Consider the following 72,089-nt stretch of genomic DNA (forward strand, 5'->3'; position numbering starts at 1 on the left):
AAAGCAAATACAATTTATTGTCTCTGAAAAACTTCAGTCATTTTTCCTTTGAAATATCTGCATTGAGGACTCGGGGTACAGGGAAGAGGATAACCATGGTAATACAAATTGCGAGAAGCTGTTTAATTAAACTAAGATCATTCGCGATGTCTTAATAAAAATTGACACCACTTTTAAGCAAACAGCTGTTTTATTCAAAGCAATTCAAACAATTCACGCAATTTACATTTCTACCGAGTCTTTCGCCGCACTGACGAAAATCCGACCGAGTGAAGTCCAATGGTTTCAGGGACAAATACATTGTATTTCAGTGGATACCTGTATATAAGTACACGTAGAGAGAACGAAGATGGACAAAAGAAAGTTAAACATGAGGAGGAAAGGGCGGTGGGCAGGAATTTCCCTCCACCAGTTGATACTTTAGGCAGCTCGCCATATTTAAAGAACTCTGAAAATTAGAAAAGTACTAACATTTCCCTAGAGTTATATCAAATTAAGTTTAAAAAAAACAGACAAGGAACCCTAGGAGTCAAAAGGTGAAAAGGTACACTATACAGGTGTGGAGAGGCAATGCTGCAGTTGATGTGATTGACATTTACAGAATAACAATGTCAACACTATGCTCCCGTAAAAGGATTCGATCTGATGGTTATCAGATGAGCTACTGGCCAAAGCCAGTGAAATCAAACACAGCTGGCCAACATTATGCCAACATCCTAACACTTAGTAATATAGCAGCATCCAAACCAAGCACTCACTTTGTATTTCTAAACATGTACCTTTTGGAAAAAGGAGCTATTGGCCTTACAGCGAGCCAAACTACAGTTTTCCAGCTTTCGTAATAGTGTTCAGCAGAGGAACTAAGGCGAAACTTTCGCGTTATAATCAAATACTAAATTCAATCCGCGAGTAAACTATCAGAAATTAAATTTCAATTGTATTTGGGACAAATATCCCAGATACTTGGTCAAAGAATTTAATAAAATTAAATTTTGGCAGATATATTTTCTTAATTTTGCCACAGCATCCTGTTACTTACTTATACCTACCAAGAAATATTACATGTGGGAAACAAGGTATGGAGACAAAGTTTTATCTTTGTACGTGATATTCAGTCTACCCATGTGCTCATTAGGTATGTTGCCGATTCGACCATTGATTTCCAAATTAAACAATATAAAAAGCAATGTAGACTGACCAACCATAGCAGGGTTCAAATCAAGGCATAGCTACCTACAAATCATACAGATCGGTACACAACTGCATTGCAACACTAATGAGAAGGGCAAAGAAAAGGTGACGCACCACGCAATAACGGTTGGTATGCGGCGAACACATGCTAGAATTAATGCAGTGGGATGATTAGGTTAAATGGGCAATTAACCTTTCATTTCATTGGAGAATTTCTCCTAATTTGGCCTAATGGCTAAAATTATTACGACTATTTAGTAGAATGATTGTAATGACATAACCCCTTTTCTCTTAAAACAAAAACATTCCGAACACATCGTTATGAAAATAATCAAGGCTTCTCAGAGAGGGAACGGAGAGCCAACTGTTTACTTCTGGAACTGTCATTCCGGCTAGAGTTTCTGCCTCCTACTATGTCATGTCATGTCATTTTCCTCGCTAAAGAACATATGCCATAAAATACAATCCTATATGCTTTCATTAAATTTCCCGATATTCGTTCGTATGCAGCGACTTGGGACACCCGCCAGTATGATCTGATACTGACGGCGAAACTGTGTCTTCTTTCTACTATAGTTACGTGATATTTCAAGACTTCTCAACCATTAAATGTTGTTTCTGCTCGGGGAGGTTGTATCGCGGGCCTTTTTAATAAGCACGCAACACCCCTGCCCCCTTCATACAAATTCCAGTTAATGAAACGTTTTGCAAATAACGTTGTAGCAAAGACACGCTTTCCCACAGCTCGGTCCGATTATAGCAACAAGTATATTTAAATCAATATAAATTTGTGACTACAAATTTATAATTAAAACATACTTGATATTGCACAGAAGAGCTACCCTGTCAAAATGTACTGCCATAAAATGTACCGTGAATGATTGTTTTAACTGTCTTTTAAAAGATTAGGTTTATTTTATTTTTAATTTTGTAAATATTGAATTCCTTCCATTGTCCTTATCACGCTGATTTGTTGATTAGTGTCCATTAACTTCAACAGAATTAAACCGTGTTTCACGCACATTAGCTGCGGAGCTTGTCCGCATTGCAACTGAGACCACCCTTAAAAAGAACTTCATTAGTGGGAAGTGCTTAGTGTTGGTCTGCATACGTGAAAAGCAATAAATAAAAATACAAGTTCCTTTCTTCTCAACCAGAACGCACGGTGAATATGTTTTGAACAAGATCCTCATAATAACAAAATAATATTCGCATTTAAATCTGGAATCGTTTAAATTGCGATTCTTCGCGCCATGTATTGATTCAATGTGAAAAATAGTTCAATAAAATATCATAAATAATTGTGCCCTAGCTGACAGTTATTTTGAATTTGAACTGTCTTAAATGTATGACCGACTTGGAAAAATGTATGCAATTAGTTGGACAAAAATAATAAAATAAAACGTTTGCTCTTGTTTCGCCTACACGCCGATTTTTCTATGTTGCATTTAACATCAGAGTCTGAATTACTACTACATTGTTAACATTGGTGATATGACATTATTATGAGACACGTCAAGCAGTTCCCAAGCTATGGATGCCAGAGACCATGAAAAGTATTTTTAAAGTTTCAACAGAGTCCAGTATATTACTAAGCCAACTACAATATCGTCATTCACAAAATCCACGCATGCAGTACTGTTTTATCATATATATATATATTTATAATATATAACGGTACCGCCTGTGTGGATACACAAACACACACACACACACACACACACATATATAAAACAGTACTGCATGCGTGCATACACACACACACACATAATCGCGCTTGCATCCTCAAGACACTGCATCCCGAAGGCAGTTTCCTCTTAACTTCCACAAAACCGAAGCGCAAAAGGTAGGCGTCTGCACGGGGTGCCGTTGTGCGAATTATTCATTTCTCCACGGTTTGTGTATTACCCGAGGACGGAGTGTGCATCCGGAGACGTGTAACCGACCTGTTTACAGGCAGTAACAGGCATTCGTGTCTGGGTGTTTAGCAGAGACAGACTTCGTGAAACCGGCATCATCATATTTTGCATCTCACAGCAGGATTCACGGAATAAAATGCACAGGGGCAGTGGAAGTATTCTGCAAAATGTAATCCGAAATTGTTATAGAGTTCTGGGATTTGCTACAACGTACCTTCTCCCACTGCGTGCTCGCACTTGGCTAAATAAACTGGATCCCCACATCCTTCACCCCACCCCACTTTTATTTTAGTTCCCAACATCTGAATGTGCTTCTGGAGGTAGTCGGCACTTCGATCCCGTTGACAAATACACCGCCACTTCATCATTTTCATGCACCCCACGATGACACAGAACTTCATGATGGGCAAGAAAACGCACCCATAAACTTCCCTTTAAAATCGTCATTTAAAATCTTGTTTCCCATCCTCGCCTAAAGAAACTAATTTGCCCAAGGTAGCTGTAGTAGCAACATGTGATGTGCAAGGACGCGCTTTCCTGGAACCAACCCCGCGTGGATTTTAAAATACAATTTTAATGTACTTAAACAGCTTGCTAAACAGTTGGCTTGAGTTTGTAGGTTTCCTTCCAATGTTATTTACCGTTAAATTCGGCAAACCAGTTGCTTCTCCCGTGTTTTTGTTTAATAATGATTTGAAATCGATATGGCCATCCGCAGTTTGAATTCGCCTGTAGAGAGCTTTATTTAAAACAACAGAATTCCGCTGATGGACGGAGAACATTTACCCACCCCTTATTTGGTTTCTAGTTTGTCAGTGTGATTGTCTGATGGAGCTGGGGAGAAACGTTGCGAGTCTCTGCACGGTTTGTGATGGTTTCCACCGTGTCATAAGCTCCATCAGACTTCTGGAAGAGTAAATGTCATTTGGGCTGCTTGGATTCGGAGTTCCTGGTCCATCAGTGACTCATAATATTTGGGATTGTTAATTCTTGTGCCAGACATAGTCGCTGCCACCGACATCCCAGAGGCTGTAAAGATGACCTGCGCCATGCTCTCGGTCACCGTCTCTCCTCCCCGCCGCAACGTTTTAGATCGGCGGCAAATGCTTAAAAAAGGGAACTGAATTAATGTGGGTTACCTCCTCTTTGTAGGTAAACGAACCTACTGTGAAAAGATGCCTACCTTTATGTACTTGATTTCATAATCTCATCAGAACTGTTCCAAGGCAAGCAATAGATCCCCAAAGGTAGAGGTGTAAGTGGGTCTTTGACGGGGTGCTTTGAGAATAAAAGGTTTAATTTGAATGTTTGAGCAAGCGTGAATATCATTTGGGCTGCCTGAATTCAGCAGGTGCTGGATTCCCCAGAACTCCCCCATCACTCAGAAGTGGCATTGAGCTCTAAAACTGACTGCGGAAAACAAGCTGTGCTAAATTCAGCCACCCATTTCCCTCCTCTCGGAACTTTGCAAATTGTGGCAAAACAAAGCACTTACGCCCTTTCCCAGAAGTAGGCATTTATTTCCTCTACACCTGTTATTAGGCTGGCATTGCACAAGAAATTGATTCACCTGTGCGCTTGTCTTGAAGGGCAGCAAGATACCCGGCTAGTCAGACCCCAGGGTGAAGTGCTGCGTTTTCCAAAGCCATCTTTACGATGCCATCCCACCAAAGCGGGACTTAGAGCCTTGTGTCATCAGACGGCAGGGAGCCACATTGTAAACCTCCCCAGGACTCCAGAAGCATTCATTTAGATCTCTTGGGGAAAATGCGTTTTAATTCTCTTTCTGTTAGGAGAGTGACGTTGTTCCTGCCCGTCTCCTAAATTGAAATTAATTCTTTTGAAATTAATATCGCCTACTAAACTTAAAAATTAAAAATGGCCATGCCCTAATGTTTTTGCCGTATAGAAGCCATCACATTTCCAAAGCCTCCTAACCTACAGTTGAATTCAATGAGCAGTCGCTTTAGGACAATATATTGTAACATAACGCATTAATTGTTGTAATGATCTCGTTATAACCGGTGCTATAGGTTCCACCGTCGCCTCGTGTCCCAATAGTAGGCCTTCACTAAGCGTCTAAAGAAACTGTAATATTTTACACAGATAAATTAGCGTTGGACTTTATCGCATAATTATTTCTGACGGAAAGGCGTGTGTGCGGCGGGGATTGAGACAGTGTCGGTCAAGATGTTTCTATATCGACAGGATCAACTAAAAAGCCGAATTAATCTATATTCAATTTGTGCTCAGCGACTTTTATGTTTTATACAGCGACTTTTAACAAAATAAAACAAGGCTAAATCGAAATATATTAGAATGTGAAGCACAGTTAACAACCTTTTTATTTCAGTTCTCATTCTTGTTCATGCTTGTCTAAAATGTCACCAAAATGTCACCTTTACTAGAACTGGCTCCTGATAATAATGAATTATTGTAAATTCATGCAAAAATAAGCAATCTTTCTACTCACTATAAATTCCCAAACATTACACATTATTTTAATACAGAGCTTTTTTTTATTTTACAGTTCCCTACAGACATAATCAGAAGTCAAATAAATCCTATAGTACCTGTTTGGAAGGAAAACACAATAAAAATATGGACTTTTCCCCCCATGTGGCAGCATAACCTAATTCAAAAACAGTCAGTTCTAAAGCACAACACTGATTTATAATCAGAGTGGCTCTTTTATAACATGCCCAATATATGATATTCTAAAGTCACATCTTTTTAAATACTGGATTCTAAATCCAAGCTCTCTAACTAAAACGTAGGAAAAATATAGAGGTGTGTCTTCATAATATGTAAAATATTGAGTGTCAATGGCATATATTCCTAAAAGAATTATCTTCATTAGGAAAGGTATTTGCACACTTACAAAATTTTGCCAAATGTTTTATCTTTCATTTTTTTAGATGTTATATCAGAGACTTCTTGAAAATAAAAACAAGAAAATACTGTTACCAATAAAAAAACTTATTCTTAACATTGGTTTGTTCATGATCTGTATATATTTTCTTGCTTATTTCATTGTTAGTTGGCAACAACTTCACCTTTGAACCAAAAGTTGTGATGGCATCAAGCCCTATTCTAAAGCTTGAGCATATAATATGGACTGACATGGAGTTCTGGTGCTGTACTGAGACAGTGCTGTACTGTCAAACATGTCGAATTACACACAATATGTTAAGTTGAGAATCACTCTGCCTGTACCAGAGATTCAGATGTTAAAGAAATAACTTACAAAGCTATTTGAAGAGCAAAAGTTTCTGTGTTTTTACCATTACATTTCCCTCATTCTGTACCTTAAAACATGATATATTCATTTTACTCAAGTCAGTAGGGCATAGGGATACACTCTCATGTTCACTGTATTGACTTCAGTGGAAAGAAAAATACACAGGTTCTAAACCCAGCAGGTATTTTGCTCCATCAGATGAACACTTATTCCAGTGTTACCAAATATCTTCATAAAATGATGAGAACCCCACTTCAGTATTTTTAAGAGATGTGATAGAGAACTATTAAAATACAAGCTGTATCATTTTGCTATTTTTTTAAACACTGAAAATGCCATGGATCCTTCCCAAACTGTAATTAATTGCTTGGATTCTATGGTATATTTACAGCAAAACTATCAGCACTAATTGACATCAAACAAGAAACTGACACAGCTTCAAGATTTCTGTTCATGCCTAATTTAATGGGAAAATTGTTTTTGTGATTCACTGCTGCACTGTTTTGCATATTTCTTTATAACAGTCAAGGGAATTCAGCAAATTGACACAAAACCCCTGATATTTATGATTGGAAAATAGCCTGAAAATGTCATACATTTTTACATGAATTATATGAGAGTTTAATGGTGTATTGAGGCTTAGTTATTGCTCAGCAAACTCCCTGGCCCTTAAAACTTAATTTTATGTATGTAGATTATAATTTCCTTAGATATATATTTCAAAATATAATAGATTTTAAAATAAAATTTTCAGTAATAATATATACTTAAGCTTCTACTTTAACATAAACATTCCAATCTTTATTTATCATCCTGTTCAAAGTTTAACAAGTTAATTGAAAATGCTTCTTTTTGCCGTCTTTAAGGATTCTTTTATATGGTTGGCTGCTCAATCTTCCTGATGATATTAGTGCTGCTGGTCACCAGGACCCCCTTTGAACTATCATCTGACAGCAGTAGGCATCAATAAAGTAGATGTCAGACTTAGGACTCAAAAATGTAAACATTTACCAGCAATTTTCATTCACTCTAAAGTTCAATGTATATTTTCTACATTTTATTCAATAATAGTTTGAAGTTAAAGGCCATCTTTTTTGATTTATCTACCACAGGGATTGTTGGATCTTTGTGGGGAATTTTGTTTTACATTGTTAACTGCAAATCTGAGCCACTGAGATAAGAAATGCAATTACCACTAATGCAAATGCTGTCTTTAATTCAAATTACATTTGAATGTCACAAAGTAGAATTTAATTTCAAATATACATTGAACTTTAAAGTTGCCAGTAATTGGAGGTAAACGTTTACATTTTTCTGAGTTCTAATGTCTGTACTTACTCAAAGTTTTAACAAATTCTTTATTGTGTTGACTTATTATTTGAAATGTACTGCATTTCTTTGGTCTTCTAAAATGTCAAAGACATTAAAACATTTTGAGCACAACAAATTAGTGAATTTTGTTGACACCTTAAATGGAGATGATGAACTGAGTTCTAAAATATACTTACCAAATACGTTTTTTTAAAATCACTGAAGTGCACAGGTCTTGGTTAAAGAGGAGATCTCATCCACCGACCTTCATAAAGCCTTCCTAACTTTTACAGTAAAGAATACATAATGGCTTCATAACTAATTACTACATATATATGGTTATCTTTGCAAAGTAGCCTTTGTTTAGAGCACTGTAATGATAATCTTTAAAAAAAATTAGAAGCCTTCAAAGATCTCATATTTCAAAATAACTTTAATTAACCGTGTTTAAACTAGTTATCATTTCTTAGAAGCACATCAAGTTTTATAATAACATTCAAACCATCTGTCCAATATGATGTCATAGATGTATAATGATTAGGTTACTCCATTCTTCTGCTATGGGACAGAGCTTGAGTATTGTGTCTTGGATCTTTGTTGCTTAAACACAGAGAATATCCACTGCATGCAATAACTTCAACTAGAATATTAATGTAGGTAGGCAATATATACAATTTTTTGAAAAATGTAAGTACTGAAGTTATTTATTAATCATCTTCCCGAAGCAAATATTTTATTCCTGTGTCTCCAAAACAGCTTAATTATTATTTTAAAATAATAATTAGGAGATTGCACCATTAATTTCAGTATACATTGCAGAAATCCAATACATTTCTGAACTCATTAGCCTTTTAATCAGACTAGAATGTTGGCATAACTCAACAACAAACAAGACCAGGTTATAAATATTCTGAGGTTACTTTGTTCCAGCATAATCATTGCACATGAAATATATTTATTTTAGTTTCCAAATGACTGTGGCATTTCTTCAACTATCCTTCAGAGGTGCAGTTTGTAACTCCTTCACAGTTCTGAAACTGGAAATGGGTGGCAGTTCCAGCCCTACTCCTATTAATTGTCTTCATTAATGACATGGAGAATGTCATTGATGACCATGCTCAGTAATGTTGCAGCATACACCAAAATCTCTGCAAGAGGAGTTGATAAGTTCAATCAAATGCAAAAAGTGTGTGATGCCTTTGATGCAAGTGGCCACACAATGGATAGGATCTGACCACCTGCTCTGCCATTAGGTCACCACGTGGCCTTTAGCTTTATATCAGCCATGGCTGGCATACAAGCAACAACTCCATTCATTTGACTGCGGCCACCACCCTTCATTAGAAAAGTGTGCTCAAGTTAAATTTATTGTTTATTTTTCTTTATTTCACTTTAAATTATGTTAATTAATTTACAGTAGGTCAACATATTTTAACTAGATTTTTTTTAAATTTCATTTATTTATGGACATAAGAACTTGAGAAGATAGGAGCAGGAGTAGGCTTCTCAGTCCCATAACCTTGCCCCACCATTCAATATGATCAGAGCTGATCTGCCTTAGACCTCACCTTCTCTTCGGCACCAGAAAATTCCCTGTTAGTTCAAAACAATTATTGACTTCCTCTTTCAATTCCTTTTATGACCTAACTTCCACAACTCTCAGGGGTAGAGAATTCCAGAGATTCACCACCCACTGTAAGGAAAAGTTCCTATGTATCTCAGTTTTAAATGATCACTTCCTAACCTTGTAACCATGTCCTCTCAGAAACATTTAAAACTAGTGAGGGAAGCCTTTGACAGCAGCATGTCAAATACTGACTGAACAATGCTTGGGACAAGGCCTCAAGTTCCCCCATCTGAGGTCTGATGGACACTTGCAGCCCCTTCATACTTGGGGAATAGTCAGCAGGTCAGGCAGTATTCATGAAGTGAGAGACAGTATTTTATGCTTCAGGTTGCTTCAGCTTATTTCAGAAGCAGTTCTGATGAAAAATAATTGACCTGTAACATTAACTAAAAGTCCAGTCATGATGCATCACACATCATGAGATGATGAGTATGCTGGTATTTTTCTGCCTATTGATTTTGTATGTCCCTAGGAAGCTGATATACCGTATCAGTTTTGTGCACAAGAACAGTTTCTTCCCAATAAAAAGCAGTCTGAGAATAAATTTACTAGCCTCCAGATCTTAGTTTTCTAGCCGGTTTTCAGTCAGGAACATAAAATATTAAATATAAATACTAAAATATTTATGAGTTCAACAATTTTAAAGTTATTCAATCCTTTGTAGTGTAATATAAAATGTTTATAAACTAAAAGAGACATACAGATTAGTTTAGGACTGTGATGTAATTTAGAACGGAATAATAGAACAATTGTAGAAATGCTCATCAATGAGGTCTAGCGTATTAAAACTGAAACAATTATAATCAGCTGCATTACTTAGTTCCACTCCAAGCACAGATGAATTATGTCATCTATTGTGTGTGTGGTTTATTCTCTGTAAATTACTGGAAATTATATGCATTTTTAACAACTAAAAGTAACAAAATATTAAGTTTGGATGGGAATAGAGGCCTTTGAAAATATTAATGTGAAATGAATATAAATAAGGTTCAGGTGAATTAGAAAATAATTAATTAGTTTTGTACTCATACTTCAATAAAATCTTGATAGTGTGTGAGATATCAAACATTAACCATTGTACAGTGCATAAGTCATCATAACCCTGTCTGGGAGACCTGCTTGTAAAGGATATTGCTTTTTTAGCCTACATTATTTTACACTTACAAAGCCTATATATTTAATACATTTTATATGCTTATATTTCTTATTTCAATGCAGCTTTGCAATAAATGTCACTTATTTTATAAGTAGCATTTATCTTAGTCTTTTACTATTAACTACCCTGTTATAAAATCCATTTTTATGGAACACACTTCATTGTATAAATATATAAATAATGAAAAGAACTGCACATTTCAAAGGTGTTTAAGATTAATTAAAGAGAGGTTTCCAAGAAGGAACACAGGGGTATAAATCAGGACAACACATTAATAACTAAATTTACTTTTTACTGTAACCTGTAAAGGACCCAAAAATATGTCAGGATATTACATGTTGATCACCAGTTAGGTAAATTCAAGAGCTAAATCTATGTTCTCTCATTAATGGTTTACTGAGAGTATCACAAAACCTACTGGAGGACAGAATTTATACCAGGGCCTGCCATACAGAGATTTTTACATATACTTCTAACCGATTTTTAAATTATGCTTCTTCTCATTAATTTACACAAATCAAATTTTTGTAATACTCATTGCATGGTAATATTTCAAAGCTGCTACCATAGTTGAGTGAGATTAACTTAAATGCTCAATGGGCATACCTGCTCAAACATGGGCAATAATAAATTTAAAAACTAAGTACTAATTACTGAGGAATATTATTTCAGATAAATCTCTCAATAAAGGAAAACTTTCATTTTCTTAGTTGATGTGAATATTGAGAAAATGTACAGGACCATAAATGGCTCAAGTATAATTCAGATTTATTTTTTACACTCTACCAGCTGCAATCAATGCAGAAGTGACTCCTATTGAATGAACAGTTTTTACAGTCAGCCATTCTTATCGTAAGAAACATAACCTTCATGAAAGAGAAATTGGAGTAGCTCTCCATTATTGTATTAATATCATGGAACTTTAACATGCTTCTGAATCTGTCCTGAAACTTGCAAGGAATAATTCAATAGACAATTCAGTTTAGAATATTGAAGATGAGTTATTTGCTTTTGTTTATTCAGGAGATTACAGTGTATCTCCTGGAAATCTGACGTCACATGCTTGGTTATGCAATTAGTATCCTGCCTGCATTTCCAAATGATATTTTGGAAGTACAGCTGGTATGTTTAATTCAAATTATAGACTTAAAATCTCTTTAATATAAACTAAATAATGACATGCTGGTAAGCAATTGATTAAAAATACATCAAAAAATAATAGAATTTGAAGCAATTGCATGCCAAAAATATAAAATGAAATAACAAAGTACAGTGTGGGTCTTGATTAAATGCCTTTCAAAGTATATACTGAATTACCCAATGCTTTCAATCAAGCAAATTCCAAAATAAAACAGTATAGTCAAATAGGTCCAACAGAATAGTAAATTTCAAACAGACTCCAGACAATTCCTTAATTCTCATTAATAAATGTACTCATTGCAAAAACATTTTAATCATGTACTAACACATATGACTATTGTTCCTTCAATGGCTCTTTAGCCGGCATTATCCTTACAAAAGTTACATAATCCATAAAGGCCCTGGGTTTGAAGGCTGGCCATGCTAACTTGGCTGATCTAGTATGACAAGTAGCTAAAATACCTCATTGCCCAAGGGAGAAAAAAAAATCACTTCTAAATACCAACAGTAAAAACCGTTGGAAAGTGTGTAAAAGGTAAAAATATCAAGTTGCATTCTAATGTTTTCTGTACCCGGACACCCCACAAATGCTAAAATAGTAAATTTCCATGGGGCTTCTCCTGCCATAACTTTAACACAACAATCACAGAAAAGAGGGTAAAGGAGCGCCATCCATGATTATGTCGGCTTTTCCCAGGTTCTCCAATGCTCTTTGGAAAATTGAGAAAAATTTAGCTCCATGAGTATTCAATTCCTCTGGGCATGGGGCAGTATGTGGAAGGGCTGGTAATCTCCCCAGAGCAATATTCCAGGTTGTACCACCACAGTCAGGAAAAGACAGGAAGAAATGAGAAAACTCCTAATTTTATGAATCAATGATAAACCATTTATTCAGACCTTCACTTATTCTAACAATTGACTTAATATGACAGGAAAAAAAATCTAAACAATTCAAGGTAAGGTAAGCATAAACTTAGTCAAATTAAACGGAGTGTTTCAGACACCAACTATTTTTATCATCTTTTATCATACATTCTGCCTTTTAATATCATTAATACTCTACCAAAACATTATTGGAATTAAATTTATTCGAGGATTCTTGGGACTCATATGAAGTAACAGATGGTCCATATGATCCATTATCACAGTTACATTGTCCCAAGATTCACTGTCCCATGTGTACTGAACTCTCTCAAAGGAGTTGTGAGCTACATGTACAATTTTTAAAATACTTGCTAGTAAACAATTCTTTGAATAAAAAAATTTATGGCAAAGGAAACATTTATAAACTTGCAAAACAAACTGGAGCTTTTTTTGGATGCCTGAACTCAGAGTTAAAGTATCACTTATCGCGCCATTAAGGCATTATTCTAGAATATTATTGTTCAAATATGTAATGCCAGCTGTTTGTTGCTGTAGAAACAGGGAACATAGCCCAAAATTCATTCCTTTCTCATTACTGTACAACTCTGAACTTTAAAGTTTTACAACAATGACTTGTATTTACATAGTGACTGAAATATTAAAGAAAAGGCACAAGGCAATTTAGATATGGACATAATCATTTTTTAAACTTTTATTTATACAGCACAGTAATAGGCCCTTTTGGACCAATGAGCCCACGCCGCCCAATTACATCCATGTTAACCTACTAACCCGTACGTCTTTGGAATGTGGGAGGAAACCAGAGCACCTGGAGGAAACCCTCGCTGTCACGGGGAGAACGTACAAACTCCTTACAGACAGTGCCAGGAATTGAACCCCGATTGGTGGTGCTGTAATAGCGTTATGAAATCATTTGCTGCTTAAAGGAGAAGGAAATCATGAAGGCTGCCCTAGCCTGGATTTTAAGGATGTTTTTAATAGAGAGGAATATGAGAGAACACAAGTCCATGTGGTGACAGACAGTGCCACCAATGCTGGGGTAAAAGTGGTGGAGGACGGGTGGTGTAAGGGATGTACAAAAATATTGTTGGAATATAGTGTCTGAGGGGCACGGGCTGGTGAAAATTGCAAGATATGGAAGCTATGACTGAGTTACAGGAGAGGTTGGGAAGGAACATAGGTAACCATATGTTCAGTATTAGTTTTATCATTCCCTTGTAATTGAAATTACTTTAACAACAGCCTGTTGTGAACTCTCCCAATATATTATAAAGATGTAAGGAAGTGGGCTATTCACTGATGAAAACAGAAATATGAGATTTTTGAGGAAGCATAGGTGGCAACAGTGGTTTTGATGCGAAGGAATGTTGATTGAGAAAGGGGAAATATTCCCTCCAATGTTAGCTGGCAAGGAGGCAAGAAAGAAAAAACTGGATAGCCCAAGGGGATGTAGAAACTAGGAGATGTATCTTATGTACAGGGTAAGTTCGAGGAAAGCAGAAGAGTAATTCAGAGTGAAGAGCAGAGGTGGGATTTCAGTTATAGGCCTCAGTGTATCTGACAGCAACATAGTTCAACAACAAATAGAATCTGCATTGATAACAGCATCCCAATGAAAGATGGAGATGTTAGGCATGTGACTAAAAAAAGGCTAAAGAAGTTGTTGTACCTTCTCTATTGAGTTTTGAAGACGTGGAGAGATAGAGGGAGAATTCCAGATTTCAAGGTCCCAATGGCTCGTTCTACATTGCAAATTTGGTAGTCAGATCATAACAGCATCCATTAAAAAATATTAAGTATTTTCAGGTAAGTTACCTGCAGCTGGAAATACTAATATATTTTTGAACTGCCCCCTCTAACCTCAGGGTAGCTATAGTAGTCTGTTGGAAGTGTCTGTTTTAAGGATAATGGCTAACAGTTAAATAAATGAATTGCCTTCTGATTGGATGTCATATTCACTGAGAGCTTCGGCCTAATTAAATATTTTTTGGTCTTTGGGCTGTACTCATAGTTATAGAGTATTACAGCATGGAAACAGGCCCTTTGGCCCAACTGGTCCATGCCAACCAAGGTGCCCATCCAAGCTGATATAATTCCAAAGATGGATGAATTTAGAAGTTGCCAATCCACGCTCTGAGTTCGTCCGCCTTATCTGTTAAACCTCGTGCATTGAAATAAATGCAATTTAACTGGGTATTCCTTTCCCTGCCTTTATTATGCCCCTGGATGTCCTGATTACTAAACTTGCTCTTGCTGGCTACTGCTTCATCCCATGACTTGCTCCTGCTCAGAGTCACCCCCCACCCCCTGCCAATCTAGCTTAAACCCTCCTGTGCAGCACGAGCAAACTTCCCTGCAAGAATATTGGTCCCTCTCTGGTTGAAGTGCAACCCATCCCTCTTGTACGGGTCACCTCTAACCCAGAAGAGATCCCAATGGTCCAAGAACCTGAATCCCCACCCCTTGCACCAGCTCCTCAGCCACAAATGCATCTGGCCCATCTTTCTATTTCTGACCTCGCTAGCAGTGGCACCGGGAGTAATCCAGAGATCACCACCCTCGAGATCCTGCTTCTTAACTTCTTACCTAACTCCCAGTACTCATTCTGTAGGACCTCATTCCTTGTTCTACCTACGTCATTTATACCAACAGGTACAATGACCTCTGGCTGTTTGCCTGCCCACTTGAATATTTTCTGTAGCCGCTCAGAGACCCAGGCACCTGGGAGGCAACACACCATCCTGGCGTCTCTCCCGCAGCCACAGAATCTCCTGTCTGCCCCCCTCACTACTGAGTCTCCTATCACTATCATTCTGTCTGACTGCACCCTTTCCCTCTGAGCCTCAGAGCCGGTCACAGTGCCAGAGACCTGACTACTGCTGCTAGAGGCTGGTCGTTGAAGGTTGCGCCTCGGAATGGAGGCCGGTGACTAGTGGTGTGCCGTAGGGGTTGGTGTTAGGACCCTTGTTATTTGTTATTTATAGAAATGATTTGGATGTGAATGCACAAGATTTGATCAGTAAGTTTTCAGATGACACGAAATTAGGAGGTGTTGTTTTTATCGTAGATTACAGGGGGATCTTGATCAGTTAGGGAAGTGGGCCAAGGAGTGGCAAAAAAGATAAGTGCGAGGTGATGCATTTTGGAAAGTCAAACCAGCGCAGGACTTGTACTATGAATGGTAGGGCACTAGGGAGTGTAATGGAACAGAGGGACCTAGGAGTTTATTTTTTATAGAGAACATAGTTCATTGAAAGCAGCATCACAGGTAGGCAGGACTAGAGAGCCTGAGTTATAGGGAGAGGTTGGCCAGGCTAGGTCTTTATTTCTTGGAAAGTAGGAGAATGAGGGACATCTTCATAAAAAATGTTTAAAATTATGAGGGGCATAGATAAGGTGAATGGTAACAGTCTTTTCCCCAGGGTAGGGGAGTCCAAAACTATGGGACATAGATTTAGGATGAGAGGAAAAAGATTTAAAAGGGACCAGAGGGGCAGGTTTTTCACACAGAGTGTGGTGGGTATTTTGAATGAGCTGCCAGAGGAAGTGGTTGAGGCAGGTACAACAGTATCACTTAAGATGCACTTGGATAGGTACATGGAGGGGCAGGGCTTAGAGGGATATGTGCTGAATGCTGGAAATTGGAACTAGATGGGTGGACAATGTGGTTGGCATGGACTCATTGGTCCAAAGGGCCTGTATCTGTACTATTGATCTATGGCTCTATGACAATTAAATGAAAAGGAATTGAAATTGGTTTATTATTGTCACTTGTACTGAGGTACAGTGAAAAGCTTGTCTTGCATACCGTTCATACAGATTAATTCATTGCACAGTGCATTGAGGTAGTCCAAGGTAAAACAATACAGAATGCAGAATAAAGTGTCACAGCTACAGAGAAAGTGCAGTGCAGACAGACAATAGGGTGCAAGGTCATAATGAGGTAGATTGTGAGGTCAAGAGTCCATCTTATTGTACTAGGGAACCATTCAATAGTCTTATAACAGAGGGATAGAAGCTGTCATTGAGCCTAGTGGTATGTGCTTTCAGGCTTTTGTATCTTCTGCCTGATGGGAGAGGGGAGAAGAGAGAATGCCCTGGGTGGGTGGGGTCTTTGATTATGCTGGTTGCTTTATCGAGGCAGCAAGAAGTATAGACAGCGTCTATGGAGGGGAGGCTGGTTTCCGTGATGTGCTGAGCTGTGTCCACAACTCTCTGCAGTTTTTTGCAGTTCTAGGCAGAACAGTTGCCATAAGTATGAGGTGATACATTTTGGAAAGTCAAACCAGGGCAGGACTTGTACTATGAATGATAGGGTACGAGGGAGTGTAATGGAACAGAGGGACCGAGGAATATATTTTTTATATAGAGCATAGTTCATTGAAAGTGGCATTACAGGTAGGCAGGACTAGAGTTTGATTGAAAAGAATTAAATCAAAAGTGAAATAAGAAAAAGTATGTTTTTTTCAGAAATCAGTTCTTCCACCAAATTAGATATTTTGGTAGAGAGAAATATTCTTTTCCTAAATGACCGTCAAGCTACTAAAAAGGTGACTATATTTAAAAATAGGATTTTTTTTTGAGGAACAAACTTGATCTTGGAAGGTTTCCTTAATAATAGCACAATGTTTTAATGATGAATGTTTTAAATGCCAGTTTTAATGAATTGGCATTTTGACTCATCCTGAGCTATTAGACAAAAGAAAAGAGTTTTCTAATGCAACTTTGAAAGTAAAGATTAAGCTTTATTCAGTAATTCAATAACCTTCATTTAATTGCAGCGAGAATCATAGTTGCTCACATTACCTTGATGGGTCTAGAATTCCGGTTAGGTCTGTGAGGACAGTTTATACAGTGCCCAGCTTCTAATCACCAGTAATAAAGTTCACTATTACAGGGGATGAGGAAGAGAAGATAACTTCTGATTGGGATAGAAAAAACCCTGGAGCAAAATTGTTATAAGAACAGATGGGGACAGTCTCTTGTTTTGTGAGAGGCAGGTACCTGGGAAGTACAAATAGCTTACTGCTTATAAATGAGTATAACTTTAAGCTTAAAAAACACTATCCTCTGTCAAAAATATAGGCTTTATAGAGGACCACAATCCTGCTAAAGAGTCATATCTCTGTTGAAACAACAAGCTGAAGGATTGAGAATGAACTTGAAACTTTGAGAATAAAAACATTGCAGTAATATTTGAAAAGAAATAAAATGCTGCTCTAATTCTGAGGTTTGTCTTTCAAAGGCAATGGTATAGATTTTCTGGTGGTTTGGTGGGTTAATACAGGGCAAGTCTGAATTGGAAGGTGCCCAAGAAATGGCCCAGGAAATGGAAAAAGCCTTAAGGTAGTCAGAATTCCTACTTCTGATTGATAGTCATTTGTGCAAAGAGGTCTTATGTGAGTGCTGCAGGAACACAGGTCAGGGTTTTCCTATGCCAGGCTTTGCGGTCGCAAGCTTCTTGATTCTTCCATTGTTTAGGAACAACATGTGAAAATGGTACAAGTTGGAAAGATACTATGTGGCTGACATGGTGGAAATTTCAAAGCCCAACCAGTTCAAAAACAAATTCTTCCTGATCTAATCCTATGAAGAGTGTTATCCACTGGCAGAAAGGAATGGAATGGTTAATGCATAGAAACCATAAAATGAATTTAGTTTACAACATTCATGGTTTCCAATTCCCTGTGTTACGTACCAGCAACAAAAGAAAGTGTATAAGTGCTAGAAACTATTTTATTAATAACAACTCATGATAATAAGAAAAATAAAAAATAAAAATGTTAGGATGTTAGAAGTAAAAATGTTAGATATCAAACATTAACCCCAAAAACGAAACCCGAAGAGTGTGTGTGGCAAATTCCCAAACTCCAAGTCCAGGAATAGTTCTCAAAGTTCAGTTCAGCAAGCCGTAAGGTGAAACGTGAGCAAAGGCTTCTGCAAAACCACCGTTGACTGAAGAGAAGATGTAGAGAGAAAATAGAGAAAAATTATGAAATCCAAATGTTCCACGATGGAACCCATACAACACCTCAGTCACTGATGATCTTCACTGCTTTGTTCTGAAGTATCTGCCACCCCAAAGGCATTCGAGATGTGGCCGTCCACACAAATACCTCTTTCCTTCTACAGGTTAACGACAAAGTGGACTCCACTGGATTACTCCAAAAATCCATACATGGATTGTAGTGACAGACACAGTTATTGTTTTTCATCCATCGATATAGAGACCAGCAGGCAGGATGTCTCTCTCCCTCTTTTCTCTGACTCTGACTGAACCAAAACGTCAGCACATCCTTATCTCCTGTTGTTGTCGTAATCATGCCACACACACACACACACACACACACACACACACACACACACACACACACACACACACACACACACACACAACTGCGCAATGTCTTAAAGGGACATTCACTAATAGTAACCTAATCCGTAACACCTGTTACCAGCACCACCTGTAAAAATTATCTCCCATGAAGCTCAGGGATACAGATTTCTGATGCCCAACTTTATGCAGTTGTTGATGTAAAATATATGTCATTTTATAACCAAAAGACTGCTACCATTTTGAAGCACAATCAAATTTAAACTTTTCTGTTAAGGGTAGAATGATAGTACATTGTAAGTATTTCATTATTTCATCATACAATCTAGTTAAAGGAATGCTTTTGATTGATTTTGTAACAAACTAATATCGAGTCCATTTATTCTAAGATTGGCTTGTTGAGGAGAAAGAGTTTTTTTACACAGGGAGTGGTTGATATTTGAAACACTGCTAGGGGAGGTGGTGGTCAGATACAATCACTATGTTTAAGAGACATTCAGACAGGCACTTAAAATTGAAAGATGTGGATATAATGTGTGCAAATGGGATTAGTGTAGATGAACAAAAAAGGTCAGCATTTCTGTGCTGTACAACTCTATGACATCTATGATATTGTTACATTTACCTTACATATGGAAACTTATCTGAGTGTTCAATATCTGTGTCATATCTCTGCTCACAACTTTTCCAGTACTTTGCAACACATACTCTCTAATCCACACTGATTCCTATTGTTACCATTACTCAGCACACTGATTGAAAGAATCACACCTTGAAGTCTTTTACCAACCTCATTCCTGTCCACCTTTGCAGCATCCCTAGCAGATACATAGGTGAACATCCAGACATGTTCCCAATGTGTTTAAATTTACAATTTTATATAAAGCGTAGCCAAATCCATATTTAGTGTTCTTCTGAAATAGGCTCACAATAGTGGATTACAATTTCCTGAATACCTTAAGGAGACAGCTGTACTAGTTCCTCAGTGGAGTAGACATCACCTCATAAAGAAGGAAGATATGGAAAGGAACTGAGATCTAAAGTGATCTGCCAGGCTAGATGAGTTGAGGAAGAAATGTGTGGGTGGAAACTGTATAAGGCATGGTTGTGTATCACAAACGTTTGGATCAGGATGAATAGTCAGAAGGTCTGCCATTGTTCATATGAACATGCCAGCAACATCTCACCTCTGTTCTGACAATGTCCAAAAAACCAGCAGGAATTTCCGCAGCACCTCTGCTTTAGCACACAGATTTGATTGTATAACCAAGGTCTATTTAGTCACTGCAAATTCAAGCTCATATCTGAACTCAGAACAGGATATGGAGTATTATATTTTTGCACAGTTAGTTATCTATAACAACGAAATATATTTCAAAACCACACTAGTTTAATTATAGATCTCATTATATGAGCACTAACCTTGTTCAATAATTGAATCCTTACATGAGTATTATCTCAGGGCAATGCTTTACTTCCTTGTCTGGAACTATTTTGTTTTCAAATAATTTACCTCACACTTTGAGAAACTCAACAACTACCACATTATCATAAAATTGTAATATTAGGAGTAGGCTTACTACAGCAATATAGATAATATTGTTCATCTTTCTCTTTCTTCTATATTTTCTATCTTTCATTTACTGTTTCTTTATAGTTAACTTGGACATACACTTGTCTTCCTCTGCCTTCACTGTCACACCTTTTATCTTTCATTTATTCTATAAAAACCATTGCCAGTTTATTGTGCACCAGTTTTGTAATTTAGTTTCCTGGGAATACTTGCTTTATTTTAAACTACAGTATAACTTTCTTGCAGGCCGGTGAAACAAAATGGAAGTTTTTTTATATCCAACGTTGTTATTTCTGCTATTCAGGATAGAGATTAAGATAAGATAAGATAACTTTATTAGTCACATGTACATTGAAACACACAGTGAAACACATCTTTCTGCGTAGAGTGTTCTACGGGCAGCCCGCAAGTGTCGCCACGCTTCCAGCGCCAACATAGCATGCCCACAACTTCCTAACCCGTACGTTTTTTACCGATGCATCATAGAAAGCATCCTATTTGGATGCATCACGGCTTGGTATGGCAACTGCTCTGCCCAGGACCGCAAGAAACTGCAGAGAGTTGTGGACACAGCCCAGCACGTCACGGACACCAGCCTCCCCTTCTTGGACTCTGTCTTTACCTCTCACTGCCTTGGTGAAGCAGCCAGCATAATCAAAGACCCCACCCACCCGGATCATTCTCCCTTCTCTCCTCTTCCATTGGGTAGAAGGTACAGGAGCCTGAGGGCACATACCACCAGACTTCAGGACAGTTTCTGCCTCACTGTGATAAGACTATTGAACGGTTCCCTTATACGATGAGATGGACTCTGACCTCACAATCTACCTTGTTGTGACCTTGCACCTTATTGCACAGCACTTTCTCTGTAGCTGTGACACTTTACTCTGTACTGTTATTATTTTTACCTGTACTACATCAATGCACTCTGTACTAACTCAATGTAACCGCATTGTGTAGTGAATTGACCTGTATGATTGGTATGCAAGACAAGATTTTCACTGTACCTCAGTACAAGTGACAATAATAAACCAATACCAATACCAATTAATAAAGTTTTGCCTATTATGTAATGATAACAACAGGGTAAACTAAAATATCTATTTTGGCTCCAGGGAAGTGAAGGTGGGAGAAGAGGAAATTTGCTGACACCACAGATCTTGTCAAAAGAGTTACTTCTTCAGGGATGGTCAAGGTTAGATCAAATTACTTCCATTTGCTTTTATAGGCTTGCAAAAATATTGTATGCAGAATTTAAATCAAATATTTTCAGAAAACAAGCCTTCATTTGTATAACACGTCCTTCAGCATAGCTGAGCTTTAATGGGGTCTGAAACAATGTTGGTCAAAAAAATAAGAAAACTTAGGCTCTGGTTTGTGTTTTGTACGTTTAGTAGAATCACAAGCCAGATTTTGGTGGGGAAGTGGTGGTGAGCCACACTCTTGAACATCTGAATTTCTTGTGTTGAAATACATTAATGTTAGATCATGTGTTTCAGGATCTGGACGCAGTGACCGTGGACTAATGGCAATACATTTCCAAGTTAGGATGATGTACAAATTCAAGAGGAAATTTTAGGAGGTGGATTTGCCATGCCACAGTGCCTATATCTTTCTAGGTGGTAGAGATCAGAGGGATCAGGAGATGTTGCTGCAGAAGCCTTGATTAGTTACAGCCATGTAGTTTGTTAGTGCTACACACTGCACTGAAAGAGATTTGGAGGAAGGGTGATGACAAGCTAATTGAAAGGGTTTCTTTGACCTGGACAGTTAAGCTTCTTGATGGTGGTTGGTGCTGCAGCAAGTGAAGGGTGTCCCATCACAGTCATGACTTATACCTTGTAGAGGATGGAAGGACTTCAGGGATTTGAAAGGTGAGTCACTAGGAGGAGGATACCAGCCTCTACCGTTCTCCTGTGTCCATGATGTTTATGCAGCTGTTCCAGATAAGCTTCTGGTTAATGGTGTTAAGGGGATTTGAATGTCAAAGGGATTTGGTCAAATTCTCTGTTGTAATTGGCACCTGTAGTGTGAACGTTAGTTGCCTGTATATTACCTGGGCCATGCTGCATGTACACTTAGTCTATTTAATTATCTGTGAATCAAACTGTGTGGGATCATCTGTGATGAACCCTGTTTCTGACGCTGTTATGCAGAACTGGTCACTGATGAAGATGATTGAACCATGGGCACGGCCATGAAGAATTCTTGCAGCATGCCCTAAAGCTGAGATAATTGCTCTCTAGCAACCACAGCTACCTTTCTTTATTCTGGGCATGACTCCAGCCAGAGGAGATTTTTCCCGGTGAGTTCCACTGGCTTCAGTTTTAACAAGGCTCCCAATGTCACATTCAGACAAACTCAGCACTTGCACATATGGATACATAGAACTTCTTACTCCAACAATAAATATATATTTTGAGAGCATAGGGCATAGTTCACAACTTCCAAAAACTTTGCCTTAATTGTATAAAGTACTTGGTTGGGACTGAATCCTTAGCAAAATGGGCATCCATCTTGAACATCCCAGTGAAACAAAAGTTTTGAGACATTGTGACTACTTATATTTTTTTTGTCAAATTTGGTACAATTCATAGACTTGGAATTGGAATTGGAATTGGTTTATTATTGTCACGTACTGAGGTACAGTGAAAAACTTGTCTTGCATACAGATCAATCATACACAGTGCATTGAGGTAGTCCAAGGTAAAACAATACAGAATGCAGAGTAAAGTGTCACAGCTACAGAGAAAGTGCGGTGCAGGTAGACAATAAGGTGCAAGGTCATAATGAGTAGATTGTGAAATCAAGAGTCCATCTTATTGTACTAGGCAATGGTTAAATACTCTTATAACAGCGGGATAGGAGCTGTCCTTGAACCTGGTAGAATGTGCTTTCAGGCTTTTGTATCTTCTGCCTGATGGGAGAGGGGAGAAGAGAGAATGTCCTGGGTGGATGAGGTCTTTGATTATGCTGGCTGCTTTACTGAGGCAGCAAGAAGTATAGACAGAGTCTATGGAGGGGAGGTGGTTTCCGTGATGTGCTGTGTCCACAACTCTCTGCAGTTTCTTGCAGTCCCGGGCAGAGCGGTTGCCATACCAACCCATAATGCATCCAGATAGAATGCTTTCAATGGTGCATCAATAAAAGTTGGTGAGTGTCAAGGGGTACATACCAAATTTCTTTGGCCTCCTGAGGAAGTGGAGGCACTGGTGAGCTTTCTTGACCATGGCATCTATTGTATGTGGTTGGACCAGGACAGGCTATTGGTGATGTTCACTCCTAGAACTTGAAGATCTCAACCCTCTCGACCTCAGCACTGATGATGTAGACAAATGCATGTGCACCACACCCCTTCCTGAAGTCAATGACAGGCTTTTTTGTTTTGCTGACATTGAGGGAAAGGTTGTTGTCATGACACCATGTCACTAAGCTCTCTATCGCCTTCCTGTACTCCGACTCATTGTTGTTTGAGATACAGCCAACTACAGTGGTATCATCTGCAAACTTGTAGATGAAGTTAGAGCAGAATCTGTCCACGCAGTCATGAGTGTATAGGGAGTAGTGTAGGGGGCTGAGAACACAGCCTTGTGGGGCACCAGTGTTGAGAATAATCATGCCGGAGGTGTTGCTGCCTATCCTTACTGATTACTACAGACTTTGTGTTGGGCTGCTGATGAAAGTGTAAGATGGTGCATCTAATGTATCTTCTGGAGTGACTGTTGCATGCAGTACCATGAGGCTCTCCACAACAGTGACTGCCATGCGCAACTCAAATTTGACAATTATTTAAATTTTGAGAACATATAGGGAGTCTTTTTGTGGAGGTTGTTGCTTATTTATCGCACCAAGTTGATAATGTGTTTCAGAAAAATAAAAATGGCAAAACAGTGCAAGAGGCCTTAATTTTGATTAAAAATTTAATAGTTTCATCAATTCTATTCAATCAGCACAAAATATATCAGTTTTTCAAGAGGGAAGTAGGCGTGAAATGTAGGTTGATTCGTTCACATAAGAGAATGTTCTATATTTGTACCAATGTGTAAATAATGTCAATACAGCAGAAGTATGGTCGCAGTAAATGAAGCATAAAGTTCAGTTATTTCTTTAGTTTATTGCTCAGTAAAAATAAGTTCCAAACTATTAACATTTGAGAGTCCATGCAACATCATAAATATCACACTCCAATATATTGAGCTGTCAAGCCAAAAAATACAGAAAGGATCCAACAATAACATTGCCATAGAAAGGAAGCTGATCAGAGGTTACTGCCACAATTTTAGTACCAATGACTGAAATGAAGGGAATCTGGACAAGGTGGGTCCATTACAAGAAAGCAAGAAGAGCAATTTCCTAGAAAAAAAGCTATCATTAGTTAAATCAATACTAACTCATCTTTAAACTACCATAGAACCATAGAACCATAGAGCACAAAACAGGCCCTTCGGCCCACCATGTCGTGTCGTCCATCAAACCACCCTCACACTACCTAACCCTTTCCTCCTGCATATCCTTCTATAAGTGAAGCAATAACATATCTGTAATAATTGGAAGGAGCAATGCAAATGAGACAAAATAATTGTTAAAATTACTGACGGATGTTCTTAGAGGAAAGAGCATTTTGCAATATGCAAAATTGCTTCAGGTTCAGTCAGTGATATGTAGGCCAGATAACTCCAGCACCTTACAAAATTCCTTTTCTGGTAACTAACTGCAAACTAGGATAAATAAAGTTCAATATTAATGCTGTGTTTTAATAATAAGGAATTATTATTAAAGACTTTGCTAACATTTCTCCTCAGAGCTTAGTCATATTTTTAATTACTTGAAGCATGAAAATCTGTGTCTGCAGATGCTGGAAGCCTGATTATTAATTTTAATTATTTATTACTAACTGCCTGCTAACTGAATTTAGCTGGCTTCTTTAATTTTTCATTTTAACAGTTTCTTTCTTTGTATTTTCTTATTTCTCTGACTCTTCACTTTATTTTTTTGCTTAATTTGGTTTCTCTTCAGCGGATTAATTTTTTAGCCTCTCAACATATTAATTTATTCTGCACACCACGATAAAACATGAAGCACTACTATAGAAATTCGGGTGAAGAGTTCTTGGAATGTCCAGGAATAAGATCAAAAGGAGGCTAGAAACAGTCACAGTGCTCCAAAGAGGAGAACTGTGAGCCAGAAATGACCTCAGTCAAATAAAACTGCAGAGAGCAGCACACTGGTCAGATTTGAAGTGCAGAATTTGTGGCAGATAGAATTGGAAAATTGGTTGTAAAAGCATTTATTTCATTGCCATATTATACTTCAGTACTCTCCCCGTTGAGTAGCAATATGTGGTATGAAAAAACTTTGAGAGATTGTTATAAATAATGTTAGACATTGATCATAAATACGGCATTGCTGGAGTATAAAATCTAGTGCTCAAGGGGCTCAAAATCATCATATGAATTTGGTACAAGTTCTGAGAAACTGCCGCTTCCTGCTTGATAGGAAGTAATAAAACACAACCAATGGCGGAAACCTGGAGGCATGCCTTTACTTTATAATGACTGTTGATTTGTGTATTGGGGTTAATCAGCACAGCTGAGTTACACTGAGCTGTACACCAAGAAACAGAACATGCACCCCAATAGGTCTAGGATAGACTGACATGAACCCCACCCCCGCTATCCTGCCTAATGAGCAACTCCTCTAAAACTGACCTCAGCCCCTCTCCCACAACCAGTCCCATCTACCCTGACCACAAATGCCTCCCCAACCCACACAGTAATTCACTAAGGCATTTGCAGAGTACAAGTGCCTAGAAATTGGTGTGCCAAATTTTCATTGTATCCAGCACTAACATCCATTTGAGTCCTCTGTTCAGAATTATGAAATTGGCCAAAAAGAGATTTGAAACTGAGTGAAGTGGTTTACACCCAGTAACAGGAGCTAAAAGGGGACCACACTCACTTTAGCACAGCCGCCGACACTTGGTTGTGCATCTATCACAGCAGGCGTCAGCTCTTAAAGCAACATTTCCCAAGTGCACCATGGAGGAGAGAGAGAGGCTGCAGGGGAGAGGAAGAAAGTTACACAATTTATAGAAAGGGAGATTGAAGTCCTTTTAATGCCAGGATGGATGTCTTGTGCACCAGTGGCTGCCAGGGCAACTGTCAGAGAGCATGGTGGGAGGCAGCTGAGTCTCTTCTAGGAGAGAGAATTCCCTGCAGTAAGGAAAAATGTCATCATAAATTTCATGACAAGACCATGCTTTTTCATGATGACTCACACAACACACACACTCTTCTACTTTAGCTCCCGTCGTCATCCCACTAGTAATGTTCGAACTCCTAAAACATTCCAAAGGAACAATAACAAAGAGGTCACACTATGGTCGTCATTGTTTAGGCTACACATCAAACAATAGGAGGGAGCCACCTGCACAGGAGGAGGGTCCTCTGGATTTCAGTGCCTGTTTCCAAGAGAGGAGACCATCATTCAACTAATGAACAGAAGGGCCACTGAGACCTAAACCCCGCTAAGGCAAGTGTGATCTTGCAAGTAGGTTCAGTAACAATGTGATCATTCCCTCCCTTTTGACACAATATCATCTGTACTTCTCATGGACTGATTGCTGCTCATAATGGACATAGAGATGCTACCCTTAAACAGCTTGCTGTTCTCCAATAGCACAGGAGTCCTGCATGTGAACAACTAGGTGTTCTGCTGAAACAGAGGGATGCTGCATGTTAGCAGACTGTTTTCCTGCATGAGTGGAGAGAAGGCACCCTTGAACAGATCACTCTCCAACAGGAGCAGACGTATGGCACATGGGAACTCTTCTCTCTTCCCTCTCTCTCTCCTAACTTGCAAACCCCTTCAGCAGAGTCCTGTTCCAAACGTGCAGAAAAGAGTGAAGACAGCAAGGATTACACAACACACACCTGTGATTGGGACTCGTTAGCTGGCTCGGAATTTGTAACAATGGTCGAGTGCTCTTAGCGTGGACAGATCAATGTGCCATTGTCTATCCAGTCCTCTGAGAGGTCGCCAGGTGTGCAGATTCAGGATATTGATGTGCTCCATCATTAAGGCACTAAGTCTCCTCCCACTGTGGCTTCTCAGGCAGCACACTCATTCATCCTGACTGCTCTTCCAAATAACCCCAGGGCAGCAGTCTGAAGCTGGAGCAACAATCTTTCGTGAGTCATCAAAAGTATCTGGACAGATGCAAAGTGAAAAGGAGGAGCCTGCTAGCAGACAGACTACACAGAGGACACACTGCAATGTAGTCCTAGGATATGGAAATCCACTTACATTGTTGTGAAGTGGGAAAGGCACAAGTTTGTTAAATTTCAGACTCAAGTTTCTGAGTTTTGACCTTAGATTATTTGAGTTTTGTAGTTATAAATGATTCTAAATACTCTCTTTTAGTGTAAATCACATGCTTCATTATGCAAAGATAAGTAACGCTGAGTGGCAGCTGCTGGCATTTCTGCAAACCCTGACATGCTTAGCTGGAATGATTGCTAATGGAGTGCTGTCAGCAAAGTCACCACCGTCAGGGCTAGCAGATATACTGACCATTTTACACCCGGCACTGTGGACCCCCCAGAACAAACAGCCAAATTTAGAAGCATTATTACAAACAGAATATGTCAAATATTGCAGACTCATATCAAAAGATTAAAAGTAGAAGATATCGAATCAAAAATAAAACCCACCCCTACTTTCTTTCTTTTCTTTCGTCATTTTCAAAACTTTCTCCCTGAACATCCTCCTTTTTGTTCAAGAATCTGATCTGTTCTTAGGCAGATATTTCATGTTCATGATGATGGTATTTTCAGTGTTCATTATTCTTTTCTTTCCATGACTTTAAAAACTGTGGTCAAGCATTCCCTTTGCACCATTTTCTCTTCACATAATTCTCAGTCCTTATGTCTTCATGTGGTTCATTAGTTTCAATTCCTGTACCAACTTTTTAAACCTTTTCCAAAGCACTAATGTCTCTCTGTGGTGTCCAAACTTGAATGAGTAAAGATTGATGACTTAATCATCATACCAGGTCATAATATTGTACCATATCAAAACTATTGGACCAAATTTGTTTGGATTTACTTCTACACCCTTAGCATTTTAAACACTTGGGCAATTACTCCACTATTACCCAACAGTTTTAAGAGTTGGTCAGCACAACAACTCAATCATTTTCCTCAGCTGTTCTCCAATGGCTATTTCTTAGCTTAGAGCAACTTGTATTCAGAACCATTTTACATTAATATGCTGGATACTTTTGAACAACATTCTGTATTTTTTATTAACTTAAATATTCCACCTACCTTGATCTTGTTGAACTTTGTAGAAAAGATTCAGAGGAATGTTGCCTGACTGGACAGTTTGAATTATAAGGAGAGATTGGGACTGTTTTCCCTGGAGTGAAGGAGGCTGAAGGGTGACCTTACAGAGGTTTATACAATTATGAGGGGTATAGATAGGGTAGATAGTCACAGTCTCTTTCCCAGGGTCGGGGAAGTATAAGACTAGAGGGCATAGGTTTAAGGTGAAAGGGGAAAGATTTCTTTCTTTTTCAACCTTTTTATTAGTTTTCAAATTAATACAGATTAATATATAACATCAATGTTTGTACATGTAATACAAAGAGATCAGGAGAACAATCATGGCATAGATAATCATACAATAAAATATAAAAAAACCCGTAGATCCCACAATCTCTTAGTAAACGAATATAAAAGAAAGGAAAGAAAAAGATTTATTATATATATAAAGGAAAAGAAAGCAAAAAAATCCCCAAATCAATAATAAAAATTATAAACAATATATCAAACCAAACTAAACTAAACAGAAAAAAAAGACTGGGCTAAAATTTCTCAGTAGAAACAGAGCAATATTATGTCGTCAACTCCGTTCCTCTAAATTGGAAAGTTATTGAAAGGGGATCTATATCATGTGAAAATATTGAATAAATGGACTCCAAGTATCTTCAAATTTAAGCGAAGAATCAACAGTACCACTCCTAATTTTTTCCAAGTTTAAACATGATGTAGTTTGAGAGAACCATTGAAAAGTAGTAGGGGGTATTGGATCCTTCCATTTAAACAAAATGGATCATTTGGCCATTAATATAACAAAGGCAATCATACGGTTAGCAGAAGCAGATAAATGGCCAGACTCTATCCTTGGTAATCCAAAAATTGCAGTGATAGGATGAGGTTGTAAATCAATATTCAATACATTTGAAATAATGTTAAAAATGTCTTTCCAATATTTTTCCAAAAGAGGACAGGACCAAAACATATGTGTCAAAGAAGCCACATTCGATTTACATCTGTCACATATAGGATTTATATGGTGATAAAAACGGGCTAGCTTATCTTTTGACATATGGGTCCTGTGAACTACCTTAAACTGTATCAAAGAGTGTCTGGGGGGAAAGATTTAAGGGCATCTGAGGGGCAAGTTCTTCACGCAGAGGGTGGTGGGTATATGGAATGAACTGCCAGAGGAGGTGGTAAAAGTACAATTACAACGTTTAAAAGATATTTGGACAGATACATGAATAGGAAAGGTTTAGAAGGATATGGGTCAAACACAGGCAAATGGGATTAGCATCTTGGTCCACATGGATGAGGGGCCTGTTTTGGTGCTGTATAATTCTATGAATCTAAACTATGAATATTCATTATGAAGGGATCTGATCCAGAGTGCTTTATTGGACACACTTGAAATTAATGACAATTGGCACTGATTTGCATCAGTTGTTCCCTATTAGAAAGCTATGCAACTATTTAATTTAACAACTTCATATTGGGTCCTCTAAGCTTTAAAAACCACTAATCCCTTGAAAGAAGCTTAATTTACAGCTCTGTTCTCTTGTACATCAAATTCCTTCACCACAAGTTCAGTGGCCATAACATTAACTGCTTGGATGCTATGCTTTGGGATTCTCACCTTAAAATTTGTGTCACTTGTTCTAATACTTCCTTCTTTGGTTTGATGTCAATTTTCATTAAGTACTCTGGGTTGGTTTACTATGTTAAAGATGCAATACAAATTGTTGTTGTTGTTCTTCTTCTTGTTAGCAAATCAAATACAGAGTGCAAATACATTAGGGTGTAGAAAAAGATATTTTAATGCACAACAAGAGAGGATATAATCTAAAACCCAAATTGTGAGCGGGAACTCTGCGTCCACAAAGCACACCTCTGGCACTTGTGGCAAAGCCTCCGTGCATACATGTTCACATACAGAGGCTGTTGGATACTCTTTGGTGTGTGCAATCAGTGTGCAATGCATGATTGATGTAATTCTTCTGGTTTCAATGTGTACAAAGAACTTTATTCATACACAAGATTACCCTACGGAGTCAACATCATTCCACGGATGGACATCTGTCCTTCATCTCAGCTGGGCACATATAGGAATACTGTCACCCTCACACATAAATCTCATAGCTGCACACTTCACTAGCTATTCAATTACAATAACCATATCAATGGTACATTTTGGAAAGTCTAATAAGGGTAGAACATACACAATGAATGGGAACCTTGCCAACTTGACAGTGCTTTGTGCAGAGGCTGGAATTCATCCTTTTCAACATGACACATTGGACATCTAAGTACACACTTACAGCCAATCATGAATGCAAATGCAATGACCAATTTCTCAATCCCCTCTGTAGCACAACCAACAGCCATCCAATGCTGCAGCGAAAGCTTGGACTCCTGCTCTGGATATCAGGCTATAAACAATACCCAGGGGCTTCACAGCATTAAAGCAATCGGTTCTCCAGTAGATCAGCTTCCTAAAGATCCTTGGCAGATATGGGCTCTTGCTGGGAGCCCTTCACCCCCTCCTTCTATTTCACTCTGCCTGCCTTGGTACTAGCAGCGGCCAAGGGAAAGTCTATATCCAACCATGTCTGTAAGCAAGTGGCCTATGGATGAGTTTCAAAATGCCAAAAGGTCTTCAGTATCTGTCCAATTAACCCCTGTAGATTAACAAAATATTAACCAAGCATAGCAAGCTTCCAAAACTTACAGAATCATACAACAGCTGAAAGAAATACATCAACAAACTTAACGTCATTTTCTTTATCTTAATAAGTGTGGCGGTGGGTATATATTCAAGATGCCAAGCAGGATCTTAGCTCTGCAAGGCTAAAGGGAGGTTCAGCTGCAAGCTGGACCCTGATGACCCTCGTAGCTCTAGCATCAAATCAGTAAACTACACTGATCGATGTCATGAACTGATTCCTTTGCACGTATTTTGGTGAATGAGTCATGGACATCAGCACCTACGACAACATTGTCTGCATACTGTAGCTTAATGACTAAGGTTGGAGTGACCTTTACCAAGATTGTGTCCACTGTGCTTCATATTGTTAATGTGCACATGCACTATTTTGAAAATTTAAGGGCCCGTGTAATGTCTGTAAAGGGAGTCCAATTTCACCTTCAAAATCATGTGATTTTGTCACCTAATTAGAATTTTATAGAAAGCACAAATGAAAAATTCCGCCTGAACTGAATATACTTTTAAACCATTTCTTTTATATAAAAACATAAACAAATATGCTTTATAATATAATATATTAAGAATTTTGATGCATAGAGTATCCAAAAGCCTCAGAGAAGGAAGATCCTTAATACCCTCCAGGGTTAACCTAATTATTTCCTGAGTGGGCCAATTTATGTTTTTGCATCAATGAAGATATGAATCAATGCTACGGTATATCATTTGAAGCTAAGACTTGGACAATGAGTTTTCTCCCTTACACCTGTTTCCATTTTTCACGGCGGAAAGAACATTCTGTACCAAAGACCAAGGCACAAAGAGCATATCATGTGCCTTTGTGCCTTTCCATAACCTGATGCCATTATAAGTCCAGAAGTTGCTGGGGATCTGAGAAAAACAAGTTGATCTTATCCTGTCTGGGAAGATTACCAGCAAGGACTGCATCCAAAATTGATGAAATGAATGAGGAAGAATTAAGCAGAAATCTGTAGCAGTTTTTGTTCCTGTAAAGGTGGTATTAAATCACTAGAGCATGTGTAGCAGTTTGTGTAACACTATTACAGTGCCAGCAACCCGGGTTCAATTCCGGCCGCTGTCCGTAAGGAGGTTGTATGTTCTCCCCGTGTCTGCGTGAGTTTCCTCCGGGTGCTCCGGTTTCTTCCCACATTCTAAAGACGTACGGGTTAGGAGTTGTGGGCATGCTATGTTGGCGCTGGAAGAGTGGCGACATTTGCGGGCTGCCCCCAGCACATTCTCAGTAATGCAAGAAGACACATTTCACTGTGTGTTTCGATGTGCATATGACTAATAAATAAACATCTTATCTATGTGGAGACGAGACACAGAGAAAGAAGCCTTCATTTTGTAAAGTGGGTGTTTATGAAGTCAGAAGTGCAACACTTACATTGAAATAAGAAGTCAGGACAACTGGAGACTGCAAATGCATGCTTCCTTATTTCTAGCACATACAAAAGAAATTATCCACGATTAAAGCATTTCTGATTAATATAAGTTTTCTGCCAAAACTGCACATGCAGCGTATGATCTCAATTAAAGTGAAATTTAATTCTCTGCAGCACGAGTGCCAGATTCATTCTGCAATTTCCCCTTTGTTTGACTTGGAAATTTCTTGACAACAGATTTTTTGGTACAATAATAAATCACATCGCGAGTGAGAACTTCCTGCACAAGGTACATTTTTAAGAAATCTTGCATTGGCTTTGCTTTTATATTGCTACAACTTAATGAAATTTAGAATGGGTAATTGAAGAGTAACAGTTTCAGGGAACGTTTGAATGGTGATGTATGAAAATAAAGAGATTGTTACCTCCTGCCAAAGAAAACTGTTTTAAAGTAGAATGAAATATAACTGAATAACCATGCCACTGTCATTACCTCTGAATTTAGAAAAAAATAGGAAATGTCAAAGGCACACAAGAAAAATAAGGCCTGGTTTAATGATTCCACAAGAGAGGGATAATCAACATCTATCACTCTGTCCACAGGCCAAGTATACATGGCATTTATGGAGCCACATGTTTCCTTTGTTTTCTTGTATAAACTTTTAGTGTAAAATTGTGTTTGTCTAATAAAACTAGTTGATTCTGCTTTATCCCCGACAGTATATAGTAATAGAGGTATGTACTTTGATGCAGCACCACTAAAATCATTTGTGGTTAAGAAAAAGGAAAATTGTTAGGAGCCAGTTCTGTTCATTTTGTATCATGGCAATAGGCAATCCAATAGAAGGTTTGCTTTCATATCATGAAACTCACAGAGCTGAAGTTCCATTCATCATGTGGCATTTTGTGTGTTCTTTTTCTTCTGCTTTTAAGAAACCAATTTCCATACTAGGTAGTGAAAACAAACAGGCAAATTCTGATAGAAAGCATGATGTGCAGGTGGCTTAATGTAAATCTAAACTGTCAATACACTGCAATATATTTCAGTGGGAAACATCCATTCAAAATTTTAAAGACGTGTTATTGCTGCAGTTGTTTGCAATTACTTGGCTGAAACTGTCTTACAAAAATCGGGGAAACATACATTGCTGTAATCATGGTTGATGTTAAAAGACCATCAGTGTGCGGAATATGCAATGACTGGCTGAATATTGCCGCCGGTTCTGCAAATTACACTTATTTTAACCTGTTATTATAGTCGTAGAACTGGCTTGCTGCTTTTTTGATTTCTTCTGCCTTAATAGTAGTGAGGATCATTGATTACAAATACTCCATGGAGGCTAATGTCATCTCCTGAGTCCTAAGAAAGATTAAAGTATAGCTGTATGTCAACAATCCAATGGAGCAACAAACTGGAATTGTGATCAAGTCGATGAATATGTTGGAACAATGCAAAGAGGAAATTAATTTTATTGTAAATGGAAGTCGAAAATGCTGGAGACATTCAGCAGATCAGGTAGCACCTGTGAAAGGAGAAATGATTAACGTTTCAGCTCTGGGACACTTCATCAGAAATGGTAAAGAAAGAAACCAAATCATTTTTCAGTAATAGAGGAGATGGGGGAGGGATGGATAGAACAATGGAAATATCTCTGATAGGTTGAGACCAAGTGAGTTAATGTAGCAGTTTGCTTCTTTGTTTGTGTAATGTGTGGCTAATATCAAGGGTCTGGGAAATGCCCAGTAGACCAGACTATACAAATAGAGAAAGAAAAACCAAGCCAGAATGATGGCAGGCAGAAATGGCCAGACAGAATTAGTTATCTAAAGTTGAACAATTTGATACTCTGTTAGGAAATCTACAATGTGCCTAGATGGAAGATGAGGTGCTGTTCCTTTAGCTTGTATTTGGCCTCAACAGTAACAGTGCAGGAGGCTATAAACAGAGAGACCAGAGTGGGAGTGGAATGGTGAATTGAAGTGATGGGCAACTGAAAGTTCAGGGCCACTTCTGCAGATTTATTGCTGGTGTTCTTCAAAGCAATCACTCAACCTGCATTTGGTTTCTCCAGTGCAGAGGAGACTACATGGTGAACACCAAATGTGGTACACTGGGTTTGAAGAAGTGCGAGTGAATCACTGCTTCATCTAGAAAGACAATTTGGTTGCTTGATAATGGGAAGGGAAGAGATGAGAGAACAAGTGTTACATCACCTGCAGTTGTATGGGAAAGTGCTGTAAAACGAGGAGTGGCAGGTGAGCAGTGGAAGAGTGGACCAGGGAATAGTGAAGTGAGCGTTCCTTAAAATGCTGAAAAGGGAGGGGAGGGGAATCTTGCTGGAACTGGCAAAATTGTGAAGGATGATCCATTGAATGCAGAAAGTGGTGCAGAAAGGATGGAGAAAAGATGTTTGTTGCGGCACTCAATGTAGTGGAGAATAAAGTGGAACTGAGTATGTGGCAGCTTTGTGATGGGAGTCTGTTGGTATTGTTGTAGACAGAGGTCAAGAGCATGCATGTGTTGACACCAAATAATAAAATCAATTTTATTGTGTGAAATTTGTAAAAGAGAAGCACCTAATTTGTTGGAGCTTGGAAATACTGCTCCAATTAAGAACAAGTCTGATAAAAACTTTATTTTAACCAGGTATTTTTCACATTTATTTTTAATTTAACTTACTTAAAGAAGGACTTTTTCAGCATTGCACAGGAGTTTCAGCCTATATTTTACACTCAAGACTCTTGAGAGTTTTGAACCCATGGCCTTCTGACTTAGAAGTGAGAGTGCTATCCACTGAGCCAAAACCAACACTGATATTTTTCACTCCTCAAAACTACTTGCACACAAGTGTAAATATACAGATACAAACTATTAGAAAATTTGATGGTAATGCTTTAAATGGTTTCAAATGACACATCCTGTTATTTTGAAATGAATGAAAGGTGGAAATTGTCAAGGAGTGCAATGAACTTTGAATGCATTTGTGAGGTGTTTTGTGTACATAATAAAGTTGCACCTTCTATTGCATACGGTTGGACTTAGAATGCTCAGGAGCTCTTAGTACAGTCCCTTGATACTTGTATGAACAGTGACACTAAGGTGAAGGTTTCCACATGAACCATTATGCAAACAAACTGGTACTGTCCAAGCAAGCAGAGTATAATGGAGATATAAAGTGGTAGTTATTATTATGTATAGAGTTCTAGTTTAAATAACCTGAAGAATTCAAAGCAACATCAATTTTCACTTAAGAAGAATTGTTTCTGTGGTTAGAAAATTCAATTGACTCCAAGGAAGCATTAAACTAGCATTTTAATAAAAACAAAATGATTATTTTACAGTCAATGCTGCACTGTTTTATACCAAATATTGATTGTTGATGTTCCAAGAAAAAGAATTTATCATAATTTATTCCCTATTTATATTCATAATAAATGGGTTGGAACAGCATTTGTCAGAACCTGAAGTCATCAAATGCTATTTGATCTAATGGATAAAAGCTAATTAATTTATTTTTTAAAAAGTGGAAGTTCTATGTAAATATGTAAACATAAGCAACTTCCAGGCCTTCTCTGCAGAACAATGTGTGGACTAATATAAAGGTAGAATAGTTTTGCAAATTTTAGAACCCTTGGCTATGCACTCTGGGACTCTTCAAATGTATGTGGCATTACTCGCGGACAGAAGATTCATATCTCTCTACGCAGATGACCTGTTACTTTATACTTCTAATCTGGACGAATCTATCCCCGCATTACTATCACTACTAGATCAGTTTAGTGTTTTTTCTGGCTATAGATTAAATCTTAATAAGAGCGAACTTTCTCCATTGAATATGCAAACCCCAATTTATAGCCAATTACCTTTTAGATTGGTAACTGACTATTTTATGTACTTAGGTGTTAAAATTACCAAGAAACATAAGGATTTATTTAAAGCTAATCTATTGCCTTTAATTGACCATGTTAAACAATTATTTACTAAGTGGTCTCCACTGTTTTTATCATTGGTAGGCTGAATTAATGCGATTAAGATGAATATTTTACCAAAATTTTTATATTTATTTCAAGCGATTCCAACTTTTGTCCCGAAATCTTATTTTGACACTATTGATTCTAAAATTCTTTCATATATTTGGCAGAATAAAAACTCAAGGTTAAGTAAGAAATATTTACAAAAACTAAAAAAAGATGGTGGTATGGCCTTGCCTAACTTTAGATTATATTATTGGGCAATTAAAATCAGATATTTAATTTTTTGGGTACAAGATTTAGATGTAATTCAATGCCCCAAATGGGTACACCTTGAGCACCAATCAGTACTTGAATTTTCATTAGTTTCTATTTTAGGAGCTTCACTCCCTTTTGCACTTACCAAATTAAGTAAACATATGACTAACCCAAACATACAATACGAATATGGTTTCAATTTCGTAAATTTTTTGGATTGAATAAATTTAACTTGTCAAGTCCCATTCAATCTAATTTTTCCTTTCATCCATCCAGAGTTGACTCAGCTTTTTCCATATGGAAAAGGGAATAATATGTTTTCGCGATCTATTCACTGATGACTGTTTCTTGTCTTTTGAACAATTGTCTAACAAATACAATTTGCCTAGATCACACTTTTTTCGATATTTGCAGATTAGAAATTTTTTAAAAGCTACTATACCCTCTTTTCCGACACCTTACAAAATTGAAACTACGGAAAAAATTTTAGGTCTTAATCCTTATCAGAAGGGCTTGATAGCAATAATCTATGATTTAATTATGAAAATATGTCCAGAATCATTGGACAAAATTAAGAATGAATGGGAAAGTGAACTCCAGACATCTATACCTACAGAGACATGGAAGAAAATTCTTCATTTAGTTAATACATCTTCAATGTGTGCCAGACACTCGTTGATACAGTTTAAGGTAGTTCACAGGACCCATATGTCCAAAGATAAGCTAGCTTGCTTTTATAACCATATAAATCCTGTATGTGATAGATGTAAATCAAATGTGGCTTCTTTGACACATGTTTTGGTCCTGTCCTCTTTTGGAAAAATATTGGAAAGACATTTTTAACATTATTTCAAAAGTATTGAAGATTGATTTACAACCTCACCCCACTGCAATTTTTGGATTACCAAGGATAGAGTCTGGCCATTTATCTGCTTCCGCTAACCGTATGATTGCTTTTGTTACATTAATGGCCAAATGATCCATTTTGCTTAAATGGAAGGATCCAATACCCCCTACTACTTTTCAATGGTTTTCTCAAACTATATCATGTTTAAACTTGGAAAAAATTAGGAGTGGTACTGTTGATCCTTCGCTTAAATTTGAAGATATTTGGAGTCCATTTATTCAATATTTTCACATGATGTAGATCCCCTTTCAATAACTTTCCAACTTAGAGGAACGGAGTTGATGACATAATATTGCTGTTTCTACTGAGAAATTTTAGCCCAGTTTTTTTTTCTTTTTTTTGTTTTGTTTGTTTTTTTTGCAATTTTTCTGTTCAGTTTAGTTTATATTGTTTATAATTTTTCTTATTGATTTGGGTTTTTTTTCTTTTTTTTAATTTATATAATAAATCTTTTTCATTCCTTTCTTTTATATTATATTCATTTACTAAGAGATCATTGGATCTACAGATATTTTTATATTTTATTGTTCTTTATGATTATCTATACCATGATTGTTCTCCTGATCTCTTTGTATTACCTGTATAAATATTGATGCTATATATCAATCTGTATTAATTTGAAAACTAATAAAAAGATTGAAAAAGAAAAGAATAGTTTTGCAAAGATTGTAATGTCAAAATATATTCCACAAAGAATAGAAAAAATCTTGAGAAAAGTTAAACTCCCAGAGTTGTAAATGACAACATCCCTTGTGAACCATAAACCAGATATTGCAGTCTAAAAATAGGGGCATGAAGAAGAATTTTACCAATGGAGGAAAATATGGCTTCAGAGACTAATAACTATTTTAACTAGACCTCAAATGGTGGAAATTCATTTTCAGTCCTGAAATTGATTGGAGGTCCAACAGAGGTTGGGTCTGTGGTCTCAGCAACATTTTGCTGCTGAACAGCAACATCAATTTGGTCTCCAGTGACAACTCACTGGTTCCACAATAACGAATTTGGCTTTTGGCTTCCTTGGCAGCAGTCCTCATCTAGATCCAGGATGGGAAGGTAGGGATTGGGAGGGGGAAGGCATACAATCAAGATCAAGGTGTACGAACAAGATGGCTGGGTGGGGGCTGCGGTTGGGGGGTTGGGTAGATGCAAATGGAGACAAGAGATGCTTAAAGCATTGTAGTGAAGTAGTTATAATCCTGGAACACCAGTCCTGAAGTCCCTAGTTTAGTAGTTCAGAAAAATTGAGCTCACATCCCAATACATCAGTTTAACACAAAAAGGCATAGAACATAGAGAAGTACAGCACAGTAAAGGCCGTTTGGCCCACTATATCGGCATCAACCATGATGCCACTCTAAACTCACCCCATCTGCCTGCACATGGTCTGTATCCCCTTATTACCTGCTTGTTCAAGTGTCTATTTAAATGCCTCTTAAATGTTGCTGTAGTATCTCCTTCTACCACCTCCCCTGGCAGCATACTCCAGGCACCTATCACTCTATGTGTAAAAAAATTGCCTCACACATCTCCTTTAAACTTTCCCTCTCTCACCTATGCCCTCTAGTATTTGACATTTCCACTCTGGGAGAAGGACTCTGGCTATCAACTCTGTCTATGCCTCTCATTATTTTATATAATTCTATCAGGTCTCCCCTCAGCCTCCAACGTTCCAGAGAAAACAATCCAAGTTTGTCCAACCTCTCCTTAAGCTCTAACACTCCAATCCATGCAACATCCTGGTGAACTCCTTCTGTGCCCTCTACAAAGTCTCCGCATCCTTCCTGTGATGTGGTGACCAGAACTGCACACAATACTCCAAATGTGACCTAACCAAGGTTTTATACAGTTGTAAAATCTGATTAAAAACCTGATTGCTTTATGCAGTTGGGATGAGTCCATTTAGGACATACACATGGAGACCATCAGGCAAGATCAAATGGCACACAGAGAAGCCCTTGACCAGATGTTGTGTTCTACTTTTGGCCTTACTTCTGATGTTACCCTGGCCTCCTGACAGGTGTCCAAGACATTTATCTTTTCCCAGATAAGTTGTTCTTCATGATTGCTCCTATATTGACTTGGTACTAATGTCCCCAGGGTCGCCAATCCTTCACCCAACCTCCTTTACCCATCCTGATCATCTCCTGAACAATAAATCCACCACCACTTCCAAATCAGTGCCCTCAAGGTCAAACCTATCTGATTAAACCAACTTCATCGATTATTTGTCTTCCCCTGTCTCTCCCGATTGCCTTGATTCTCTCTCAACACCACAGTCCTATCAATCTCCTACAGTAATCTACCACCACTCACCCCCAATCTGCTTCCAATCTCACTTCCTTTGTAATCTCTCCTTTCATAATGACAGGTTCCAATGGAGGAAAACTATTGTCTGAGGCCTGTAACATGAGTACTACTATACTGCACACAACATTTTAGGTTTCATGCATGATAGAATTTTGTGTCCTGGAGGCCATGCACAAAACTAGCACAGGTCACACACATAACAGAATTTTACCATGCCTTTTCAGGTGTATAATAATCTATATGTCTGCAGGCCCCACCAATGTAGTTGACTCTGAAGTGTTGAGTCGTATTAAACTTGGAACAACTATGAATGATCAATAAAATTGCTTTGCCAGTGATTCCCAAATCCAGAGAATGACTAGAGGGTTTCTGACATTCAATAACCATATTTAAAATAAAACTGTTTTGTAGGCAGCCTTTGGTATTTCTTTAAGGATCATTGCTTCGGCCACATTTAAACATGGCTAGACATAGATTGTTCAGCTATGACTGATATCAGGCAGTCCAATTTTAGGCAAGATGCAATAGGCACACTTTTTCAGGTAAAGGCCTTGGATGGATAAACTGAAATTTCTGACAAAATAGGAGGTGCATCTCCAACATGGAATACATACACACATGCCATCTGAAGGGTTGGAGGTATCTGTTTATCATGTGTCATGAGGTTTCTAGATCTAATTAGAAGGTGAGATACTTTATGCACATACAGAGCAGTGCACTGGACCCTGACTACAAGGGCAAATGTTGTTAGTATGTGCAAAGGCAAAGGGCTACTGCTGTCATCGATTTAAAATGCTACTTGTGTTTTATTTTTGTTTAATTTTAACATGTTTAATTCTGAAGACATTAATTCTCTTCCTCTTCCTCTCCTATTCATATCTATACCTATAGAAACTCTCCCCACAAAGAGCAAAATTATTTTATACTACTGTACCAAGAGCTTTGCCCTTATTTATACAAGACAGAAATCCAAGTACATGACATTTCATTAAAAGCACATGAAATATTAGAACATGTGAACAGTAACAGTTATTAAATTCTTGTGGCTAGGGATTGGGCTGTGCTATTGTCTGGAACATTACTTTTACTTCTGGGATCTGACTGTAAATTGAGCTCAGAAAAATTGCACGAAAGCCTCTTTTCATTATAGGCCATAATGAATGACGTTGAGGTTTGAATCTCATTACATTTCCTAGTAAATATGAGCCCAGAACTCCAAAATTGCTTGCAATTTCACCCTACTTTGTTTAAAGTTGAAATTTACACTCATTGTCAATGTGGAAAATGGAGACTATTGTTAAGGGGAACTCATTTACAAGGTATACGAAATAGGAGCAGGAGGATGTGTTCCTCATCCTCCATCACATGACTGCTCTACCATTCAACATCTTGGCTGATCCCCAACCTTAGCTTCAAATCCACTTCTTGTCGATCTCCATATTCCTTGATTCACTTGGCATCCGAAAATCTACCAACCTCAGCCTTGGATATATTCAACAAATGAACACCGACTGTGCCATAGACTCACAAATTTCAAACATTCATGACTTAATGAAGATGGTTTAGTTTTGTTCTGATGTGTTGCGCTGTCCCAGAAGTAGTTTATTCCACTCATCTGGATCCACCTTTTGCTTGCCATCTCTTGCCCCACTCCTCCCCCCCACCTCTTTATACTGGCTATCTCCCCTTTACCCTTTCAGTCCAGATGAAGGGTCCAACCCAAAACGTCAACTGCCCATTTCCCTCTACAGATGCTGCCTGGCCAACTGGGTTCCTCCAGCAGCTCCTTTTTTTCTCGCCTTTATTCCACTTCATTTATATCTTGTAAACGTGAGGTATAAAAATTAAATAATGTTGTAATGTGTAAAAGTGTCCTTCTGTATATTTTTTACCCCACCCCATTATTCCCAGTAACCCAGTTTTTGCTTCACATTTGTCTCCTTTGCAATTATTTCCATTCAAAACCACAATTCTTTTATCAGCTGGCTTTGACCATTCCTTCCAGTCCTTTTTGGAAGAAGGCTTCTCTTTTATATTATCATATTATTTTATGTAATACTTTCCTTATGACATAGAAACCCATTGAATCTACACCAGCTCTCCAAGCAAACCCATAAATCCCATTCCTCCCTATTATTTTCCCTGTAACCTATTCTCTCACACTTTCCCATTAGCACCCTGCGGATTCTCCCATTGGCCACCTACATTAAGGGTAATATAAAGTAGCCAATCAACCTAACAACCCACAGATCTGTGGGATGTGGAGGGAAACTTGAGGACCTGGGGAAACCCAGGGTCACAAGGAGAACATGCAAACATTGCATGTGCAGCACCAAGGTCAGAAATGAATCTGGGTTGCTGAAGTTGTCAGATGAGGGTTGATTGACAATTGAACTTGAATAGTTCTATGCTTAATGCGATTGCAATAGTTTGCACCTTTAGTTTTATCTAAGAAAAAATTCCAAGTAATTTTTTTAAAATCCCTCTTAACTCTCATTTCTTTGTCTTTAACTGTAAGACAGCATTATCTGGACTACAGACATCTTAACATTGCATGTTAGCCAGCAGTTGGAATTTGATTTAATTTTCTTATCAGAGATCCCTGTGCCCCTGCCCTCCCAGCTAGTTTTGATCTGATGTTTAGTTATCAGAATTTACTGTCCCTGAGAAACAATATTCAAAGCCATCCATGGCTCATAATCTGGCTTTAAATCCAAACTAAAATTTCCATCAGACCAATTCAGAACTCCTCTCCCATAATCCACAGAACACTAAAATAATTCCTTTTCCTTGTTTATTTCAACTTCTACTGCAAGAATGCCTGGGAAAAATGAAATTACTATATTTGATTTAGAATCCAGCCACATTCTATACTCGTCCTTAACATAAAATGCTTTGCATCTACTATGTGGGCCATAATCATGTTTAGACAATGCTGATATATTTAAACATACCACATTTCTATTTCATTCCCTCTAGAAGTTGCGTGATGCGGTTAGCTTAAAATGACAAGGGATTGGTAGTCAAATTGGTTGAGGTCACAGTACTTCACAGTACTTTCCTGTTGACGTTTCTGTGCAGGGAAGATGGGCTTATTTCACTGACTGAGCTGTGGAATACTTGCTATTTCTGCAGTTCCAAGCAGAGGCCAAATGTCATTTGTTCTGATTGGAATACATCCCAAATGTGATTCCGCCACATGTTCTGTATGGGGAAGACTGCACTCTGCCAAGGAGTGAGATGCAATTTTTTGCAGCTGTACTAGTGTGCCTTTTGTGTGCAGTCGTTTCTCACCAATCAGAAGGCTTGGCTTGGCTTGGTTTGGACTGGGTTCTACACTGGCTAATGGTCAATGTAGAACCATTGCCATCCTAATGGCTGTAATTTGATAAATCATCAGAACACATGTTAGTGTGATCCCTCTTGGCTCCAGCTCCTTGAACTGTTAACCTGATAAGGAAAGGTAGCATTTGTGGAGCTTACACAAGGATGTGGAGTTCTCCATAAAACATCTTGATTGCCTTTGCGCATTTTTTCAAAGCTGAAATTTATTGCATAATCTCTTAAATTTCTCCCTCCCTTTCCTTCCTCATTAAACAATAACACTGGCCTTGTTCCTAGACTCCCACAGATTTTCTCTGCTGCCCAAAGAACTTATTTATTGCTCATCCAGAAACATGGTTAATAAATTAAAGCAGCTTTCCCATTAAGCAAAGTAATCAAAATGTTCACCGGCTTCATACTTATATCCATAAATATAAAATATTGAATATTTAGTAATTAAACTTCTTAAATAATGGCAAGATGCAAATCATGCTCATCAACCAATGAACTTGCTACTTTATGTTCCTGAACAGTTCCTTACTTCTGAAACTGATAAAGCAATTGCAATCCAAGTAATATTTTATACCTGATAATATTGTTGCTTCAGCATCCTATGAACTTTGTACTTCTGCTTCATTTTCACTTTCTCCCCTTCATCTGCGAAACTGTCCCCTACCATCTCACTAGCCTATGGCTGGTGGAAACAAGTGCAGACGCTCAATTCCGTCCCATTATTCCATTGGTCATTTAGCCAAGGGTACATTTGTCATTCCTAGAATGAAAATCATGAACTTGCACCAAGAAACAGGATTCAGAACTGTGATTACAAATACTCCAGATATTAAGACAGATTCTCTCCACAACAAACAAGGATATTTACAGCACCCATCATGTTACATATTTTACACCAGATACAAAGGCCAACAAAGGGTCGTTATTAGCTTAATTTTACTATGGAGCATAGAAACAGAACATTCAGCCCACCTAACATATATTGGAATTCACATTCGTCCAGGTTTTCCCCAAAGGATGATTAAACCATCAGCCCCGATCTCACTAGGCCTGTTTCCAAGTTAACAAGTGAAACTGACAAGCTTCATTACTTACTGTCTCTCTCATCTATAACAATGAGAGCAAGTGAGGTGAAAGAATCTTACTGATAACTTTTTTTTCCAATTTGAAGTGAAATTATATAAATTAAAAGATTCCTTTTTGTCCTGGTTTTGCACTAAGAGCATATTACCAATGGTTTGTTCTAGATCAAAGCTAAATACATCTCCAATAATTCAAGCAAAGATCTGTTGAAAGAGTTCTTTTTGGAAACTCATCACAAAGATCCGTTTATATATTTGTCTAGCACCAGCATCACTACACATCCGAACATAAACATCCACAATAACAGGGAAATGTCCTTTGAGCTTATCCATGGTACAAATTAGAATTACATTAGAATCGTAGGTCAGGACATAGAATATAAGAGCTGGGATGTTATGTTGCAACTTTACAAAACACTGGTTAGGCTGCACTTGGAAAATTGTGTGCAGTTCTGGTCAGCAGGCTATAGAAAGGATGTGATTATGCTTGAAAGTGTGCAGAGGAGATTCACCAGGATGTTGCCTGGATTGGGGGACTTTAATTATGGGGAGAGATTGGACAGGCTGGGCTCACATCTCTGGAGTGAAGAAGGCTGAGGGGTGACCTGATATATGTCGATAAGATTATGAGAGGCATTGATAGGGTAGATAGTCAGAATCTTTGTTCCCATGGTAGGGGTATTAAAAACAAGAAGGCACAGGCTTAAGGTGAGAGAGAGAAGCTTTAAAGGGGTTCTGAGGTGTATGTTTTATTTACACAGAGGGTAGCTGATGTCTGGAACTCGCTGCCAGAGGAGGTAGTGGAATCAGATACAATCATTATGTTTAAGAGGCATTTAGACAGGCACTTAAATAGGCAAGGCATGGAAGATTACAGACCTAATGCAGGCAGATTAGTGTAGATGGACAAAAAGGTCAGCCTGGACCTGATGGGCTGAAGGGCTTGTTTCTATGGCTCTATAACAGAATCATGTAAAGTCTTTCCATTAAAGCCACTTACTTATAACCAAATGTTCTGGAACATGTTTCAGACCTCTGTTGCAAGGGTTCAACCAAAGAGGATGCTGTCATTTACATGAGTGGGGTTAGAAAAAAGACCTTTTAAAGCACTTCAGCTCACTTAAATCATTAATCCTATACACTAGACATTTCTAAATTTAATTGTGGTCAATTAAACCCAATATTTATTAATACTAGTGGCAGGTGTTTTCAGCAGCAGTTCAAATGGTTGTCTAGCAGCATAATCCTATCTGCAAAGGCATTTACTCTGAACTCATGTAAATCACTAGTATAAACAAGCCCAAATAATTCCATCTGCATTTGGCAATTTGTCGTTACTTTTGGGTCCATTTTCCCCGTTTGTCTTATAGATGAAGTTTGCAGGAAACGTCAAACCCAGTGATTGATGGTTTAAGATTGGATGCATTCACTTCAGGCTTTCATAAAATAAGACAGCTGTTGGAAGAAAATTTCTTCTTAGAGCTGGAAAGATTTGAAGTTTTCCATTTCTTAGAATGTTTGCCTGATGAAAAATTTAAAGTTACCAGAGAAGCAAGGAAGAGTGTATGGCTATTGAAAGTGTCCAGAACTGATGAGTTAGGCTATTAACGGCATATGCAACAGTTGTTACTGAGCTGAAATACTTGCACACGACTTAACCAATCCTTGCAGAACTTAATCAGTTGTATTTCAAAGTTGTTCAATGGAATGAGAATTGAATGGTACAAGACAACAAAGGAAAGACATTGAGCTTAATTTTACCATGGAGGTACATTGGAATCACAGCCTCAAACAGGTAATTCAGCCTGCTTATTTGGAGTTCACATTCTACACTGCCCAACCTACTTACTTAACCTTATATTTTATTCTCCTTTATATTTACATTCAGTCTCCGGGAGAAACTTGATGTGAACGGGTTGGTTATCCATTTTACATCATGCTCAATTCAATGGAAAACAAATATTAGTCTCCTGACTTCTGTGGCAGCAATGATCCTTTGGCTTTCATTAGTCATTTTGAATGGTTATACTAGAGCTATATAAACAGCATAGGCTTTGTATTGGGTTTTATTGGTTGCAGAGTTTAGAGTAAATTTTAATAATCTTATTCTAGTTTGTTTCAATACTTAGAGTCATAGGGTAGTACAGCATGGAAACAGGCCCTTCGGCCCAACTCATCCATGCCAACTATGGTGCCCACCACGCAAGTCCCATTTGCCCGCATTTGACCCATATCCCTCTAAACCCCTCCTATCCATGTACTTATCCAAATGTCTTTTAAATATTGTGATTGTACCTGCCTCAACCACTTTCTCTGGCTGTTCATTCCATATACGCACCACTCTCTGTGCGAAGAAGTTGCCCCTCAAGTCCCTTCTAAATCTTTCACCTCTTATGTTAAACCTACGCCCTCTAGTTTTTAGTATGCATTCCCTGGGAAAAAGTCATGTGTGTTCACCCTATCTATGCCCCTCATGATTGTATACAACTCTGGGTTACCCTTCAGTCTCCGATGTTCCAATGAATAAAGTCCTAGTCTGCCTAACCTGTCCCTGTAACTCAGACCCTTGAGTCCTGGCAGCATCCTCTAAAATCTTTTCTGCACTCTTTCCAGTTTAATGATGTCTTTCCTATAATAGCACGAGCAAAACTGGACAGAGTACTCCAAGTGTGGTCTCACCAACATCTTGTACAACTGCAACATAATGTTCTAACTCCTATATTCAATGCCACGACTGATGATTCAAAGCCAGCGTGCCAAAGGCCTTCTCCAACACCCTGTATACCTGCGATGCTGCTTTCAGCCAACTATGTACTTATACTCCTCAGTCCCTCTGTTCCACCACACTCCTCAGGGCTTGAACATTCACTGAATAAGTCCTACCTTGGTTTGACTTCTCAAAATGCAACACTTCACATTTATCTGAATTGAAAGCCATTTGCCAATCTTCAGCCCACTTACCTAGCTGTAATTTTTGATAACTTAAGTGACTTCTGTTAAGAATACATATTTTAGGAATAATCTTCTCATCCACTGGTGTTAAAACTTGCTGCTTATCAACTGTGTGTCACAACCTCCCCACTGCTACCTCCGCAGCCTCTCAAACTCATTCTTTGAGATATACGTTGATGAGCCACAGCTTCAAAATGTGGATTTGAGACACACTCTCTTGTCTTAGGATGTCAACAGACTGCTCCTCCAGGACTAAAGTGAATGAAAATAATGTATGAATTAACTACAAAACTAAGCTTGTTTTACAATGCCTGTATGTGATGATCCTTCTGTTACAGATGCTATAGGGTGGGGAGTATTATGGCCAGCATAGAAAAGCTGTGATCATATTGAATGTCAGGGCAGGTTTGAGGGGCTTGGTGGCCTACTTCTACTCCTGTTTCTTTGTGCTCTTGTGTTTGTTATTAGATTAATGCTTAGAAATTACAAGCTCAAGTTCCACCATAGGGAAATTTGAATTCATATTAATTAAATAATGGAACAAAAACTACAGCTATGTTGACTATGAAACCATTAGGCAACAGTAGAAACCTATCTGGTTCACCTTTGTCTGGTTTGGCCTTTCTGTGACTCCAGACCCACAACAGTTCCAGCCTTGCAAATCTTGCCCATATTCTGCAAAAAAATATATGCCAGTGGAAGTGAGTATGAAGGTCATCAAGAATAAAAGTAGGATGGCTTTCAGCTTAGGATAGGCATGTGAATTTACTTACCCCTACTTCTGGTTTTAATTACAAGAAGATCTAGGGTTGTTTCCTCCAGGCAGTTAAAGAATTACTTCTTGGGCCCTTCTATAGTCAGATGAACCAGTATTATGTGCCATGCTGCAATGCATTGAGATATGGCAAATTAAGTCAGTACATAAACAACGACGGACATCTGTCTAAATTCAGCCCACCTGAGTGACAGCAAGTAAGGATTTATCTTGCAACTGGGATCTGTCACAGTGATTTGATGTTTAAAGATTTATCTTGCAACTGGGATCTGTCACAATGATTTGATCATGACATATGGGAGAATGGGAAAGCTTTCAATTATAAATTGCAACTTGAATACTTATCCTGATGAAGCATGGATATTCATGGGTTGAAAGGAAAGAATGCAAGGCTGGAAGAGGACTTGGCAGGGTGAGCAGTAAATGTGGAACACATCAATGGGTATGTGGACTTTCACCTCAGGACATCTATCTGGCACATAGCACAGCTGGATAGTTGTAATCTGCTAGGTTTCTTAAAGAAAGCTGCCTTCGTCATTCCTATGACCTGGTCCTGCTGAGCCCCTGGTTAGTTTTGAACTTGGCAACAACCTCCTGTCAAGTATTGTGCACTGCCATCTTGTGGAGAGGTTACCTGGAATTGCACAACTTCTTTGTTCCCACTTCATGCAGCAACACATCTACTCTAAGGACTGTCAGACAGGGGAGTGGGTGCTGCTCCTACCACCACTCGCCACCACTGTGGTTGGTTTTATTTACACTTAGCCTGCTGTCTTGTACTTCCTATATATCCAATGCTATGCTCATTCATCCTCCACCATTCTACATGCCCAAAAATATAAGTAGCAAGGGCAAGGGCTTTGCCCCTTGCTCACATGTCATCTCTGTGCATTCTCACAACACCTGAAATATTCAGGGGCAATCACAGCAGAGATACCACCAGGAGCATTAATGAGCACTGCTTCATTGTACAAGCTGAGGTTCAAGTCCCAGACTAGGTCTTGGACTCTACTATATCCCCAACATAGAGCGTGTTGTATCAATTTGTGCAATGTATGTTTTACAGGGAGGATTATAATTGGAGGCAGAGACATCATCTGATAAGTGGAGGAGAGGGAAGGAGGTTCTGCACAGCACATTGCAGCCAGAGGCCAGGGAGAGTCGATAAAGCAGCGCTTTCATTGCTATCCTTTGAAAAGTTAGACAGAGCCCTCCACTTTAACTGTCCTTGTTACTTCCTTAAGATTGCAATAAAGAATAATGAAACCAGTCTGCCAGCTGTTATATTAATGATCCACAGACAATACAGAATTGGAAACTGCTCTGAAAAGGTCGCAAGACAATTTGCAAAATTCTATGAAGGTGGCTAATTTAATGTGAACACAATAATTACCACAATAATTACCTTGAATTTACTTCTCACCTTGGTAATTTTACCAGCTGAATATGGGTTTTTCTGAGGTAGTTGATAGGATATATGGGACAGCCAGAGATCCTGTTAAGATAAGCTCTCAAGTTGAAAGTTCTAATGTGTACAATTGTGAAGAAATCATGTAACTTCTTAATTATTACTCTAGCTAGGAGAGGATCACCAGCATGGGCGCTGCTGTGAAGTCTTTTTCTACTTCTTTCTTCTTATGTAGCAAGAGAGGGTGAGAGTTAATGCCTGCATGTGTGGGCCTTCTGCTTACAAGGCACAGACTGAGTCTGAGCATGTGTAAGATAGGGAAGTGTGGAAGGGAAAGGAGGGACTTTTGTGTGAAGTGATGAAAGAACCATGACAGGCATTCCTGAGTCTATAAAGGCTATCGTATGACTAATGGTTACTGTGAACAGATCATGAAAGAGGTGAGTACATGTTTGGAATGGGAATTAAAGGTGTCCTAATGTGTGTTTGTGACGGTGGGGAAGGATTTGATGCAGGTGAGAGAACTGTTTGGAGGTGCATTAGGTTGGAAATGACATTTGGCTCATGTGTTTGAGAGAGATGAGAAATGAACAGGTGCCTTTACCTTTGCTACTCTTGTGAGTTCACTGGAAGATTCCTGCTCTAAATCAGAGGTGATCCACTTGAAGCTGCAATCCACTAGTACTGGAGATGGCATGATGGAAATCTTTATGCTTTCATTGGGAAAAAATCTTCCAACTTCATCTCAATTTGGTTGGCATGGACAGGTTGAGCTGAAGGATCCGTTTCCGTGTTGCATTGGCTCTGTGACTCTGTCTCACTGGTTCCCTTCATCTGCAAGGAGGTCTCAAAGAATCTGAGGGCTCAGAAACCTTCCTCCTGAACAGAATACAACTTTGCCTCAAAAAGTACATTTCTGCTTTCAATGTGCCTCCAAATACAGGTAGGAAGTTATGTCCAGAAAGTTGGTGGGTTTGCTGTCCTCAACATGATCAAGGATAGCTGTCAATCAAATGTTAATGAAAAAAATAACATATTGTGAGTCTGAAATCTGGCCTGCAACCCACAGCTACCTGTCCCAACAGACCACCGCAAAGCTCCTAAGTCCTTTTTTGATTTCTGAGCTGAACCCTGTTCACAGCTGTAACTATAGCTTATTGTTTCTCCTGCAGCAATGAAAAGGTTTACTTTTGTATCAGCGCAAGAATAATAGTAATTTACTTGTAAATATCTGCAAGGTGTCGCTGGGATAACAATGCAATGAGGCAAAGAAAACAGCGTGCTTGTTGCATCTCTAGTGTAGATCTGAATATCTCTAGTTCTTTGTCTTGGTGATAGTAGCTGGATGGAGTTCTTCAGAAGTCCATTACACCTTTCCAGCCTGTCTTGGGTTATGTGAATGGCTTGCTCCTTCACAGGGCTCTGTGCCAGGGAATCCTGACCCAAGCCTGGTGCCAACATTCAGTCCAAGGAATGAAGCATAGTTGAAAACGCCTCTTCCACCTTGGTAACACTATGCTATGCCAGGGCTATTACAGGCATTGGTTTCATTTAGGAAGACCATAGAAACCTTGATGCAACATAGAGAAGAAAGAGACACCTTCAAAGTCATTGGATCTCAGTGCAGAAGAACATGGAAGCCATTGCTTCCTCAAAAACAAACCTTATTTCAGTCATTTATTTTTATTAACTTTAATTTACAAGACACATTTATAAAATAGAGAATGAATGGAATGGGATTAGTTCATTCACAAGAAAAATTCCAGGAGCTGCCAGGACCGTCAGCTCTCCACTAACATTGAAACCTTTACTGACATTTGTTTTTCCTTCTTCCTGGCCAAGAAGTGATGCAAGAACTGCCAGTCTAGCTGAGGTCTGTCGGCACCATGTCATACTCAATGGGCACCAGTCTGTGTCTGTACATATAACATAATGCTGTTATTAATTTCAAATGGTACTACTTCCTACAATAAAATTCAATTGAGAACTGCAGAGATTTTTCAATTGAAAATATATATTCAGTGCAAATTTATTTCTCCAATTATATTATTAAAGGCTATGAATATTGGCAAACATAGAAATAAATCTGGAACCAATCACATTGTAATGCAGCCTGAGCAACACTGGAGATTCAAAACTGAAAAGTAACGTTGGGTTGATTCAGGTGTTAAAACAAAGTACTAAATAACTTATTAATGAGGCTCATAAAAATGCCTTTAACCAATGTGGTGTTGCAATAGATTTGAGGTAAGAGAGAATTGTAAAAAAATATTTGTGTTGGGTGGAGCAATTTTCAGCCATGACCTTGTGCCCTATTTTCACTTTAAGTCTGCAGATTGCTAGATGGGGAACCACTGCTGAATTTACTGTTAGCCCTCTTGAATAACCAAACCTAGAATCCCACTCTAAAACCTGTATGAATTGGGTGGGGTTTTCCCCCGAAGTCCTGCAGACTAACCAAAAGTTCTTAACCGGACTGTCAGAAGCCACAACACGTAAATTAAGTAATTTAAAAAAAAAGAATTTATGTTGAACAAGGAGTAGAAGTGCCACTGCTAACTCCACAACAGCACCATAGGCTGTGGCATACCAAAACAGTATGTTTTATTATGGTACACACATCATGCCATTTATTACTTTGAGAAAATAATGCTTTTTATAGTTTTTTTGGTTTAGTTATTTACTGGATAAATGTATGAAACATATTTATAACTCAGGGACTGAATGGAATGTGATTAGTTCATTGAAAAAGAAAAACCTAATGAGATAAACCTTACAGCTCAGAGCTCACAGCTCAGCGTGGGATATCCTCCGTTTATTTTACTAAGCCAGAATATTTAGGCATTCTAACATTATTAATTTTTGAGGTCATTAACTTTGTTAACATTATCGTTTTGAAAATATTGTGCTTCCTTTAACACTTGTAGTGTTAATGGGCCCTGCAGGTATTGGAAATACAGAGTGGCTGTGTTCCCAAAATTATTTAATTACAATATACATATGAACATACACACAAGCCCATTAGGTGTGAAGTACCTATAAATAGCTTGCTGATTACTGGAGTGTTTCAACATTTATCATTATGTGGGGTTCCTGTCAAATTTGGAATTGTAAAGCAACATTTCCAAATTAGGATCTCTTGTACTCAAAGAGTTAATTATAGATAGCTAATTGGGCATAGAGGTGGCAAATTCCAATAGAAATAACAACATAAAACTTGTCAAAAAGCTCCAGGAACACACCTTCAACATACAACAGAGCATTGTACAAAATGCAGTTTGACCACCAGAAGATTTATGGCATGTTGATACAACTGATGTTAGAAGGCTAACTTAGCCAAAATACAATTTCGAGATCAAAATCAGGCCATCTACATTCAGAAGACCTGATGCTCTTAAATGCACTGATCACAATATAAATGCTAGATGTAAACAGAAGGGTTGTACTTGACAATGATTTACACAAGAATCAGTTTAATTAGACCCTCTATCTCCACCTTCACCGCCAACTTTAACTGAACACTTGTGCTGTGAGTGCTTATGCAGGTGGACAGTACTGTCAAAATGACTATTGTGTATATGTTGTGTTTTCATCATTCAGCATTCAGATTTGTCAAACTGTTTAAAAATGTGCCAGTCAAAAGAAGAAATGCCAGATGGAACAGGTTTGCTTCAAACCTTGCTTTGGGCACTGCAATCACACACAGGCCACAGTCTTATTCTTGATGAAGTCAGTGACGAGGTGTCACTGCGGGGAGTCACAGCCTGTGCTTTCTTATTTCACTATGAGCTTTTTGTTACTGAAACCATTTTCCAAACCAAAATGCAGCATTCCTGAACTGATAACTGAGCACTGGAAGAGTTACACATTAACAAGGGCTGTCCAAGGTGCAGTCAAAGAGTTAAATATGTTTTATAGGTGTTACTGTTTATATATATTGTAAGCAAGTGTCAAACAGAAATCAGTGGAAAAAAAACTGAACAAACTCAAGTCATTTATCACAGGCCCAACTAGAAACACTGAGGACCCATTACTGCCAAAACAAAGCACACGTAATGAAGCAACCTGAGCTCCCTTTTAGTAAAATCAAAACACTAGAAATTAAAGCTTTGGTGTAAAAATTTCTTGTTCATCGTCAAGATATCAAATAACTTAATAAATTGTGAATTCACAGCAAAAGACTATTAGTTACGGTCTCAGAATTTTCGTGATGTTTCAGTATTTGTTTCTGATATTTAAAAAAAATACATGTGTAATCTGTACTAAAGAGATATGTATTTGCCCTGTAAACAAAAATTCCCCTGGATCCTTCTGCCATTTATTCTCATCCTCTGTTACAAACATTGAGCACAAATGGCAATAACTAGTGGTACAGCACTGAGGCCCGACACTGTATGGTGCTGATTGATACTCACACAATCAACAGTACAGCAGCTGAACTTGGCCAGTCATTAGAAGTGAAGCTCTGCCTAGATTCTACATACCACCTCCCTCACCCTTCCCATCCCACCCATTTTCCAGTATGTTGCTTTGAAATTCTTACTTCCTTACAATGTAGAAGTGAGTGCTCAGTCCATTGAATTTACACCAGCTCTCCACAGCAATCCCTTCAATCTCTTTGCCCCTCTTATTTTCCTGCAAACTTTTCTCTCACACCATTCACATCCTCCTCCCAATTTTCCTACGACCCACTTACTCTACGGCCTATTTGCACGAGTCAATTCACCTAACAACCAGCATATGGGGTGTGGGAGGAAACCAAAGCATTGAGGAAACCCATGTAGTCACCAGAAGAGTGTGCAAGCTCCACGCAGACAGCACCAGAGGTCAAAGTCAAACCTGGGTCACTGGGGCTGTGCAGCCCTATGCTGGAAGTCTAAGGTAAAGCGGTAAATGCTGGAAACACTCTATGCATGTATGCTCCAACATGGTATTTTGCCATGTTTCCTCCGATTGTTAATGCAACCCACTAAGATTCAGCTTCTGTCACATGATGTGATTTAGTGGTACAAAGGTGGACATAAAGCTCCTTTGGTGGTTAGGGGGAATTAGTTCCCCTAAAAGCCAACTCCCTTTAATCTCTCACCATTAAAAAAAATTCTACCAAAGTGGATGACCTCTTATTTTTCCACATTATATTCAATGTGGCAGGTCCTTACTCTTTCAGCTAGTCTATTTCCTCCTGAGGCCTCTCCGCAATTTCCTCAAGCCCATTCTGCCATGCAGCTTTGTATAATCTGCAAACTTGGATGTTTAACACTTGGTCCTGTCACCCCAATCTATATCATGTAATATATCCAAGTTTGATATTGACTGGGAAAAGCTGGGGCCCAAGCACTGATCCTCTGAGTGCCCCAGTAGTCACAGCCTCAAAACCCTAAAAGTTAAAAGCCTAAAAGCCTAAACAGCCTAAAGGTTACCCACTTATTCCAACCCTCTGTTTTTTGGCTTATTAACCAATCATCAATTCATGTCAATATGTTTTCTTTGATCTCATGTTTTCTGAGTTTGTTTAATAACCTCTGGTCTGGCACTTTATCAAAAGCCTTCTGAAAGTCCAAATACACAATGTCCAGTGGTTCTCCCTGATATATCTACTACCTCAAAAAACTTGAATAGGTTTGTCAAACATTATTTCGCTTTCATAAATACCATGCCCAATCCTATTAATATTTTCAAAGTATCCAGTTACCACTTCCTTAAATAACAGCTGTTGGCATTCTCCCTACTCCTGATATTAGGCTAACTTCTACTGTTCCCCTCCCTCCTTAAATAGCGGGGTTACATATCATACCTTCCAATGTATGGGATCCATTCTGGAGTCTGTGGAGTTTGGAATGACAACCAGTACATCTAACCACCTGCTTTAATGGGGCTGAAAGGTGATAAATCCCCAGGATTCGATGATCTGCATCCCAAGGAAATTTATCACATTTCAATCCTATTACTTTCCACAATACTTTTTTTCAGAATAGCTAATTTCTTTCAGCTCCTCATTTATTTCAGACCCATTGTTTTCCACTATTTCCAGGAGGTTTTCTGACTTCTTTTGTGAAGACAGATACAAAATATTTGCTTAATTTCTCTGCAATTTCCTTCCCCTCAATATAATTTATGTTTGTAAAGCACCCCAATAACTTGCATTAATCATAAGAGCTTTCAAAGGTTTGGACCAGGTCACAAGCTTTGGGTGGCACCATCTTTGAGACTGGGGGCTTTGGGGGGGAAAGAGAACAGTCAGTGGGGGCCCTGAAGAGGGCAAATGGTAGATTAGGAAACTGAAAGTGAATGTAAAACAGTAAACAAGCAACGGATAACTTTAAATGAATTAATACATAGCTAAGAACAAAATTTGCATCTTAAGCAGTGGTCCAGGTGGAAATGGGGATAGTGTGGCCTCACTCTGGGTGAGAGCAAGTGGCTGGCATCTGGAGAGTGGCGGGAGTAGGGGAAGAATGGAAAGGACAGGGCAAGGGCTAAGAAAGAATGACATCTGAAAGGGGAGGGAGCTCTGAGAGCGGGAAAGACTGAGGGAGGTAGTTAGGGGAAGGATTACAGAAATAGGCACACTAAAGGAAGTGGGATTGAAGTAGGAAGGGAGTCATGGTTGGGGCTGGAATGTGAGCAATAAGGGCCGAGGAAGAGGACGTGGGCAACATCATATGTGTCTGTGTCTACGCGTGTGTGTGCTTGTGTGTGATCAGAGTGTATCTATTTGTGTTTAGGGTGAGTGTATGCATGTCCATGTACATGTGCGTGTTGAGTCTGTGCAGTAGAACCTGGTCTCCAATCATCATTGGATTACAGCAGCCGCCCTAGGTCAAAAGATTCACCCACAGGCATCTCCACTCCTCTGAGCTAGAGTGGAGGCAAGCTGTCTTCAACCCAAGCGACTGCCGGAGAAGGATTTGTTGTAAACTATGTAATTGTTCTTTAAATGGTAGCCATTGCTTGTTTACTGTCAAATATTCCAATGTAGCTTCCCAGTCTGCAATTGCCAACTTATACCTCAGACCCTTGTAGCTTGTTTCGTTTAGATTTAAGACCCTGCTATCAGGTTGAACAAAATTCTTATATGATTTTGTATTAAATTCTATTATATTAGGATCACTTTTCCCTAAATTTCCCTAAAGGTCTTTAACTACCAAATTATTAATTAACTCATTCTCATTGTACAATATTAGGCATAAAATAGTCATTTCTGTTGCTGGTTTTATATGTTGTGTGTGTGTGTGTGTGTGTGTGTGTGTGTGTGTGTGTGTGTGTGTGTGTGTGTGTGTGTGTGTGTGTGTGTGTGTGTGTGTGTGTGTGTATTGATTCCAAAAGCTATCTCTTACACATTTCATGCCTTTGCTCTCCAGTATTACTGCTAATTTGGTTTGCCCAGTCCACATTTAAATTAAAGGACTTTGTTCTATGCACCTTCAATTTCCTGATTCATATGTCCTTCTTGATTTTATGAGCTCTGATCCTCCCTTTCTATTGCCTTTATCCTATACCTCATTATCAAGGGCTCTGGTCTTCCATTTTGCCTATATCTTGGGGTGGCTGATTGGAGGATGATTGGGAGGTGGGGGGGGTGGTGTGGTTGTTCAGTGATCAGGAGTAGATGGAAAAAGTGAGTCAGGGGAATTGATTGGGAGCTGGGGAAGCGATTGAGAGTTGGCTGATGATTGGGAGCTGAGGGGCTGATCTGGAGTTGGGGTACAATCAGGAGTCAGGGGCTTGGGTTTTGGGTGCACACAGCCTGGATCAAAACCAGTGTGGGGTTGGGCATGGATATAAAGATAGTTGGAGAGTCTTAGTTTACATGGAAGCGTAGTGCTAATAAAATGTGGTTGTTCTGGGAGTGGCCACTGTTAGTTGTGGTTAACAATTGCTCTGGAAAAGCATGATTCAATTTCCTGTGCAATAGTTTGAAATACTGCTTGCAAAAGGGCATTACTGAAGTGTACTGGTTGCATTACACGTGTGTGGGTGAACATGACCAGATATTTCCAAATTTCCATATTGGATCCAACTGTATTGAAAGAAATAGCATGATGGGATCCAATAGCTCGGTCAAAAATTGCGAGAATGAAAGTAGGGGGCTCATTATAATACTTAAAATAACTCCTGTAAGTGGATTGGCTCTCATCCCTCTTCTTTATACTGTACGTGGCTGTGCTGCAGGCAGGATCAATTCCTGTTGTAAATCTTTTGCATTTTAACCTTTGACACAATAACAACCCACTCATTTTGTCAAATTAAGATCCATCCCACACCAACAGAGTCTGAACCAGGAGAGAACATTTAACTCCAAATATCAAATCCTATACTGAAAGTACAGAAGGAAAAAGTAAGAGAAGGAAAGGAAGTTGGAATTAAGAGAGAAGTAAATGAGTTAGAAAGATAATGGGAAAAGAAAATATTTTAAAAAGTTGTGATTGGCTGTACCTTTATGACAGTGCAGTAGTTTAACCCAGATGCTTTTGTTTGATCCTTTCACCTGAAACTTTGATTAGATTACTTGTTCAGGTACTTTCTGCTTCCTCTAGGTATTCATTTTGGAAGGGGGGGGTGGAGGGAGGGAGGGAAGGAAGGAAGGAGGGAAGGAGGGAAGGAAGGGAGGGAAGGAAGGAAGGAAGGAAGGAGGGAGGGAAGGAAGGAGGGAGGGAAGGAAGGAGGGAGGGAAGGAAGGAGGGAGGGAGGGAAGGAAGGAGGGAGGGAGGGAAGGAGGGAGGGAAGGAAGGAAAGGAAAGGAGGGAGGGAAGGAAGGTAGTTAGATAAATAGATAGATAGATAGATGGTTATAAGCAGGTTAAGGAGCCAATAGATGAATGATCTTTGAAAAACATTTTGGTTCAGACTACTACACTGCAGCAAAGTCAGAGTGGAGCACTACTTCAATGAGTTCAATACCGACCTTGAGTGCTGTCTGTGTGCAGTTTGCATGTTCTCCCTGTGACTGTGTGGGTTTCCTCTGGGTGCTCTGGTTTCCACCCACCTCCCAAAGATGTGTAGGTTAGTAGGTTAATTGGCTACTGTAAATTGCCCCTAGCATGTAGGTGAGTGGGAGAATCTGGGGGGAGTTGATGAGAATGTGGGGAGAATGAAAAATGGGATCAATGTAGTGTTAGTGTAAATGGGCGGTTAATGGTCAGCATGAACTCAGTGGGCTAAAGTTTCCATACTGTGTGACTCTATGAATTGCAATGAAACTATATAAGAGGCACAATATACAAAGGTAAATTTTGATCAATAGAATGGGACCTTGAGAAGGTTCAAGGACATAAAGTTCCTGGATTCACTTAAGGCACGGTTAGATGGTTCCATGCACTGGCAGGACTTTTTTTTGGATACATTGATAGAATAAGCAAAATTATGGTCCTAGATTATTATGTGAGAAAGGAACCAAGGGAAACAGCAAGCAAAGACGTAACTCCATTTCGAAGAATGGAATTAGAATGGCAGACATAAATACTTCTTTAGTGAGTATTTGATGAAAAGTATGATTGCACTTTGATGAGTTATTTCATGGTACTGAACCAGGAGACTGTTGGGAAGGGGAGCCGGGCAACTTACAATGATTCAGAAGGTAGGAGGGTTGGGGGTGTCTCTCTAGTTGGTGGAGAGGGGAGGTGGCAGAGGGTGGGGGCAGATTTGTGAATGGGGTGGCGATTGGGTCGGCAGAAAACAGTGGGTTTGGTGACACAGGAGACAGCAGATGATGGAATCTGGAGCAACAGTGGCTCTGGTGTTGGGTCCGTTGAGCAGATCCGTGGCCGGAGGGAGATTTAGCAGTCAGGGGGTGGGCAGGTCGGGGGTCAGATTGGGTGGTTGGGTCAGGTTGCGTCGGCAGATCGGTGGCTGTGAGTGGGGTTGTTGAGGACTGCGGTCCTGCTAAGAATCAGGAGAGAGGTGGGTGGGTGTGTGTGCAGGGCAGAGAAGGGAGAGTAGATCACTCGAAAGGGACCTACCTGAGGCCTGTTGCCAGCTCTGGATGGGCGTCTGCTTTGGCACGTCCCCTTTAAGTGGCACTGAAGCAGCGCGTACTCGCACTTGGCGCCTGCTTCTGCATGAGTGCGCTGGCTGTAAACATCATGAAAAAGGCAGGCATGTGTTGCGCGCCGTTGGATGCCATTGCGCATGCCCAGGCTTCTCTGTGCGTGAACATGACAGATGCACCGAGAACAGTAAACCATGCAAACTACAGTAAGTCCCCGCTTTCCCATTACATCTTATTTTTCACAGAAATTAAGTCGTGAGCCGCACAGAAACATGCCACTAAAGGTTTCAGTTTCCAGGCATGTGCCTTTTACCTGCCACTGCGGATATGTCCTATAGTAGGACAAAACTTGTGTGAGAGTCTGTATTAACACTCAAATACAATTCAGATTATTGTCTGAATTTCCAAATGTGCCAAGGGCAATTCCTTTGAAGGGCCATTAACTTGTAATCAAAAGTGTTTTGGTTTCCAGCTTTAGATAAATAGCTCTTCTCATCTGCAACTCATTACATTCTTCACAAAACGTTATGAATATTTGTTAAGACTTTCAACAAGTGAAGAGTTTTTTTGAGTTTATTTTTCATTACCATGATGTGTCTGAGTCACTGCATTGTAATGCAACATGCACAACAAAACTACCATACACCCTGCCCTTAAAATAACAATGACAATAACAAATATAAGTGAGGTTCATTCTTTGCAGCTCACCCTCTACATCCCAATAATCCAAGTGCTCCAGCGCAAATGTGTATAGAAAAAGAAATTCAGTAATCACAATTAAATTCAGGCCATTTTATATGTAAACTATATTTGGTTAAATAAAATAGATTGCTGACTGTTTTTAGAGAAGTGTGTCTAGAATTTATAGTGAACCATGTATCTCTAGTCCTTTCTAAGAGCATGTGTAACCCACTCCATTAAAGTTTCTTAGGCATGGTGGAGTAGCAGAGTGAGATCTAAAAAGACTTTGAGATAGATAGACTTCTTTGGGACATAGACTCAGCTGCAGAGCACCAGTGACCTCAGTTTTTCAGCCAATTATGGAATAAGGCGCAGGGCCAAAGAAAATTCAGAAGTTTCCTGATGCAAGGAATTCTGTAACATGTTACCAGTAGGACTATGTTTTGGTCTTGGTGCCTTATCAACTTCCATACTGGAATGAAACTTCATACAGATCTGGCTGGTACAATTCAGAGTGATTGTGTGCAGAACTAACTATTGAAGTTTTTGTACCAGGTGTGTATTTACTTATGTACATGTGTACACAGTTCCTGATGTGACATTCAAATAGAAGGCCTGGTTCTGCTTCTTTTGCTTGCCCATGGTGATAGCTTAGTTCATCTCCACCCAGCCTCTCCAGGCTCTGTCATCCCTCTCAAAAGACAGTTGTTGGCTTACAACCTGTAACAATAAAGGATTATACAGTGTTTAATTAAGATGAAATATATATGTGATGAATTCCAGAGATATGTACAAATATACCAATGAACGTATGTACAGTGGTGTGTTAATTATCCTAACCCATTGCAAAAAGCTCCCTGTTTGCCTGTGGTTTTGGAAACGTTATACATAAATAAAAGGTGCATCTGTCCAGTTCATAGGTTGGAAGGAGCCTGAAGTACAAATTAATGTAATACGTTTTCTAACTTTAAGTGGAAGAAAATTTGCTAATACCCCACTGCCCCATTGGTCAGATTTGATGTGTATATAGAGTGGGTGCAGTGCATAGGACAGCAGGGAAAGCTTAGTTCCATGATAGATTAAGACAATGATAGAATTTTCTTGATGAAATATTTGAGCCAAAGCTGAATATTTGGATTGATTTTAATTTCTAGCAGTGGCAGAGTACAGGCTGGAACAGATTGTTCAGTTGTTGCACTCATGGGTCAATGAAATTAGTGGAAAAGAAAACTGGACTGGCACAAAGCAGTTGAGGATTAAATTTAGCCTGATATTCAAGTTGGTTACTTCTCCTGTGGTCCATAAAATGTGCTGTTTTATCAGGGCACATCTGCAGAATCATAAAGAATTTGGCAAGTGCAGATATCGACACAAATGAACAAAGATATCGAGCCCCATAGAAAGATACTTACTGTCAGTACTTACTGTCTCACACTTAAGGGCGTCTGTGTGGATGGTGTGTCAGGGAGGCACTCCTGCTGGCAAAAATCCAGTTAAAATCGTTGATGTGCTGACCCCAGCTGAGTTTTTGCCATTTGCCCTCGTATCCCAGAACAGGGAGATGGAGATTCAATGAGAATTTCAGTTCTAAATGCTGTTCAGGGACTCATAGTTGAATTTATTTTTGCTACCCTGTCCTTCAGAGTCAAACGACCTCCACAATTTTCAGGTACATGCATGCAAGTAAGAATGACTAGGAGGAAGATGGTCATCAACTGTCCAATAAGAATTAGAACATGATGGAAAATTAGCAATGAAAACAAAAAGAAATGGTAATCACTGGGGAACTAACAGCTTATAAAATAATTTTTCAATTATTATATGTGTACATAAAGCATGGCAGATCATAAATCCAAACCAAAGTCAAATAAAGTTTTCTTAAACTTGATACTCACTTAGACTAGGACTGTTTGTAAAGCAAGAATTTCCATTTCCTTAGTTGGAATTGTACTGTCCTTAATGAAGAAACTAAACTTTAAAAGCCAATACTGGTGAAAGTGATTGCATAAGAGGCAAATACAATTCAGATGAGAACAGACTGAGAGATGAAACCTGATCTGAGGAAAAACTTTGTTATTTGGAACTCTTCCTTGGTGAAGAAACAACAGAATTTGCCTGAATAAAATATGTCTATGTGTAAGCCCAGCTAATGCAAAGATCTTAAAGAGAGGGTGTATTGAAATAATAATAAAGAACAAGCTGGATAATGTAATCACCCAAAGCAGATATTGCCCAGATTTTCAAAACAGTTGAATCATAATGTTGTGCATTTGCTCCTGTTCCCTCCTTTGTTTTCCCCAAAAGAAGAAAAAAGTGGGGACAGTTTTGACTCCAATGGGTTTTGGGCTGATGGTTCATTGGGTAAACCGGTATCTTACTTCCAGCTGCAAAAGGTGGCCTATTTTAATCCCTGGCTTTGTTAATGTGCTGCCTGTCCTTTTCCTGCTGTTATCAGGTGCAGACCTTGTGAAAACTGGGAATCAGATAGGTCTGAAGAAGAATGCTCTGGAAGGATCTCACAAGAGTTAAAAGGAGGGAGTCTGGGGTAGAAGAGACCCAAATTTGCTTTGTGAGGACTTCTCCCCTACACTCCAAAACTGAATTAAGAACTTGCCAGTTTTAGCTTCATCATCTTCCTGCAAATATAAACCACTCTTTAGCATGATGGATAGCCACAGAATTAAAATTGCAGATGAGGACATTGACATCATTAGACCCTGATCTAATGATGTTATGAAACTCAACTTAAAGGACATTGTCAGTTCTGGGAAGATGGTTTAGCCAGCTGATCAGAAATTTTCATTAAAATTACAATTGGTGATATCTGGGTGGTTTGCCAGGAAGTAACTAATACTTGAATATTTTTAACGGGCAACCAGTCTGGTTTCTGCAGGGTCCCAACAGTCCTAATTTTAACTTAAGAGTATAAATGCAGGATGTGGCAGCTAATGTGGGAGTTGCAACAGTAATCTCTTGTGGTGTATGGCCCAAGCTATTTTAACTAGTGGTTCTCATTTTAATGTTTCCATGTTGACCACCAGATGAAACCAGCATGGTTCACATTCAGACTGGCAAAGCTGGTTGAGGTTGGGGGAGGAGAGAGAATGGGATTGGTCACAGCAAAGAATTGTGTGGCAGCAAACAGCTAGGGGAAACCAGAGCAATGAAGACATCCAAGGTATTGCTGTTGGCAGAAGTTATGGAGTTGCTGGGCAGAGAGGCCCAGCTTTCTGTGAAGGGACCTGGTGAGGTATGTATGTATCTCCAGATCAATAGGGACACCTTAAAAAAATGAACTTCCTCGAGCCTCTTCTTACCCTGACTCTCTTTTGCTACAGTCTTCAGGACAATTCCAACTCATACATTTTCCAATTCAAATAGAATTCAAGCTACAATATGAGCACCCAACATTTAAATATTTAGGATGCATACTGTGGGAGCCTGCAAAGCTCCCAAAAACCCAGGAGGTTAAAGGAGCAAGGGAGCAAATTCTACAGGAGGATAAGTGATTAGTTCCCAGTTGCTAATTTATCCCTTGGCTGGACCATTCCAGCCAGAAGGAGAGGGTTAAAGACCAGGGCCAGTGGAAGAATGGCAGAATTTGGCAGTCTTTGGCACTGGGTAGGAGAAAGGATCACGATTCATATTGACATAAATCGGTGCAACAATATCCAGTTTTGGCAGTAATACCAGATTCAGAGTGATAATTCCCATGGCACTCGAAAAGATGGTAGAAAATGTCTGTCTTTTTAGTTCATCTTTTAACATCCATGTTATCATCCTGCTGTAAACTAGGCACTTAGAGGATGTAAACACGAAATTCATTTTAAAATAACGGCTAGCATTCAAGGATGGAATTTGACAGCATGCTTTGGGAACCCCAATGGTTGAGGCAGCCTCTTAGAGATTTTATTCCACTGGGTCTTCATGCACTCAGTAGTCATCTGGTTATGTTGCCACTTTTGCATTGATGTACACCCAAAACCACTTTGCATTGATGCAAAAGTGGCAGTACAAGTATAGCCCAAGATTAATTATCCTTTTGCTCCACAGCTTTGCAATTAACTGAGAAAATTACAGCACTTGATCTGTGGCAATATTTTACTTTACACAAGGCATAACATTTGTGCCAAAAATTCTATATTTACAAATCTAAGGTTTCATTTTTCCAGATGTTGCTTTTAAACTCATTTATTCCAAGTGTATATCAAACTGTAGAAAAAAAAAGTTTTCACTAATGAGAGAGCCAGGATTATTCATTTAACCATTTTCATACTGTCTAGCCCAGCACAAAGCATGAACAGCCATGAGCAAAAATATGCTTCCAAAGGATGTTTTGATGATCATTATTATGACCATTACCAGTGATGGCATTAAATGTTATCCTGCTTGGGGGTAAACCAGCAACTTTCAATACAGCCCTTTTACTGCCGTTTCAATTCTTCCAATGAATGAAACAAACGAAATCCCTTAACTACACAGATAATTGCCATTGACAATGATTCTGAAAGCTACAATTATTTAAATAGCTTAACTACTATAAATTATACTTGAATATTTAAGTAGTATTGTACATAGGAGCATGAAAATAATACCATGGACTTATATCTTCAGTTTGATTAGATTTCAATGGAGCAAAATAGACACAGGTGATGAAATCTGCATCTGCATTTATTTCTCTTAAATGCAGAGAACTCCATCCACATTTTTTAAGCATACGTCTTGGGATGTGACACTTTCTGGTTGGTAGAAGGTAGGGGGAGCACAGTCCAGGTACATGATGGTCCCACTACCATGCCATTAGATTATATATAAGATATATATTTTCAAAGGCACATTAATATAGTAGTCATTGACATACTCATTTACAATTCTCATTTAAGGTCTTAACCAATTTTGACGGAACCAGGCATCAGAATAAGCCAGCTAAGCTTTGACGGGAAGGAAATGGGAAAATGACTGCATCAAATAATCCAGAATGGAATGCTTATCTTCCCACAGAAGGGCTTGCATTAACAGTTAACAATTATGCATGCCATGAGAAAGAGAGTGGATGAACACGTAATGGGTATGGACTATTCGAATTGGGAGATGCACCATCAACTTATGCAATCTTTCTTCTGGTTAGACATATGGTCATGGCTCTGTAACTCTTTATTTTTCCTGCTGGTAAGCTTTCACTTGTTGAATACAAAAATTTTCCCATGGCAATAGAAATCAAAACTTTAAAATGTTGCCAAACAGACTTTGCAGCTGACATTGTGTTTTACAATAGCCATTTAATGTGGCTGTTGAAAGAAGAGTACTCACTAATTCTAGTCACATGGGGAGTATGCTGCTTTAAAAAAAGTCTATGGTAATTGTTATTTTTTAGGTTTAAATGGATGTCATCGACAGCTGACATTCTATCCAAAGACTGTAATAAAATTCCAGTGAGACAAGTGGATCTTCTTGGTGTTAGCTGTGTGGAAGACAGTTTCTGGATGGATTTTATTTGACAGTACCAATTTTAAAAGGGAATCAGTTGTACTATTATCCTTCAATTCATCTCCCTGGTAACTCCCTTCCAGAAAATCATAGTTATAAGATGAATTGCAAGCAAAACAACTGCTCAGTTACTGCACCTTATGAATGAACAAAGCTACCGTGATTTTGCTTTTCCTTTTTGAAAAAAAATTATCAGCAGTATTTTGATCCAGATGAACATTGTTCTGCAAATAGAAGTGATAAGAACCTGAGAAAATTAAGTTTCCCCATGTGGGATATAATCATATTATAAATTTTGTTTCAGTGCAGGGTTGAGTTGGATCAGGTTGGTTTCCATGGAAGTGAATAAAATATCCAATACAAAGAATGTTTCATTCATCCTTGATGCTGTGTTGCACAACTGTCTTTATTTCCAGCCAGTGATCTGGAACATAAAACGTGTTTCCCTGTTTTTCAAAGAGCTTACAAAAGTACATCAGGTTACATTGATAAAACCTTGTCCTATGCTGCATTTACTTTGAATTGAACACTAAATGTTGTGTGAACAATTCTGCTGTTGTAGGATCATTGACTATAATCCTTTACACTGTGAATGTTAGAAATCAAGATTTCAAATCATATTTTGGTGGTCCTGGTAGATTATTTACTATAACAATGTAAGGATAGGCAATGAGTGTGATAACTACAAAAATCCTGCAGGTGAGAAATGCAAATATGATCAACCATTTATTTTTTTCTTTTACCAGGTTAATATAGCCTTTATTTAATTAAATAAAATTATGCCATTGTAAAGCATAGTGCCTCTTAGAATAATTTTAAACTGATCAAGTATGAAAAGTCAATGAGGTTTCAATTATTTTAACATGACCAGTTATACTGGGATTTTTAAAAAATCCTGAGCAAAAGACAGTAGAATTTTTATTTGTCCCATTTGTTACTGTGTTTCATATTCTGTTTAGATTAAATAATTCATTTTTTTGTTCATATTACTTTATGTAAATATAGTTCTAGGGAATATTGATCTAGGGAAACTTGCTTACAGCTTTCCTGATGACTCTGTTAATATATCTAGTATTCTGTTGAATTTTGCACATTGGAAAGGTCCAAGATGCTCTCTGCTCTCTGCTGGATAAACTAAACTAAACTGAGGCAACGGCAGTGCTACAATTGGATTAAGCTGAGGAAAATCTGCAGCACACTGTGGAAGTACATATGTGGACATTGAGTACAGACAGGACGAGCTTTGTTGGGATTCTGAATCATTCACTGTCGAAGCTTACACATGAACAGTAACCTTTTCATAAGGTACTGCAGGGCAATTACCATCTATGGCAGTGCATCAAGGAGCCATTGCTTTGCAGAGGCGTGATAATTACGAGAAGAAAAATAAACAAAATAAGTCCCTCTTCATTGTAGTTATTGTAATGATATATTGACTAAACACATTAAATGTGAATGAATTGGGTCACCCTGTAGTAACACTGGGCTTCCAGTTTACCTCCTCTGGTTTTAATTAAGTAACCCGTATGCTAAATTCTTGGCAATACAGCACTGGATTTTGACAGAGAAAGAACAAAACAATTTAGTACATTCAGCTTCAAGCTCAAGAACAGTTCCCCAGAAAAACTAATTAGCTGCAATGATTTGCTCTTCATACTTTCCATCTGTGGTCAGCTTGACATTTGGATATGTGACAGGTGAAAATATTACCCCTATCTGAATATAGCAGCATAATGAGGAAAAGGTTTGTAGTACTGCACAGAATTCACTTTTTTTGTTTTCCCTTAGACTGGATCTGTTGTAGGGAAGACCATAAGAAATAGGAGCAGGAGTGGGCCATGTGGGTGTCTCTGCTATTCAGTAAGATCATGGCTGATCTGGTTGACTTCCCCATAATCCTGAACTCACCTATAAAAAATTGTCTATCTTGGCATTGAATATATTCAGTGACTCATCTTCCAAAATCTTCTGGGGTAGAGAATGCCAAATATTTACAACCAGCTGTGAGCAGAAATTCCTCCTCATTTCTGCCATAAATGGGCAGTCCCTTTTTCTGAAGAATTCCTTCCTAAACCTAGATTCTCGACAAAAGAAAACATCCTCTCAGCATCCAACTTTTCCAGCCTTTTCAGAATTGTATATCCGTCAATAAGATCACACCTCACACTTTTATCCAATGGGTCAAGGTTCAACCTCAACCTTACCTCATAAAATTATCATTCCAGGGAATAAAAACAGAAAATGATAGAAACACTCAGCAGGTCAGGCAGCATCTGTAGAAGGAGAAACAGTTAGTGTTTCAGGTTGAAGACTTGATGAAGACTTGTCATCAGAACTGAGAAAGAGAGAAAGCAAGTTAGTCTTGGAGGTAGAGAAAGGAGGAGGGGGGAGGGAAGAAAGCAATGGGTGGAACAAAGCCAAGGTAATAGGGTGAAATAATGTAGTCATTACATGGGCACTTAAGCTCCTTTGTTGTTGATTAGTCTAGCCAACTGGAAAGTGTAAATGAAAGAAAAAAGGATGAGAGGAATGACAACCAAAAATGGCCAGTCCTGATACAAACAGAAAGAAAGAGCAAGTTGTAGAATTCAATATCGAGTCCTGCAGGCTCCAATGTCCTCAGATCTTCCGTCTGAGGACATTGCAGCCTGCAGGACTCGATATTGAAGGTGTTGTTTCTCAAGTTTACATTGGGCCTTATTGCAATAGTGCAGGAGTCATAGAGTCAGTGTCATAGAATCATACAGCACAGAAACAGGCCCTTCGGCCCAACTGGTCCACACCAACCAAGACACCCATCTAAGCTAGTCCCATTTGCCTGCGTTTGGCCCATATCTCTCTGAACCTTTCCTTTCTATGTATCTATCCAAATGTCTTTTAGATGTTATTGATGTACCTGCCACTTCCTCTGGCAGCTCATTCCATAACTGGACCACCCTCCGGAGTGAAAAAGTTGCCCCTCATGTTCCTGTGATATCTCTCCCCCTCACCCTAAAGCTATGCCCTCTAGTTCCTGATTCCCCAACGCTGGGAAAAAGAATGTGTGCATTCACCCTACCTATGCCCCTCATGAATTTATATACCTCTGTAAGATCACCACTCATCCTCCTATGCTCCAATGAATAAAGTCCCAGCCCGCTCAACCTCTCTCCATAACTAAATCCCTCGAGTCCTGGCAACATCCTCATAAATCTCCTCACACTCTTTCCAGTTTAAATGCATTTTTCCTATAGCACAGTGACCAGAACTGAACACATTATTCCAAACGTGGCCTCACCAACACCTTGTATGACTGCAACATAACATCCTAACTTCGATACTCTGTGCCCTGACTGATGACGGCCAGCGTGCCAAAAGCCTTATTCACCACCCTGTCTACCTGTGTTGCCATTTTCAGGGAACCATGTGACTTATACTTCTAGGTCCCTCTGTTCTACAACACTCCCCAGGGCGCTACTGTTCACTGTGAAAGTCCTACTTTTGTTTGCCTTCTCAAAATGCAACATGTCACACTTATCCGAATTAAGCAACATTTGCCATTCCTCAGCCTACTTTCCCAACTGATCAAGATCCCTCTGTAATTCCTAATAACTACCTTCACTGACTATGACACCACCTATTTCAGTGTCATCTAAGGAGGCCACAAACAGTGAGGTCAGAATGGGAGTGGGATGGTGAATTAAAATGGCAGGAAACCTGAAGCTCAAGAGTCAGTCCTACAGATTGAATGCGTGTTCTGCAAAGGGGTCCCGTAAGCTGTGTTTGGTTTCTCTGGTACAGAGGCGGCCACAATATAAACACCAAATGAGGTGATCCATTGTTGGAAGAAGTACAAGTGAATTGCTGCCTTATCTGGAAAGACTGTTTGGGTTCCTGGATGTTGGGGAGGAAGAAATCAAGGGACAGGTATTGCAGTTCCTGCAGCTAAATGGGAAAGTGTGATATGATGTGGAGCATTAGGCGGGGACAGAAGAATGGACCAGGGAGTCACAAAGGGAGTGAACCCTTAAAAATGCTGAGAGGGGAGGGGCAAATGCATTTGGTGGTGGAATCTTGTCGGAGCTGGTGGAAATTGCCAAGGTTGATTCGTTGAATGCAGAGGCTGTTGTGGTTGAAGGTGAGGAGCAGGGAAAGCTGGTTCTTGCTATCCAGGAGGAAAGATGAGAGCAGAGGTGTGGGACATGGTCATGGGCTCTGTGACTATGGTGGTAGGGGAAGCCATGGTTAAGGAAGGCATTTCAGAGGCACCTGTGTGGAATGTCTTATCATTGGAGCAAATGCGAGGGTGGAATGAAGTCCTTTCAAGAGGTGGGGGAATACAACCTAGGCAGCTGGGGGATTTTGGAGTTTGTGGGCTTGTAGGGGATGTTGGTGGCTGGCCTATGCCCTGGGATGGAGATGGAGAGACCGAGAAAGGGAAGGGAGGAGACAGGGATGGGCCATGTGAAGGTCAGAGCAGAGTGGAAATTCACCGCAAAAGTGAAGAGGTTTTCAAATTTGGCAAGTGTGCAGTAAGCAGCAACAATGCAGATGTCAATGTACTGGAGAAAGAGTTGGGGGAGTGGGCATAAGCAGGACTAAAACAAAGATATTTCCATATGTCCCTCAAAAAGACAGGCATAGCTTGGGCCCATGTGAATGCCCTTAGCTACAACTGTTGACCATCATCCCAGAATTCAACCTAATGAACTTCTTTGAACTGCTTCCATTGCAAGTATATCCGTCTATAAATAAGGAGACCAAAGCTGTAACCATAATCCTGATGTGGTAAAAGCAATGCCTGTGCACTTGTAGCAAGATTTCATTTTTTATACTGGGTCCTCATTCCTGTAAAGACTAACATTCCATTTGCCTTCTTAATTACTTGTACCTGAATGCTAACTTTCTATATTACACATGTGAGAACACACAGATCCCTTCATGCCCCAGTGTTCTGCCATCTCTCCATTTAAACAATACATGACAAAGTGGATGATTTCATATTTCCCCAGTTTAAACTTGACCATATTTGTGCCCGATCACACGAGCTGTCTGTATCCCTTTGCAGAGTCCCTGCATTCTCTTAATCTTGCTTTCCCACCTATTTTTATCTTAGTGAATTTAACTACAATGCACTTTGGTTCCTACATTCAAGTCATTAATATAGATCCTAAATACTTGCGACCTCAGCATTGATCCCCATGGCAACCGACAAGTTACAGCTTGTAGGGCTGAAATTGATCCACTAACACCTACCGTCTTTAATTAGCCAATCCATTATCCTTGCTAATTTTTTTATTCATTCAAGGGAGCCAGCATTTAATTGCCCATCCCTAATTATATTACACTCCATGCCACGAGCTCTTACCTGTGGAGTGTGCATCACCTGCACAATGCTTTGCAGTTACTCGCCTAGCCCACTGTGACAGCAGCTCCCAAACCCATGATTTCTAATATCAAGAAGATTAAGGGCAGGAAACACAAAGGAACGTCACTACCCGCAGGTTCTCCTGCAAGTAACATACTTGGAATTATATCGTTGTTTCTTCATATTTCTTGAAACCCAAGAAATCCCTATCCAATAACATTGTGGGAGTATCCTCAACGGGAAGACTGTTGCTTTTCAAGGGCAATAAAACAGTGGCCTTGCCAGTGATGTCCACATCTGAAAGAAATGAATAAAACTAAAATGAACTGCTTGGTGCTGCCAGGTTACATCCTTTTGAAATCATGACTATTAGAGATGTAAGATGCTTACTTATAATCTGGAGTGCAAAAAATAGGTGTGCATATTTAACTACTGAACACTTGGAAAGAGGACTTCAGAACCATGCACAACACAGCAGCCCTAAAGATTGACATGATAGGATCTGCTTGGCTTACCTCCAACTTTGAGTGAGTCACAAATTCACGCAATTTGCCGACCTCTTCTGATATTTTAAATAATTTCATGTTTGCTCTGAATTCAAATGTTATTGTCTACCACATTTGTAATACAGAAAAGTATGACTGAAGATATCAAAGTTTTAAGCTAAAATATAAACAGAGTGATGTACTGCAGGTGCTCCTAGTTGCCTTTGTCACCTTCACAAAACATTAAGGTTGATTTTAACTTCCTTCTTAGCTTTTAAATACAAAGTCATGTCAGG

The 72,089-nt window shown here is 38.9% G+C and overlaps 1 long non-coding RNA gene across 2 annotated transcripts; it reads right to left on the reverse strand.

The window, feature by feature from the left end:
- Positions 1–24,525: 24,525 nt before the first annotated feature.
- On the reverse strand, positions 24,526–59,843 carry LOC127571733 (uncharacterized). Of its 2 annotated transcripts, XR_007956504.1 has the most exons (4): positions 59,765–59,843; positions 48,396–48,506; positions 48,227–48,297; positions 24,526–26,589 (listed from the first exon to the last, which is right to left on the reverse strand). It is a non-coding gene; the product is annotated as an uncharacterized LOC127571733 (long non-coding RNA). The 2 variants fall into 2 exon arrangements; XR_007956503.1 differs by lacking the exons at positions 48,227–48,297; positions 48,396–48,506 and adding an exon at positions 27,310–27,585.
- Positions 59,844–72,089: the final 12,246 nt, after the last annotated feature.

This window comes from Pristis pectinata, chromosome 6 (assembly GCF_009764475.1).
Source record: "Pristis pectinata isolate sPriPec2 chromosome 6, sPriPec2.1.pri, whole genome shotgun sequence".
NCBI classification, from domain to species: domain Eukaryota; kingdom Metazoa; phylum Chordata; class Chondrichthyes; order Rhinopristiformes; family Pristidae; genus Pristis; species Pristis pectinata.